At 44.1% G+C, this 72089-nt stretch overlaps 2 long non-coding RNA genes across 2 annotated transcripts; both read left to right on the top strand.

The window, feature by feature from the left end:
* The first annotated feature begins 5230 nt into the window (after window positions 1-5230).
* LOC142590953 (uncharacterized) lies at window positions 5231-11775 on the top strand. Its single transcript, XR_012830291.1, has 4 exons — window positions 5231-5388; window positions 7717-7888; window positions 9845-9959; window positions 11521-11775. It is a non-coding gene; the product is annotated as an uncharacterized LOC142590953 (long non-coding RNA).
* Window positions 11776-19987: 8212 nt separating this feature from the next.
* On the top strand, window positions 19988-37921 carry LOC142590952 (uncharacterized). Its single transcript, XR_012830290.1, has 4 exons — window positions 19988-20127; window positions 30735-30906; window positions 32797-32911; window positions 37694-37921. It is a non-coding gene; the product is annotated as an uncharacterized LOC142590952 (long non-coding RNA).
* Window positions 37922-72089: the final 34168 nt, after the last annotated feature.

Below are 72089 nucleotides of genomic sequence, written 5' to 3'. Positions count from 1 at the left end.
GACAACTGCAATTTGTATCTTTTTAATGATGGAAAGCCAACATATTTTATTGCTCAATCACAATCTACTTCAAGCATTGACCTCTCCTGTGGCACGCCGTCACTTGCCGGGTTTTTTACTTGGGACGTGAGGGAAAACCCACGTGGCAGCGACCACTACCCTATTATACTCAAGCCGATCGACGCGCCTCCAACAATGCCAGCACGAAGACAGAGATGGAAGCTGGGTAAAGCAGACTGGTCTCTTTTTTTGGAAAGCTCCGAAATAAGGATTGATGATGTCATCGCACTCAATATTGACGATTTATGTGATGCGATAACGAAACAAATATTACATGCAGCTGAAAAGTCCATACCACTTTCACAAGGGAAGCTGCCACGTAGACCAAAACCGTGGTGGAATGATGCATGTGATAAAGCTCGTAGGAAACAAAACTGTGCATGGTCTCGACTAAACAGGTACCCAACTTTCGAAAATTTATTGTTTTTTAAACAAAAGCGCAGTGAGGCTAGGAGGGAAAGACGGATAGCAAAAAGGACATCATGGGTGAAATATGTGAGCTCTATAAACAGTCACACAACAAGTAAATTAGTCTGGGAGAAAGTGAGAAAAATTGACGGTATTCATACAGAATACACGCTCCCTATATTTGACGAGGAAAGGGATCTTAAAGGCCAAGCAAATGTACTTGGCGAGCACTTTGCTGAAATTTCGAGTGACGCTCACTACACGCCCGAGTTCCTTAAGATAAAGGCCACTGCAGAAAAGAAAGATCTTCGGATATCACTGAACAGCACTGAGCCATATAACTGTCCTTTCACAAAAACTGAACTCTTCGATGCGATATATATAGGGAAGAGCCATTCAGCAGGTCCGGACAACATACACTACGAAATGCTGCGACACCTACACATGAACACGTACGACACAATCCTTCACCTCTTCAACAGGTTGTGGGCGGAAGGCTATTTTCCAAAAGCATGGAAGAAAGCGATTGTTCTACCATTTCTAAAACCTGGAAAGGCACGCTCTGACCCGAACAGTTATCGTCCCATTGCCTTAACCAGTTGTTTAGGAAAAACATTCGAAAGAATGGTTAACAAACGGCTTGTACACCTTTTGGAAAGTAACGGGTTACTTGATCAGTACCAGTGTGGCTTTAGAGTCAATCGCAGTACAATCGACCAATTAGTCCGGTTAGAAACAAAAATCCGTGAATTTTTCGTCCAAAGGCAACATTGCGTCTCTGTTTTCTTTCACTTATCAAAAGCATATGATACGACATGGAGACATGGGATTTTAATTGACTTGAACAGATACGGAATAAAAGGGCACATGCTTGGTATAATCAAAAGCTATCTAGAGGACAGAACTTTTCAGGTGATGTTTGGCCCAACTTTCTCCAACTGTTTTGTACAGAAGAATGGAGTGCCGCAAGGTGGAGTATTGAGCGTTACACTATTTTTAGTGAAGCTCAACTCGATAAGTACAGTTATTCCTTCTTCCCTAATGTATTCCTTGTATGTCGATGACATTCAACTTTGTTTTTCCTCTTGTAATATGGCTACTTGCGAACGCCAACTGCAGTTAGGTGTAAACTCCATAGTGCGATGGGCAAACGAAAATGGTTTTAAATTTTGCACAGAAAAAACAATATGCGTTCCTTTCAGTCAATACCGAAGGCTCACACCGGACCCAACATTACATATTAAAGGGCAACAAATCACAGTAAAGAACGAACACAAATTTCTTGGTGTGATCTTTGACAAAAAACTCAACTTCAAAGCGCACATCGCTTATGCAAAACATAAATCTCTGAAATCCATAAATTTAATAAAGCTCCTATCCCACCGATCATGGGGTTCAGATAGAATATGTCTGCTTCGCATATACAATGCAGTTGTCCGGTCACAATTAGACTACGGATGTTTTGTGTACGGCTCAGCTCGAAAGTCAGCATTAGAGGTTCTTGATCCGGTGCATCACCTCGGACTACGGCTGTGTTCCGGCGCGTTTCGTACGTCTCCCGTACAAAGCTTGTATGCAGAAACCAGCCAGCTGTCTTTGGAACACAGAAGACTATTTCTTGGAAACATGTACATAATGAGAGTACTGTCCTGTTCAACGCATCCTTGTAGACGACTATTTACAAGGCTGCGCTTTGAAATACATTTTAGCAACAAACCGGCAATCATTCCTTCCTTTTTCATCAGGTACCAAAAGCTGAATGCGGACCTATGTTTCGACGTAAGAAATAAGTTCTTGCAAGATGAACCTTCTTCTGCTCCTTGGGAGATGAAACATGCGCAATGCGACTTTAGGTTAACAAAAAACAGAAAACAATTTTCACCAAGAGAGGCGTTACTAAGCGAATATTTAGAAATAGAATCAGAATATAATTTCTGCGTGAAATACTTTACAGATGGATCAAAAAGCAATGACAATGTAGGCGCTGCAGTGACATCAAATCAATTTGAAAAACAAATGAGACTTCCAACTCAGGCTACTGTCTTTACTGCAGAACTTTATGCCATTTCGTTAGCTCTTGAAGACATCCTGAAAAGAGGAAATAACCAATCTGTTATATTTAGCGACTCCTTGAGCTCTCTTCAAGCTCTCGCATCTAGGTTACCATCTAGAAATAATCTACTGAAGAAAATAAAAAAACAATACACAACATGTCACAAGAGAGCGTTAAACGTCACTTTCTGCTGGATTCCTAGTCACGTAGGAATTCCCGGTAATGAAAGAGCAGATTTTATGGCAGTCCGTACCAAAGATTTGGAGCTACATGATGTTGGCCTACCTTGGCAAGATTATAAAGCCACTTTAAAAATAGTAGTTAAGAAACACTGGCAGAAAGTGTGGGATCAAGAAAAATTTAACAAGCTTCATTGCATAAAACCTATGCTACAAGAATGGCAGAGTTGTCGCCACAGACAAAGATTTTACGAGATTGTTTTATGTCGCTTAAGAATCGGTCACACAAGGCTGACACATAGTTACTTAATTAATAACAAACCACAACCAACATGCCAACACTGCGGTGAAATTTTAACCGTGCTGCATATTTTAATAACATGTCCTGGCTTAGAAAAATGGAGGGAAAGATATTTTAAGATGTTTTACGAAAAAAGAATCCTGATCCATCCTATGTTCTTATTGAGCGATGAGCCACTGGTCCCACATGAAGATACTTTTAACTTTTTAAAAGCCACAGGAATCCTACAAGAACTGTAGCACATTTCATGTTTTATAATTTTACCTGGCCTTTTACACCATTTTACAGCATTTAAACAAATAAGCTAATACGAAAATCATGTTCTTGGCGCATTATAGTCTGCACGGCTGCTGCGCCATAAAAATCCCAACTCATCATCACAACGACCCACGTTGTACGCCATGAATGACTGTAGAAGTGAACATGGCGATACAAACCAACCCTGACAACTAGGTCTGAAGCTCTGTGCTGCAACGAACGAACGTCGATCGTGGCAGTTCACCGAAAAAGCCACACCAAAAATGGCGAAGCACAGTCTTCAAAACACCACGGTCTCCTTCAGGCTCCCCAAGAAAAATTTCGCATTCTCTGCAGGGCAGCGAGAAGACGCAGAGCGTTGTTCTCCCTCACTGACGCTCTCTGCAGATCACGTGATATATAATGGATCCCCTATTTGGATATTTATAAGCGTGATGGAAAGTTTTCGCGCGAATGCTCCGCAGGATGTTAAGCGTGTGAGATGCGTTTTTCATGCGTACGGTGGCTCGCTTCCGCTCACACAAAACAGAACCATGGCAGGCAGTCTTGTCCTCACGCTTACATGAAGCAATTTCACGCTTATTTTCGGTCACGTCGTGCTTCAAACGTCATCCGCGCCTCATTTACATGCCCATCACGCTTAAACTTGAAGTTTTGCGTGAGATAAAGCGTGCAATTTGTTACAGTGCACCTTCAAATTGAGAAGACAGACACATGGACGGGCGATGCAATCGCGACTAAATCATTATAAGAAGACACGCTCAATAGAATGCCTGGGGTCCACATGCGCGCACAGGCGAGAAAAATAAAGCCAAACACAGAGAGGGATGTGCCACAAGCAATACTAAATCATATGCACAAAGTAAAGCATGTTATCATGCGCCAAAAAAAAAAAATGTCTGGACTATAGAATACGCCTCCAAATTCCTTTTACATCGGTATGTCCCATTTACTCGGTTTTAAGAAGAGACCAACATCCTCATGAGCTTTATCTTTAGCAACCTCGACGCTGTTATTACCATTTCTCTAAACTTTCTACACCATGGGGACGCGCTACTGGCCCAAAATCCGCGCATCCATCGAATGCGGCGGCCCGTCCACGCGAGCCAAGGAGAAAAAGCGTGCCGTGCGCAGCAAAATGGAGGAGGAACGCAACGCGGGGAGGAGACTGTATCTGCTTTCAAGTTGCCGAGGAGATTTAGCGCGCATCATCTGGGAGGCCTGCCGGCGGCGGCTGCTGTGAATCGCACCTACGCGTCACCCACCCGCTGGCTCTCGCGATCTTCACATTAGCGAGGCAGTCGCGCAACACTTCGCTCCTTTCACAACATGCCCTGCGAGACGGGCCATCCGCGCCAGCCAATATACCGCGATACGAAAACACGTACAGAGCTGCGCTCAACTTTTTCCATTGCCGAATATCGTAAACGGCGGTGCATGTCTTTGATAGCGAAAACCAAAATTAGGAATATCAAATTGTGACCGCCCTGTCTCTTTCTCGGTGGCAGCGCCCCTCGTCAAAGTGGTTGTTACGTTACACGCAGCCTGTCGGCGACCCTGGCGCTCAAACGACTAGCCGCGTATGTTTTCCTTTTCTTTTTCGTAATATATGGGTTTCTTTCTGGACGAGAAAGATTAATTGGAGAATAAGTAGGGATATAGATACACCTGAATAAGATGCATCTTAACAAACTCCCCAATTTCGCGTGGGGAAGATTTGAGAAGCTTAACTTAACCACCTACCTTGTTTCTTGCGTCACCGATCGTGTACGCAAACTCAATGCTACAGTCGGTTGCATTTCGAGCTGCTGTTTCACAGGGACCTTGAATAGGGCTATCGTAGCGCGTTTAAATGACAGGACAAAAGAAGACACAAAATAACCCACACGGTGCTTGTGCCTGGCATAGTTACTGTCCTTTCGTCCTCTATTTTAACCGCGCTACGGTAAACCCATTCAAGAGTCGTTACCAACAAGCCCCATTGTGGACCCTCGTTCACAGGGACGTCATGCTCTCTATTCTCTCAGATGATACACCAAGCTTAGCGCGGAGCGCTCTGCACTTTATCACGGTATATATAACGAAGCAGTGTCTGCATCCTACCAAGACGCTTTCCTGTCCATCTGAAGGTAAGTATGCTGCCTCTCGGTACGTTTGGGTCCTCTTGCCCAAGGCACTGCGTTGCGCTCCCTAAAGGAATGCATAAAATGCGCCACTACCTCTGCACAGTAACTCTTATTTGTTTTGTTCAACGAAATTGTAGCGAAACCATCACCGATTATTGCCATTGTAAGTGAATATCCGAACCCTTGAACTAAGCTATTTGCTCGACTAAAAGCACGATACGCTTGAAGGCGCGCGTTGTTGCAGTTACAATATTTTGGTCGCGTTTCTTGCTTCATCGCGTAATTCGATAGAGCACTAAGCAGTTAGCCGGCAAATCTGCAGCTTGTACTGCAGGTGGCTGCATATTTATGTAGATGAGTCACAAGAATGTTGTATCGATGGGCCCAAGCGCCGGCGTGGAACGCAACTGACGTCCTTTTTCTACCAAAGCAGACACAGCGGGATAGGGCTGGCCGCGCCGCGGGGGGGGGGGGGGAAGTGCAATGTCCAAGGGCTGGCGTTATTACGGCTCGACTACAGCATGTGGATGTTCTGACTACCCCCCCCCCCCTCATAAAAAAAACGAAATTGTGTGTCCGGTGGTGGGATTGACGCAGGGCCTCCAACGCATAGCGCCTGGCTTGCGTATTAAGCAGCAGGCGCCTGCATACATCGCTCACGCCTATGCGCCAACTAAACTTCTTTGAGAAAACACATGGGAGTGTCACGTCGCACAGGACAAATATGCTGAAAGAAAACTGGCACCTTTACGGGAAGGGCAAAGCATTCACGGTGATTAGTAGTCAAATAACGTTACCCTCAAGCTCTAACGTCGGTATTCTGAGAATACGAGATGGCCACGCGCACGCGAAGAAACTGATGCTGTGCAGCAGGGACAGTGTCCTAGAAACTAAGCGCGTCTTTTAACGCTGCAGTGATGAGGCGTGCCGCGAGTAGTGCTCGACGGATGCGTTAACAACCGCCACATCCCTGGCAGCTGCATGATGATTGTGAACATGAGTGGCTGTGCCTTCACTCGATGATAGGATAGGATAGGAATAAACTTTATTTGTGCAACGGTTATTAATGCTGGCGTCCGGGGCTAGGTTGCCACGGGTCCATCGCCCGAGGAAAATATTTCGAGATCCTCGACAACGGCCCTGGCCCGTTGGACGGCACACTCCTGGTCTTCGAGTGCCTCGCTCAGGAGGGCGGCTTGCCATCTGTCACTGAGGCGCCCCGCTTCAGAGGGTCCTAATGTTGTCTTCTTGCTTCCTCCTTGTCCTTCTTGCTCATGGCGTTGGCATTCCCAAAGCACATGGACCATATCGACCCGTTCGTGCTCGCACCACTGGCAGCCAGGCGACGGGTGCAGCGCGGGCGACAGGCGGTGCAGGTGGTAGGGGTTGGTGAAAGTGCCCGTCTGCAACCGTCTCAGGTCGACCGCCTGGGACCTGGGTCGTGGATATTTTCTTCGTTCTTTCTTATAGTGGCCAAGCACCTCTCTATACGTTGCTGGAAATTCCTCGACATCGCAGTCGGCGTCCGCGTGATCCCCAGCTCCATCCGCCGCGATTTGTGTTGTGTTGGCAACTACAGATCGCGGTCATTACATTTTGCTTTTGTGTAGCTCTTTAGTTAGTTTTGACTGACTGTGCAACTGAACAAGTTGCAAGAAAGATATGTGACCTCGCTACACACAGTGGCCGATTACATAATTTTGTTCGCATTGTCGTTTAATGCATATGAATATTATTGTATCATGGCTAAACTTAACTGATGCTCTCAGAATATAGCGAATGACTTACACGGGGGTGAATGTGCCTATGTGAGTGAGAACTAATAAGTATACGCTCACAAGCGAAGAAAAAAATCGACAATATATTTACAGCAAGCAAGCAATACGAGTGACTTGTTCTTAACGTACCTGAATGTTCTGTCGTTGTTTAGCTGCTTGGTTTTGAGTGGTTATGCACTTATCTGTTGTTCATTGTTGGGGAGACTGCATTTCTTTGAGCTATGTTATATTTTTGACAGTCAAATTTTCACCAACCACTTGTTAACGCTTTTGTCGCAAATTCACTCCCGTTGATTACGTTTACGTACTGCCGCAATAGAAAACGAAAATATAGCCCCACAAGCATAATGTGGGCACCATACCACGAAGAATAAATAACATATAAAAAAACATTGAAAGCTAAAGTTTTTGGATGTTCTTTGTTATTTTCTTTCCAATGCACGATGATCTCAAGCTACTCTGAACAATTCTGCATACGCGAAAATACTATGTCAATTTGTAAAATTTCTCAATTTACCAAGCTTATCAAACTAACTTGCGGTATACTGTTTAGGCCACGTCCTCTGCTCGCAGAACGAAGATGATCCCCCGGCTTTCAGCGACGATGAATTGCCTTGCAACGGCGTTTTTTGTGGTTCTCTTGTGCGCTTGTACACGAGATTGCACTGGCGGACTAATAGTGGGCCATCTTGAGGAAATTACTTTACGAGCCATCGTATACGCAGGTACGAAACATAGGCGCCCCTTGTTTTCAAAATTACCTTAACTTATGCACCTGAATGTTTGTTGTTATAAACAGCCACGTATGATCACTGTTATAGTCACTAAAATGTACATATTTTGCACGTGTATAGAAATTACTGCATAAACTGCCTTTATCGATGTCAGTACCGCTGACAACCTTCAGACACAATAAATAATGCACAGCTGATCTCAAAACATTACACACCACATAAGCGCATACCAAACTAAGATTCCTCGCGGTGCTTCCGATGCTTCAGAAGCCATAACAAGCAGCGATAGGATGGGAATCTTTCTTTTGGTTGTTCGCCGACTTGTGCTGTTTTTCTCTGTCCTTTATGTCGTCGGCGCGGCACTTTTCAAGTTTTCTTTATTTCACGAAGCACGGTCTAAAAAAAAGTATATTTAAATTATGGAGTTTTACGTGGAAAGACCACGATTTGAAGAAATAGACATGATATAGTGCAGGACACATAATAAATTTTTACCACCATCTGCTGTAATGTGCACCTGATGCATGGAACATAAGAACACGCTCTTCGACAGCCATGGAGACGAGCACGTGTCTCGAGAGCAATATCATTGTAACTGATGCTGATAACTGGCTGATATTATTACGTGCGACTCGACTGCGGACTTTGAGTGACATTGAGGAAATAGGAAAACGTCATGTGGCGCAAACATACCGGCGGAAAACAAGATCGCTGATTTAGGGCCTAACACTGGTCTCGATGGCTCGTCTCGAACGGCAGATGCAGTTTTGGCAGCGGTTGGCGTGGTCATTTAATTTTTCTTCTTAACCGCGTCTTTGCGGAAATACATTGTCTTGTGATTTAAAAAAGTACGCCGCCACAAAAAGGAATGAGCAAACAGGAAAGGTTCACGAAGGAGGCAAAATGGTCGTAACAAATGTAGTCAGAACGGCAAATCAAACTCTCAAGACTATGGTGATATCATTGAGAAAACAGGAACTCAAGACAAGTTGCGCTTTGACCTTATATAAGTGACTGAATAAAGCAATAAAAATAAGCAATTCAGTCAATAATGTCTGGGCTTAATAATAAAGGTCAATCGCCTTACTGTTGTCTTGAGAGCCACAAACGATGGTAAGATGTGTGGACTTCATACGGGTTTATACAACATGGTGAACATGGAAACGCTTCAGTCTTTAGTTTAGTATGTGATCAAATAACAGTTTTTTTACTCTTACTAGCGTGACAATTCCATCTGTGTTTAAGAGTACACCATTTAAGGACTGCGCAATGAGGATACGACGGGAAGGGATACAGCAATGTTTAGGAAGGAACAAAGACAGGAAGCGCCTTGTCCTGTCTTTGTTCCTTCCTACTGTGCTGTCACTGTTTGCGCTTCGTCTCTTGAAAAATTTTAGCATCGATTAATGACAGTCCGAACGCATGGCATTTTTTTCCTCTACGTAGTCTGGTTTTCTTCGCTCTCAGCCTCGTCTCCGTAGCGTTTCTTTTTTATCTGTACTTACCATCCCACGTGAATACGAAATTTTACTGTATTTTATAGCTCAAGTTGAGTGATTAACTGTGGTTTCATAGGTTGTGTAATCCATAAGACAATAATCAACGGTTTGTAACAGTAAATGAGGTAAAAACTGCATTGAATGGAAACTCAGTGACCTCTCCAAATGCATAAATTGAGGTATAGAGATTATAGTAAGGATTCTATTCACGAGGGACAGCTTCGCAGGACGCAGCAAATGTGATGTATGCGAGAAACTTTCGACCTGGAAAAAGCGTAATTGTCTTGAAGACTATGCGCAAGCTTGAACAAATCCCGCCGAAGTTCCCGAGCTCTCTAGAGTGAAACTGTATACCTGTGCTATATTCTAGGACCAAGAATGCATGACATATAAGCCAGTAGTGAGCAACTGTGAATTTTATTAGGTCCCTATAATCCTGTCTTCGCAGGCAAATGCTATATGAGCGCTTACTACATAATTGATGATGGATACACTCTCAACTTAACGAGTCCTTGCCTGGGATTCACATGTCATGCTACAAACAGAACTGTGACAATGCAATAGTAAGTATAGCCACATTTTTACTCTGTGGCGTGCAAGAAGTGCTTCTGTGACTGCATACATAAGACTACGAATGCCGCGCCAGAGAATGGTCAAATTCTACTAATGTGTACTTAAGAGTGACCTGACACTTTAGCTGGAGCTGTAGGTGCCGACCGCCAATCGTGAACTCATGGTCCGCTGCAGCGAATGTTGCACAATTTGTGGGTGGGTGAGCGTGTTGCAGGTTTGCTTGGGACGCAGCGACCTGTTGGCGATGGGCGTCCTGCGGCGGAGTGGCTTCGGCGAAGGTAGGAACATTTTGGTCCGGCTCCGTATTGCCTTGGCCAGCCGGTTGATTTGCGACGCGCTCAGCTTCATGAATGTGAGTGGTAGATTTTAGAGCGCGCGCTTCGAACGTGGGAAGACGTTCTGCTTCACGCTGGTGGGTCTCTCGCTCGACCAAAGCGAGATTCGCCCGTCGACGTCGTTGCCTTTCTGTGCCGCTTAGTGCAGCAGTTTTCTTAGTTGGTGACGTGAAAAGCGACGCAGCAGGCACCGTGTAAGTACAACTGATTCATCTTTAAGCTGCGCGCCGTAGGCCACGAGGTGTAATAGTGTAGAAGGCCTACAACGCCTACACCAGGCTACACCGCGTTGGAGCCTCCGCTGCTCTGAGACTACCGAACCACTCACTGTCGGTGCTCCTTTGTGTCATGATGCAGTACTTCGCTTCACCGCTCGTAGATGGCGCGCCATCCCTGTCAAGAGAGCGTATTTTACGTGTTCGCGCCGTCACACCCTTTACAAGAAGTTGATGGTGGATCACGGCATAAAACAAAAACACTTTCATGATAAAACAATAAATATATGCTGCATAAGAAATAGTTTTGCCAACAAAATGTTTTCTTGACGTGAGCGAAGCTGCTATTTGTTAAATTTTCGCTGAAAGAATCATTTGCGCGTACTTTTCTTGTGGAAGAAATATGCGAAGCACTGAACCAATTGAATAGTGGACACAGGCTGAGTTTCTTGAAAATAATTTGTTTCCTTTATAGCAAAGAAAATTACTGGTCTTGTTTTCGTAATACCCCCAATGATAAAATGCTTAAATATTGTTCCAGTATTCATAGTTATGTTTTCGTGATACTTCTTATGTTTCAACTTCTGACACATCGTAACGTATTGATCAATATGCAGGATTCCTAAACGAACTATTTTGTATTGTGTAGATAGGTAGAAGTAGGCACCATTTTCTTTTTACCTGTCGTTACTTTAAATTAATGCAAATGTCCAATGTTAGTTTATTGCACTGCTAAGGAAAACCGAGCATTACTGTTCGAAGTCTCGCGGTAAAAAAGTTCCCAATAATCTGGCCAGGCTCCTCTTCCATTATAGCAATAAGCCAAGGATATCACATAGGGCACAATGTTTTCCACACTATAAATAAAATGGTAATGAAAGTTACTGAGGCTTGAATACAAGTCAGGTGTTCCTGTGGATGGCCCTACGGGATGTGTTTTCTTTTGAGCAACAAACAAGTAACAACAATAAACTAGAACTAAATATGTTTTTCTTTTTCAGTTGCGTCCCTCCAAAGAACCCAAATCGTTGCCATATGGACAATACGCACAGACATCCGCATTTTCCGTGGTGCTGCCCTAATTTCAAGTGCTGAACAGAGCGAATGGGCGACCCACAAGTACATTTCTTGCAAAAAAGCCATATTTTTGGACACTGTCCTTTTTCTACAGAGTGAGAAACAGGTCATTAATAAACTTTTGATACCTAGAATGGCAACAAAGTACAATAAAAACACGACTCTGGCGAGTGGATGCCTATATTATTCTGGTTGTTATAAAACTATTACCTTTCTTTTTTCAGCTGCACTGTTATTTTTTCCTGACACAGTTAGACTACTGTTTTTCTTTTGGTCTTCAGAATGATTTAAAAGACCATTCAAAAGAAAAATTAAGGCGACACTTGGAAACCAGGTAGTCGGCCTACTGGCAACGACGAAGACGACAAAGGCGGTGGTATGGACACTAAAGATGACAATCAATACGTTGGCAAAGCAGCTGTAATAACAAATTAATATAACAGTGCCAGTGGCGGCTTCGCAACAGTGCCAGTGGCGGCTTCGCAACTGTAACGAGAGGGACAGCGATGGCTACAAAAATTTCGCAGTTTTTACAGAAAGACGGATCATTTTTTAGCGTAGAAAGAATTACCAGTGCCGCACTACCACGTCGTAAGGACGGTAATACCTTACCGACCGAATAGTGTGTATGCACGTACATCACCGCACGGAAAGACTTTCCGTGAGGTATGCTGGATGGCAAAGTGTCTGTGTTGTAGACGGTAATGTGCGCGCCATGTTTTTTGAGCCACGCCTGCGCCAACCAAGACTCGGGAAGAAAATGGCGTCACTGCGTCAGCCACAGGTTTCATGTCTCTACTTTAAAACCGTACATGCTCGCCTCTCGCCTGCGTTTTTCATGAAGAACCGAGTTATTTCATTTCCAAAACGTTAACGAAATTCAGCTCTTCTGTGACCCGACGAAATGGCAGCCAGTAGTAGATTTCGCCTTTACCTGCGTAGCTTAGACTTGGGTTTGCTCGTGGCAGATTTTAGGGATCCTAATAACGTAAGGTTAGATGACGATAACCACAAGCTTACGCATGCTTCGCAAAGCGATAGATAGTTTTAGCTTGCCTGTATACGCCATTACTGTTTCCGGACTACTGGGTGACTGGAGGCGTAAACGTGGCACCATTTGGGCGGAGAGTTTCACCAGAGAGGACGCAGAAGTATTGTTGCCGTAACTAACGATATTCTACACACCTGCTGGTGAAAGTGCCCGCAGTGGTGCCATTGGTAACAAGACCTCCTTTTTCATATTGCTTGAAGAACACACGCAGGGTAAAATACTTTAACGCGATGTTGTACAAAGCGTCTCAAGATGTCCTTACCGACAAAGTTGCCGCTATTCACGTTTACCGTAACCTGGTACTTCTGTCAAAAGTAATACCCATTTGAACGAGCTAAAACTGCAATATTCACCGAAATAATAGTTTGCATCCCGCACGTAGTTGTTTTATTGTGTTCAGGCCCGCCTAATAGCCGCTATCTTGATCACCCCCTTACCGCACAGAGCGAGCAATATAGGTATTTCGAACAATTTCGGAGGTCGAGGTTCTGTAATACGGTACGACAATACTGGACCATATACCGCACTTGCCGTACGGTAACACGGCAGTGCTATATCTCTCTAACGGCAATGTATGAGACTCATAAACCACAGTTCTTTGCAGTTTCTCGACATTTTTTAGAATTCTAACTGGGACGTATATGCTGGAGGTACGAGCCCAGAGCAAAGAAACAATTTCCTCCCTTCACGTCAAGCCATTCCAAGACTAAAAAACGGCAATAGCGAGTGAAGCGTTTAGTTCAGCACAGAAGAAATCGTGCCAGCATCAAACTGAAGGAAGATTTTAGTGGCAGATAAATAAATTGAGAAAGAGAGAGAGATAGAGAGAGAGAGAAATCAAGGACAGGAAGGGCAAGGAGGTCAGCCAGAAGTGCACCCAGTTTGCTACCCTGCACTGGGGAAGATGGGAGAGGGCAACAGGAGGAGGAAAAAAGAGGAAGAGTAAGCACTGAGTGCGTGTGGGAGGGACACTATACACTAAAAAGGCTGAAAAATGCAGAGTACTCCGTGTCGTTGCTATGCAGCATAGCTGAATGCATCGCAGAGAAGATTAAAAGGAGGCAAGAAAGCAAGAGCGGACCTGAATTTGCGGATGCAAATAATAATTGTGCGAAAATTCCACATTTGCATGGACTGACTCACAATCTCATCAAGACTGGTAAAAGGCGCGGCGTCCGAGTAGTGTGCTCAGCACCAACAAGAGAAAAAGTACGCGCGCACGAGGGAACCAGGAAAAGAAGAAACCACAATGCCAGATCTCGCACCAGAGCCGATACTACGATTGCGTCACAGGAGTAGGGTACACCATCCCCCTGTCCTGTGTAAAACAATACATACGGCAAACAGGAAGATGCCTTAATGATAGAATATGAGAGCACCCATCATTACTTTCGTGGACCTGTGGCAGCAATCCGGCCTTGCACTGCAAACGTAACGAAATGAACAAGAAGAGAAAGGATGGCCAAGTACGCCCGTGCGCCCCCAAATTTCGTGAAGTGCAAGTCCCGAAAAGAACGACGACGCGCTAACTGGGGAGATTTTTGAAGCATTTAAAATAAGTGGAACAGGAGCGCAACGCGTAAGCACAGCGTCAGTGGCCTTGACAAGAAAGGAAGTCACGTTTTTGAGACAGCCTGAGATAGTTAAGAGACGAGATATGGCGACGAAATGAAAGGCGCGTGAATTTCAATGAAGATATCAGTTGTCAGGGCAGTTTGGCCCTCGTCTAGTCGTTCCTTCTGTGTCCACGTCCCATAAGTTTTGCTGCTACAATCCTCGAAGAATGAACCAACTAGCTCAGTTAAACACTCTTTTGATTTTCTAACTATCTTAGTAACACAAGGAGGCTACTATGTTAACTCCCTAAATCAATAATTGGATAGCTCATGGAATCGCTCATCATGTGTTCAAAATTAGACTAATATCTCCAAATTTGTTATTTATATATAATTATAATTAATTTTATTTTAGTTTCTGTTTCAAAGAAGTAACTCTATTTCAAATTGATGAGAAAACTACTATACCCTGACATACCTTTTCTGACAGGTTTTTTTCTCTCCCCTTTCCTTCATGCACCAGCTTCTTGGCCATCATTCCTTGAGGGTAAGGGACGTCAGATTAGGTGCAAGAAAGCAAGTTCTTACTGTAAACTATATTGCACGAAACTGCGGAACATTTACTGCGCAAATCGTTGCGCTTCTGTCGGTTCTAAAACAGTAAAAAAAATGTTTACTTGGAGACCTACGATTGGTTGACACCACGCTCTGCGGCTGATCAATAGATTAGCATCGAGTAAAAAAAAATCTATACAAATCCAGAGTTAGGAAAACAAACGCAGCATGGGACAGAAATAAAAATTATCTCTCCACATGTCCACCACCGCGGAGAGCTGACTTTAAGAACAAGAAGACATCGACTACAGTCAGTCGAGATTGATGCCAGTTTTATTCTAGAAAGTAAGTTTCTCTCACAAAACAGCGCAAGACAAGCCGCGCATTATATTGGGCCAGCTATCGAGCGGCAGGATCCCATTTTAGTCCAAACTGCAATTTCTCACCTTTTCTTAAAAGAAAGCTCTGCATTTTTTTTTCAACCTAATTTTAAGGTGATATTTGCATAACCTAAGAATGTGCAATCTAATAGTCATTTAAGGACACGGAGCAAGCCTAAACTCTAAAAAGCATGTCATCTGTGCGGAAAAGATTTTACCGGGGATTTTCTGTCACAACACGTGATCTCATGTGTTGGCGTCAGTGGCAGCTGCCTTTTCGTTCTGGGCGACACTCAGCTTAGAAGCATTAGTAGCAAACAAAGGTTTGACAAGTGTTTAACATAAGTTCGCAGCCAAATGCGTCAAACATAAGGTCATATTTTTTCTTGTCGCACATGTTGGCTAGAGAGCTTCCATTTCTGATGGTTTCTTTTGAGAAATACTTTGGCGAGAATTTCCTTTTCCGAGCATGAATAATGACGTAGGTACTAGTGCGCACGTTGCTGGAAAAATCAGTTGTTAACATGGCAGCCGTCGTAGCCCAGCTTTCTAGGTCAACAAGATAATGCGCATCCCACGAATTTATAGGTGGCGCTGCACATGTATCAAATTGCGACATTTACCTGCGACAGTACTTAAGTCATTATCCCTTATAGTTTTCTTATCATAGTTGCCATGCCGCAGTTGTCATCGATCTGGTTGACGATCTCTTTTTGCGGCGGTGAATTTGACCTACATTTCCTCCTTTTTAATATTCTTTTTTCTTTTTTGCAGATCCAGCCGACAATCGCGATATTCCGTGTTGGTTGCAGCCATTGGACGAACGCTCCGCTAGAATCATAAACATCGCTCGTCCTTCGGTTCGACTGCATAACGACGTCATGCTTGTGGTGCACGATGCATATTCCATCCGACAGGCCTTTCGACACCAAGTGTGCGTCACTGAGCCATCTGCGTAATAAACGCTCCTTCGCATCTGTAGTCCATATACGCAGCCTCTCATGCTGAGTGAAGAGGCGAAATAGGCAATATAGATACAAGAACGGTCGCTGAAAAAGAAGAACAATGTTTCAATATAAAGACAGCGCTACATAAAAGTGATTCCCTTTTAAAGCGAACTTTTGTCTGCCCCTCACTTAGACTTTTCCACTACTACTGTCGCTGCATGGCATGCCGCGTCGGGAGGTGGTTCGAAGCGTTTGTATACATGGCAGGAGTGCGGCGGAGACGAAAGGCGACGCAAGAAACTCCTCTGGACGTTTTCCTCGCGTCTCTTCAATGCCGTCGGGAGTTCCCTATTGACTGCTCTAAGTGATCCCACGCAAGAGTGTCGCAGAAGCTGAAGCGCTTACCTTTGTACTCAAGTACAACATTCCAAAGGGGAGATAGATATAATGCTAGAAATCAAGTAGTTATAGGAGGCAGATAATGGGTAGAGCTGAGGCAGTCACGAAACGAGGGAATAACAAAAAAGCCTTGCCAGTCTTCGCTCGCAACTAGCAAACTTGAGAGCAGTGAGAGAGAGGGAGTGGCCGACATAAGAAGGCAAGTAAACACTACTGCTAGACACGACATCGGTTGCGGACAAACTGGATAAACTTAAGTTCACGGTACGGTGCGGTACGTTGCCACTATTTCTGAAGAAAAAAACAACTCGATGCAAATTTGTACACCGGACATGTGACGCGAGGCGTCCAGACGGAAAGCCGTATTAAAGCATCGTAGAATCTAGGCGACGATACGGAAGCGACCGCACATCAAATCCACACTTCTGTGACCGCTGCGATGGCTTTGCGACTATGGGGTTACTCGAGGTTGCGGGTTCGATCCCGATTTTGGCAGCCGCATTTCGACGGGACAGAAATACAAAAACACTAGTTCAGTTAGACTTAATTGCACGTTAAATATTACCAGGCTGTCATAAATAATCCAGAGTCCACCACTACAGCGCACCTCATAATCCGATTGTGGTTTTAGCACATACAGTCCCATAATTCAATTCAAATTTAGTGCTTCTGCTACGATAGAATGTGCCATGTGAGGTCCATTAGCTCAACCTTCTCAGAGGTTATGAAGTATGACGCACAAAAACGGCTCAAGCAAACACCTCCCCCAGTGTGTTCTGTGCCCTACGCAAACAGCAGTGGTGCCATAAAGGTAATGTTTCAGTTCAAGTAATCCCTCTCGTGTTGAACTAAACGTTGAAGAAACTAAGCATTCGCCGTGAACATCACCGTTAATAACTGTCAACCAAAGCAAACAGTACAGAAAGCATCGCTTACATCGACGGCCACAGCGCGTGGAATCCGCATTACCTTTCTTTTTTCATTTCTTTTACTTAATCTGTGGTACTGAGTAAGACGATATGTGCTTTTTTCGGAATCGGTGCTTCCGATAATGTATACGACACGTGATCGGAGACGTTAGTTTTCTGAGCATATGTTATGTTTTGCGGCTTGATGGAAATTTATCGAGGCAGAAGGCAGAAATACATCCAATGCCATTTACGGGAAGGGTTGAAGTATGACAAAAAGTCACATTTATGGACGTGAAAGGAGCATGTGCGTCACAGACACGCACGCACACGCACGCACGCACGCACGCACGCATTCGCATGCATGTGCACGCCTGCACACGCGCACGCACGCACGCTCGCACACACACACACGCACGCACACACACACACACACACACACACACACACACACACACACACACACACACACACACACACACACACACACACACACACACACACACACACACAAACGCGCGCGCGCACGCACGCACGCACGCACGCACGCACGCATGCACGCATGCACACGCACACATCTCCGCAGAGACATCGGCGTCAGCAGGCGTTTGGTGTGTTGCGACACCACGTACTCGAGCACACGAGGGTTGGACCCTCCCGCTTGTGGCCGTACGCGGCTGAGCCGCGTCTGGGAAAAAAGGGATTCGGGGGGTTGAGCCGATGCCGGGTTTTTCGACCTGTAAGGCCTGCCGGTAGAGGCAACACACCTCTTTGGCCTCTGCTTCAAATAGATGGCGCCTCCTGACTGACCCACCAGGAGAAATCCGGCAGTCGTCTTTCCCTGTCTCGCTCAAATCTTCGTATCACTCTCCCAACTTTTGACCTTCCCTGTCTTCTTCTCTCTGCAATTTAGTTCCTTTCTCCCAGGCGGCAAGGGTTAACCTTGTGTGGCTATCCTTCCTATCCTTCCTTGGGTACACCATATTTGGTTATAGTAGCGGCGTACGACTGGCGTCGTGGAGGCGGCTCTGCAAGCGCTGCCGTATCCCTTCGCTGGGCGACGTGGTTAGCGGTCGGCGCTATTGCCGAACACAACACATTTTCTTATGGCAGCACAAAGTTCTGTCGTCTATGATCGGCGTCCGAAAAAATGCCGCACCGAAGCACCATTCCAGTTCTCCTTTCAGAGCAGCGCACCATCATTTTTCAAGTCCTACGTACTTCACAGCGAAACATATACCATATATACCATCATTATCAAAGACGCCCAGGCAATGGCGTAAAGTATTGCCGAAAAATAGGCTTTGGGAATTCGGCCGCACATCTGCTCCTCGTAACCTCACATCCACCTGGCGGAAGCCGTTTATCTACCTCAACTAGAGACGGCATCGTTTGTCACACAATGATCACGTAACGGCAGCAGAAAGTTATTAAAGAGACGTATCGACGTGTGTTTTTAGGATTACGCGAAGAATATTAGAATAATCAACTGTAATCCGCGTTGTCTTACCGGTAAGTTGGGACTAACCGAAAGTAAAACGTTTAATGAAAAATTCATTATTGCATGCAAAGGACCACAAAACCCTTTCTGTACTTCGTGAAAGATACTGGATTGTATCAACGCTTGTGACAGTGGAGATTACTCTGTGACTGACCGTGAATGACTGGCTATTTTTTCTTTTTTCTCCTCATCTGTTCTTGAGTTTTCCCTCTCTTCCCAAGTATAGGGCCGTCAACCGGGCAGGTCCTTGGTTACCCTCCCTACCTTTCCCTCTTTGTTTTTCTCCCATTCATCATCAGTGTTACTTTTTAGCAGTGCGGTGACAGGGTTGGTCCAGTCAATCGAAGAAAATTGAAAATCACCGAAAGAGGAAACGGATGTTACAATTAGCTCGCTCTATGTCTCTAAACAATCACGAAAAAGTTAGATGTCACTTTTAGGGGCCAAAAAGAAAGTTCGAATACCACGCACGGGTCAGATGAATCACAGCCTAACCATAAAATTTCAGGGTATAGTTACCTGCCCAGCAATTGTTCCGGAGAAATCTCTAATGCATGGTGATGGGACCATTGAACGATATGTAAAATTGTATAAGTTGGAAACATTCTAAATTCTAGGCTCCATGAAAACGGGGGTTTTGCATGCAAAAACCACGATCTGATTACCAGGCACGCCATAGTGGGTGAATCCCTGGCTAATTTTGTCTACGTGAAATGCTTTAACGTGCATGCAATTCTAAGTTCATGATCGTTTTTACATTCAATCCCCATTGGAACGCAGCTACCGCGGCAGGGATTGAACCCGTAACCTCGATCTGAACAGTCCAATGCCATCGCCACTCAGTTGCCGCGGCGCATGTCCTACACTACTACGAAACAGCAAAAACAACACTAGTTCGCAGAATGTGTCCTTTGGCAGATGGCTGTGGTAGCGAACACACATCCCATCTGCTATCCAACCTTCTATCCACAATAGGTGATTATTGTATGTCGAGAGCTCTAAACTTCTGAACTTTTCAATTTAGGTATGCTGTGAAAGAAACACAGCTTCAAAAGGCGCTTCAAAACGGCACAGGTGAAGCGGAAATGCTTTTCAGAGCACAGCTTGTTTTGCACAGTCAGTATTCTCATCGCCTTAAGAGATTTCGCTACACTTCTTTGTGACACGGTGAGCAGCTCACAATTTAGAAGACGGGGATTCCTTATAGCTCAGTTGCTTCGTAAATATAGTGAACGTAAGTGTACATTCTTCATTAATGTTCGTAATGAATGTTTTTGAGGTTCAAACGTTACAGTTTTATCGCTCCAAAAGTTGCTAACGGTGCAGCGAAATATAGTGTAATGGTGTGGCAAAAAATTACTAAAGGTGTGCAAGCAAGAGAAACCATGTCCCCGTATACATCAAACAATCCTCGAAGGGAACTTGTTCTCCACTCCTCCGAGATTAGCACAGCACTACCTCTCGACTTAAGAAGACGCTATGCTTGGAAAGAAATGCAGTGGGGTGCAATTGAAGCACAGTGACTACGTTGGTATGAGGCTGGCGCTGCCAGCTACCTTCTTCAGTTAAGGTCGAGGTGTGGAGTGAAGAAAAGTTCCAGAATGCGAAGGTTAACACGGAGCCAACGCATGCAAGCACGTGTTGTGCTTACCTGCGTCCGCAAGCCAATCACAACAAGGGTATGTAATCTGAGCAGTAGCATTGGGCTGCCGTGCAGCTGCGACAGGCTCAATTCTTTATTCGTGCATAATATTTTCCGTGATGCACTGATGCACTGGTGAAAGAAAGCAACAACATGTTATCTTGAAAGTGTGGAAGGCTAGGAGTGATGAATCTTTCTTATGATGTTCATGGCGTACGAATGTTTACAAAACTCGCAGTTCCTCCTTAAAGGCTAAGCACCGATTGCGATAGCAAATTAGTATATCGATATCTGTACAAAGTAAACACAGTAGTTTTATCCACCGTATAAATTTCTAAACGTTCGTTTACAAGCTAAATTAACAGTGATAGTATGTGTAAGCTTGATTGAACGTGGACGTTGAAAGAATACTAAGTAAGGATTGTAGTTTTATCACCCGTGCAAACTTATAAACATTCGCTTGCTAATTATGTTTACAATGATAGACAGAATGCGCAAATGTAACTTAACGAGGACGTAGAAAGAAACAGGCAAGCAGAGACAGCGCTTTCCTTGTGTGTCTGCTTTTTGCTACCTCCTTGTTCGGTCGCGGTTACACATTCCATCATGAATTCAAAGCAACTAGCCCGCCAGCGCGTTTCAACTAAGTTAACCCTTTGAGGGTCGATTATTTGCGATAGCTGAGGGTCGATTTTTTTATTGCAGATAGCAGTTCTTCTTAATGTCTTATTTCGAAAAAAAAATCACCGTAATTTTTCTTGGGTGAACGTAAAGTGAGAAAAAGAATATATATTTTGCGTTGGTATATATGTACTCTTCATTCACGAATATGCACAATCAAAAAGGAAATGGGCTTATCAGAATAAAAATTTCGTGCCTGGGTATGCACATAGTTCAAGGCTAATAAAGGTTCAAGGTTCATAGTCCAAGGCTTTGAAAATGTGCACACGAGAATATTTCGCAAGACTCAAATGCTCCTGCTCTTACACAAATATGTACATCCATTGCCTAATCGAACTACATAGGTGCACTCACTCATGAAAACTGTGGGGTTGTGGGCCCATCAAAAGTCAAAACGTGTGGCAAATTTCCGCTAATCTTCATCTTATCGTGAACCAGAAGCAAGTAGTTTTCGCGAGTTTAAAAAATACAAAGCAACGGAAAGCATGTACGGTGGCATTTTTCCTATGCGCACCCGTGTGAGCACTAAACGAGCGGGAAACTAGCGGTCGCCCTTTGAGTGATTAGGAACGAGATAGCCATCTGCTTTGCAAGCGCAAGAACCCGAGAGTGCCTGCGGAACAAAACTCAGACCACGGCCCGCCCGCACGCACGCCAATGCGCGAGCGGTAGTATATAGAGGCATGGGAGCAAACTAGCTCTAAAATAAACCATGCAACGAAAACCGAAAGAGGGAGGCGAGAGAAAAAAATTCACTGTATTCCTACACAGCGGCAGCACACAACATAAAAGAAAAAGTTAGGGAATTGGTGCGCTTTTTAAGCGTACAGACGGCCCCCTAAGTATACGGCATCGACCATATTGAACTTGTTCGCGGCGCCGTATATTTACGTCATTGACCCTGAAAGGAGTAACCAGCATGATGTCACGCGCGCTGGTAAACACGAACACATCTCGCTCGATGAGCGCGGAAACTCGCTGTCAAAATTCTGGACTAATGAATCGCGGCAGCAGCAAGCGAAATGCGCTGCATGAATCTCTCGCTTGAACGCGAATGCAACGTCGAGAGCAGAGCGCATACGGAGCTACATGCGTTATGCGCGCTCTGCGAACACCGCAGATTGCATTGAACATGAGGCCTACGTGGACGCGCACTTTGGTCACGTGGCATATTGCATTCAAGACACACGAGCACCGGCAAAGCGTCCCTAGGGCTTCTGGCAAAGGCGTCTACAACGGCGTCCACGATTCGCGCGGCCAACGCCTAGTTGATGCCCCGGTTGTGTCCACTCTGCACGGAGCGGCGGGCGAGGAAGACATCGAGGCACCCTAGCAGCCGCCGGCGAAGAACGGCCCTCTTCCCTCGCCTGAACCCCCCTGCCTCGCGCGCGACACGAGAGGGCCCGCTTCCGGGCGCCGTTCCTCGTTCTCGCACGCGAGATTGAACCGCATTAGCCGGCTCACCCTCAGACGCTTTCACTCATACGGAACCTCACGGCGACGGCATGCCGACGGCAGACATGCGCCTGGGGTGACTATATAAATGCTATCGGACTAAAAGAAGGGATCGCATACGAACAGAGATGCGTTTCGTTATTTCGCTAAAGTATTCGTGCCTATTTATTTGATTACAGAAACTGAATGCTTTTGCGTCGAGAGAGAGAACATACCTCTAACACGACAGCATTCTAATAAGGGCTTGACATGACATGACAAGCACTTTATTTGAGTCCTGAGGGACTGAGATCTTGGGGAGCCAAAACCGAAGGCTCCCGAAGATCAAGTCGGTGGCTCCACCCACGATGGGACCGGGAGATCAAGTCCCGCCGCAATGTCGTGGGCCCTCCGGACAGCCTGGAGTTGAATGTGGAGATTGCTGTTCTTGAGAGACTCCTGCCATTGTTCTTTCGTGATGGGTGGAAAGGCATCAAGGGCTGGGCACAGCCAGAGCATGCGGGCAAAAGAGCATGAGTCATCACCACATATGGGGCACGACTGTGAGTGTTCAGGATCTATCTTGTTAAGGGATCGAGGAGTGGGATACGAGCGGATTTGCAGGAGTCTGAGTGTGGTAGCCTGAGGTTTGTTCAATTTGGGGTGAGGGCGTGGAGATGTCCTCCTGTTTAGTCTATAATGGGAAACACTTTCATGGAAAGTACATAATGGATCTTTGTGGATGTTGACCTCATTCCAAGCCTGGCTACCGGCGATAGTGCGGTGAGTGAAATCGCGTGCTCTCCGGTGGGCCTGCTCGTTAGGATTACATCCAAGAGGGTTAATTGAGCTATCTAGATGGGCTGGGAACAATGAGATTTGATATCCTCCTTCGATGCTCTCCCTAGTCCTTTGAAGTGCTTTAATCACAATACTGTTCGCCTGTTCAGATATGATGGCGGACGAGAAGGATCTAACCGCCATGCGCGAGTCCAAGAAGACGATAGTGCACTTGTCAACATTTTTTTTTGGCATCGACAGCGTACGTGCCTGCTATGAACTTTGTGTATCGACGTACATAATAGCTCATCCACACTATCCCACTTCGAGCAATTCTATGCAGCTGTCTTGTAGAGAAAGCGAAGTTTTTGAATTCCTGGGTGCATATGCAAATTCCCCGTCCGGCGCGTGATCTCACATGGTATATCGTAAGTCAAAATTAGCCGCTCTTGATTTCGTTTACAAATCAGAAATCTGTGATAAGAAGGATCCAGTATATACAGCGCCCGCGGTCTGTTTTGATTCCCTCTTTTTTTCTTACAAGTGGCTTGAAAAAAGCCGTATGCCACCATTAGGCACGGTCAAGTTCCCTCCCTAAATGGTGAATATGTTCAGAATGAGGCATCGTGTCCGAGCGTTAGGTACGCGTAATAGCGTAAGCCCTAGCATATGTAGCGCTGTTAGACCATCATTCTGGGAAGACTTCATCTGGTTGGTAGGCGGTTGCTGTTGTGGAACATGCGCTCTTTTTTTACAGGCTGGCAAATACTGAAAGTGACCGGCATAAGGTAACAAAAATCTTTAAGCGGGTTTGTGTATAAAAACGCTGCATGTAAAACAACGAATACATTGTATTCATGGCTCGTTTTCTTGGTTTTTGCTAACTATATTCGGGGTGTTAAATATTCAGGAAAGCGTATACTGCTTATCCGTGACTGGCAGCAGCACCTAAATTTATAGGTATGTGTCTAGTTTTCTATCTTCAGAGACAGTTGTTCTTTTCTCAGGCAACACCATTCCAAACAAGTTTGACTTGATAACTTGCTAATTTTTACAGCAAAATATATGAATATTTGTACAGTATAGTGTCCGCCACCTTCTTTATCAATACGAAGCGTCAAACCGTGGGAGGGTTATTGTGGAATATACTGGGTGCAGAAATATGCAGTAGCTTTTGTGCAAGGTAAGTGCTCACATTAGCCAAAATATGTTCTTTCAAACCCGAAACAAAAAAGATTTTCGGGCAGATCTGTGCAACCATCTGTGCAGGCAAAGTTTGATGTACTAAATTCAGTACTACGTATCTCCTCAATTAAACCCTGGTGCTTATGCTTTCAGAACTTGTGCCGCCACCTTTAACAGGACAAGTGGTGGTAACTTACGAGGTATTCAGGAAAGCTGGAAACTTCGCTGTCTTAATAAAACTCTATATTCAACTCTTTTAACCACCTTCACTCTCGAATAAAAGTCGCCTTGATACGTTCATCAAGAATCGATAGGATTTATTTAACTTATTGATTAATCTACCGAAGTAATTAGGAACCATGAAAATATACATTCCACCTGTCATATCACACGTAATAACTGCTGCAAAAAATGTTCAATTGAAAATTTTGCAGAACAGTATAACACCTACTTATAAAAAAGTGCAGATTCGGTATCGTCTTGTGGATGGCTCGAGCACTAATTCTAGCATGATAACACTGAAAAAGTTTGTGGGCTCTGTAGGATCTGTACAATTAATGTATAACTTCTTGTCTAAACACAATCTGATGAGCGTAGCCTACGTTTATTTTGTGCAGTTAATGTTGCAGAACAGGCGCAGGCCGTAAAAATTGTATTTCGAAAATAACGTTACTCAGAAGCCATCACAATTGTACATGTTGTCGAAAACAGCAACCAAATGCAATTACATCTTTCGAAAATGCAATTAACTACGGCTACTAATTCCGCCCCAACAAAAGGAATTCGGCAGTTACTAAAATAAGTAATCGATTACATTAAAGTTATTTTCCACAATACCTTAATTAACACTGCACAAAAAACAGCAAATAAATCTAGCTGTCCGGCCACTTTCAATCAGTCCTCCGCAGCCATTCACACGTTGTTTATCTAACTAAGAATTACTTTACTGAATGTTATTTGGTGTTCTTCTCTCGTGTTTTTTAATGATCACTTTGTCAGCAGCACTAATAACTCGCTTAATGTGTGCACTGGAAAGGACGTTTATTTAGTAATTTACAAACACCTTCCTCAAAAGATTGCAGTGACTCAATGCCGTGATGCTACGGTCTCGGTTCTCAATGAAGCGCTGTGGTTCATTGTGGGTAGAGCTAGGTTAAGGCACTCCTGACAGGGCCAGTAAGAAACCAAAAATCGTGTCATGCGATTCCATGTCGCCAATCTTCAAAGCGGGCATCACTGTCGAGCCATGGAAGCATCCTTTTAATTTGTAGGCCTACATCTGTGTGAGTCTGTGCTGGTGCTGAACATGCAACCAATCCGTTGAAAAGAAATCGCCATTCCTTAGTGTTACCCAGTGCGACATATATGTGGTATACATGTCTGTCTATATGGCTTGATATTCGGCTTCATGTGGGGATATGTGCTGAAATAAGTGGCAGAGTCTCCGCATTAATGTTGTGGAAGCATATTAGAATTATTCACAAATACAGGCTGCCCCAGCTAGCATTAGTCAAAGTTTATGTATATACCGGAGCAGTATAGGAATAAGAGACCACATCCACATCGCTGGCTATGGTATGGAGCAAGCCACGCTATTTCTTGTGTTCTCCCGAAGTGCATGGTTAGTCAAGCATTATTAACCAATTTCGCGAGCTTAAACTTAAGGCCAAACTTCCCCCTAGGAAGTTGAAGAGAGCTCTCGAAAGATGTAATTCAGGTACTTTGAAATTACAACTTTTTAATTAAACATACGTATGTGCTTCAATGAAAGCCCACTAAATGAGAAAATAAAAGAAAATTACATGCCCGTTTGCACTCCTCGACTGGACGGCTATTGAACGTGCCACGTGTGAAGAACAGTGCCCTTAGCCGGCCTTAAAAGGGACAGGGCATTGATGGTGGTGTTGACCGCTCTATGAAGTGACATGCTTCAGTTTCCCAAAAGTTAGATGGCTGCGTCACTCCCACTGTCAGTTGTTAGGCGGCAGCTGAGCAGAATAAATACAATGTTCGTTCATACACGGCATGTTTAAGAGCACTACAACTGCAATCCACAAGCAAGCATGCCACCTGCCTTTTTTTTTTGAAATAGTGGGCTATATTTAGCACGTAGAATAAATGAAAGAAAAAATGATTACGTAACAGGTAGGAGGCTAGAAACTGTACAACGAGATGTTTCACATAAAGCTATACACCCTTGCTTTGGGAAGTTCTGCGCTAAAATGAGTATTTGCCATGTGGATAAATTATCTCAATATAGATGCACTTAAATAGAATGCAAAAATGGCGTGACTTGCTTTAGACAAGAACCAACAACGTGCATTTGGTCCAGTCTTCCTGAAGTGGTCCAGCCTATTTGTAAATCTTAGCTAAAGTTAACTCAGGCAACACGTATCACCATATATATCTGCTTCCGGCTTTAAAAAGGCAAAGTACTCTACGAAATTCCACCATACCCATCCTATCCGTAGTGGTATTTTAAGCTAAACACTAAATCATACCGGACAGGCACCAGCCCAAACCTTGCCAGACGATGTTTGTTATGGCAATTATCATCGTAGGTCCAGTGCACGCAGCGTTTTTACAAAACGTTTACTGTCGAAAACATTGAAATGCCTAATTTTAGGTATTGCGAAATTCTCCCGAAATTTGAACGTTAATATTCATCCAGTAAAAGAAGAACGAATTTTTGGAGCGCAATTCCTGCTCGTTTTGTCAGAAAAATTATCAGTCAAGTCTAATATTAATTATATTCAGCTGTTACGAAAATTCAAGTAGAGTTACATGGTCCCTGAAGTATAAGAACCTTCACTGCGACAAAGAAAAAGAAACTACAGCTTGCTGCACGTGGCCAAGATAGGCTAATACTTGCTGATTTGAAGTAGAGACACTTAGCTTTGCTGTCTGAAAATTATGAAAAGTACCATGCACTGCTACCGTACGCAATGAGGTAGGCGACAGGACGAAATTATAGAGATTGTACACGCGAGCGAGCGCTCACGTGTACAGCTTAATATAAAGTGCACCGTCTTTCTGATGCCGTGTGTAGTTTGGAAAGTGCAGCAGCTGGCAAAGATCATTTCTTGAAGTAACAGTCAAAAGTCTCTTGTTTTATTTTTATACATGTAATCTGCGTCGAACATCTTTACAAGCAATTTCCATATGTTTTCGTTTTGCTTTGTTTCCTTCATTAGCCAGTGTGCCCACGGGTGCTGCAGCTTTGCCATACTTTGCCAGCACAGCAAATTGAAGATAAAACAATTTAGCACAGCTGCCAAGAAGCAGTGCACAGCTTTAAAAACACATATTTCTAAAAGAAATGATACTATCGAATGCATCCGCGGGTGTCATGGGAGACCCGTTTTCCCCCCAAGGCCTCTCGTACTTTAGGAGGCTAGAAGCAACAACCTGTTTGTCCGAATGAGCTTGATAAGGCACTAAATTGGAGTCCTGGTAATTGTAGAATTTTTTCCCACTTTAGAGGTAAAGAAAATAGAGCTATGTTCTAGGAGAAAAAATGTCCCGAAATGTGCTCGCATTCGCGAGTGACATTAACACAAAATTTTTATTTGCTTGTCATTATGAAGCAAGTGTCTTTTTCTTTTGCGGACAGCCTGGACATTGTTTATATATTTAGCTATGGGTGCTTCAAGTAAGTGTACCAAAATGGCTTCGTGCGCCTCTATAAATAAAGAAAGATCATATCCCCCGTATTTTTCTTTTACGTCTTCTACTGATGTTGCCCATGTGTTGCGGCTAAAACCCTATTTCGCCAGCTGTGCTGACTGATTTTAGAAGGCACTGTGACAGTGCTCAGTACGCCGGGAGTGATGCTATGAGGCATGGCTTATGATCATGACGTTAAAGGACCGCTTCGTTCCGCGAAGAGAAAGAAAACGGTACATGCCGTGTGAGATGCTAGGTATATCGCGAGTCAGTTCTTTTTTTATTTTTGTTAATATCTTCGTAATATGTGCATCTAGGATATTTCCATCGAATTTCCATTCCTACTCTTAAGGAAACAGATTGACAATGCTCAGTTTTGTTTTATTCCCTTTAACCAGCAGCTCGCCCACCTACACCCATCACGCTTTCTATTCTCTCAAACGATGCAGCAAGCTTAGCGCTATGCGTTCTGGCCCTGATTGCGGCATTTATAGCGAAGCAGTGTCTTCCTCCTACCAGGACATCTCTCCATCGGTAGGCGAGTATGCTGAATCTCGGTACGTTTGGGGTTTCTCGCCCGAAACGCTGATCTGCGCCCCCTGAAGGACTGCATAAAATGCGCCTCTACCTCTCCAGAGTAACTCTCATTTCTCTGTTCAATTAAATTGTAGCGAAACCATCAACAATTATTGCCATTTTAAGTCAATATCCGAACGCTTCAACTAAGCTATTCGCTCGACTGAAAGCGAGATACGCCTGAAGGCACGCATTGTTGCAGTGACAATATTTAGGTAGCGTTTCTTGCTTCATTGTATAGTTCTACAGAGCACTAAGCAGTTAGTTGGCCAATCTGTAGAGGTATAGGGAGGTGGCTGCACATTTATTTCCACTAGTGATGTCCTCTTTTGACCAAAGCAGCCACAGAGGGATAGGGTGCTGGGTGAGGGGAGAGGAGGAGGGCTAGCGTTATCGAGCGCTCCTCTACAGCATGTAGATGTTCAGACGGCCCCCCCCTCCTTTCTCAAAGTTCTCTCAAAGTTAGGTGCGTCTCGATGAGCTGCATGGCGTCGGGCGAGGAACGTGTGCCGTAAGTCGAATCGGCGAGAGCATGCGCACTGACGCTGAAACTACCAACACAAACACCACCGACCACAAAGAAAACGGGCGAAAGACACACACACACACAAAAAAAAAACGAAACTTGCTTTACAAAAAAGGAATTGTTTGTCCGATGGTGCGATTGACGCAGGGCCCCCAACGCAAAGCGCCTGGCTTGCGCATTAAGTAACAGCTGCCGGGATACATCGCTCACGCCTATATACGCCCACTAAAGTTCTTTGATAAAAGAGGCGGGAGTTTCACGTCACATAGGAAAAATTAGGCGAAAGAAAACAGGCAGTTCTATCGGAAGGCCGAAGCATTAGCGACCGTATAACGTTACCCTGAAGTTCTAACGTCGGTGTTTTAACAATACGAGACGGCTACGTGCACGCCGCGAAGAAACTGATGCTGTGGAGCAGGGACCGTGCCCTTGAAACTAAGCGGCGGCTTTCAACGCTCCAGTGATGAGGCGCGCCGCGAGCAGCGCTCGACGAACGCGTTAACTGCCACATGCTCGCCCTCTACAACTTGATTGTATAGATGAGTGGCGCGTGCCTTCGCTTGACGATACACAATCGTCCAATCGGTGCCGTTAGATTTTGCTGGTAGGTCTTACGTAACTCTTTAGTTAATTGTGACTGACTATACAAGTGAGGAAGTGGCAAGAAAGATATCTGATCTTTCTCCATAGAATGGCCGACAGTGTGCTTTTTTTCGTGTTCTCGCTTGGTGCCCACGAATATTTGTATATCATGACTAAATTTAACTGATGCTCTCAGCATATCGTGAAGGACACTCATGGGGGTGAACATGCCTATGTGAGTGTGCAGTACCATTCATACGCTATCCAGCACGCAAAAGAAAGGACATTATGTGTGCAGCAAGCCGGGAATACGAGTGTCTTGTTCTTAACGTATCTGAATGTTCATTCTTTTGAGCTCCTCCGTTTTGAGAAGTTATTAATTTTATCTGTTGTTCATTGTTGGGTTAGACTGCATTTCCTTGAGCTATGTTCCAGTTTCGACAGCCGAATTCGCACCAGCGGGTTGTTAACGCTTCTGTTGTAAATTCGCTTCTATCGATGACGTTTGCATCTTTGAGCAATGCCGCCGCCACAAAAAACTCAAATCTAGCCCTACAAGCATAATGTCGACACCATACCACAAATATTAAATAAGATATGCTAAAAAACAGGCCACCGAAAGCAAAAGGTTTTGGAGGTTTTGTTTCTTTCCAATGCACAATGATCTCAAACTATTCTAAAGAATTCTGCATACACGGAAATTCTATGTGAATTCTTAGAATTTCTAAATTTACTAGCTTGCCAAACTAACTTGCAGTATACTTTTTAGGCCACATCCTCTTCACGCAGAACGAAGTCGATGCCCCTGCTTCCAGCGACAATGAATTGCCTTGAAACAGCGCTTTTTATGCTTCTCCTGTGCCATTGCATAGCGGATTGCACTGGAAAACTATCAGTGGGACATATTGCGACAACTACTTTACCAGCCATCGTACACCAAGGTACAGAACATATGCAACCGTTACCTTGAGGCTAATTAAAACTGATGTACCTGAATGTGTGTTTCTGCACGCTGATATGTATGTCTTATAAATGATCACTGTTATGGTCACTGCAATCGGCATATAAATTTTACTACAATAACTGCGTGTGTCGATGTCAGCATCGATGGTAACCTTGCAAGATAGTTAAATATTGTACACTTGACCACAAAACTTTACATACCACACAAGCGCATGCCAAAGGACCTGCGTGCGATGCTTCTGACGCTTGAGGAACCATCGAGAGATAGGATGGAAATGTTTCTTTGGTTGTTTGCCGGCCTGTCCAGTTTTTATCTGTCTTTTATCTGGTCGGCGCTGTGCTTCTTAAGTTTTCTCTTTTCTGCAAAACACTCGGTCAAAAAAAATTGTGGATTGGGGAGTTTTACGTGCGAAGACCATGACATGGTGAATAGAAATGCCACAACGAGGGACTCCTGATAAATGTTTACCACCTTCTGCTCTTTAATGTGCACCTGATGCATGGTACACAGGAATACGCTCCTGGACAGCCATGGCGACGTGCCTGTGTCTAAACAGTAATATCATTTTAACTGATGCAGAAACCTTGGCTGATATGATTACGTGCGACTCGACTGCAGAATTAGGGGGACATTCCGGAAATAGGAAAACCTCATGCGGCGTAACCATACCGGCGGAAAGAAAAATGATTGATTTCGGACCTAACGCTGGTCTCGACGGCGCCTCTCGAACAGCAGATTCAGTTTTGACAGCGGCTAGCGTGGTCATTGAATTTTGTTCCCAACGGCATCTTTGTTCAAATACGTTGTCTGGCGATTTAAGAACTACGGCGGCAAAAAAGAAATGAGCAGGCAGGAAAGATTCACGAAGGAGACGTGAGTGCACTTTACAAAACGACTGCAAGAAATGCAGTGAGGGCGGAAAATCAAGATCTGAAAACTTTGAACAAATCATTGAGAAACCAGAAAATTAAGACAAGTTTCGCTTTGGCCTAGAATAAATTACTGAATGGGGCACTGAAAATAAAGATTTCGGATGATAACATTTGGACTGAAAGAATAAAGATCGATGACCTTACTCTCGTCTTGAGAGTAACAAAAGATGCTAAGATGTGCGGACTTCAGATGGGTTTATATGGCATGGTGATTATGGAAATTCTTCAGTCATTAGTTTATCGTGTGAGCAAATAACCGTTTATTTTTCATTTTTACCAACGTTGAAATTTTGCCGGTGAGTACAGGAGCAAACCAGCTAAGGAATTCGCAACGAGGATAGAAGTGGAAGGGATACCGCAATGGTGCAGCATCCATTAAAGAAAGTTCGGGCAAACGCATTTTTTTCCGCTACGTAGTCTGGTGTGCTTCCCTCTGAGCCCCGTCTCCATACTGTTTATTTTGATCCGTACTAACCACCAAACGTGAATACGAAATTGAATCATATTCTATAGCTCAAGTTAAGTGATGAACTGAGGCTGCATAGGGTGTGTAATCCATCAGACATGGTAATCGATGGTCTACTATAGTAAAAGAGGTGAAAATCGCCATTGAAGGGAAACTCAGTGACCACTCCAAATGTGTAAATTGAGGTATAGAGATCATGGTAAGGATTCTATACACGCAGTATAGTTTCGCAGTATGTGAAAATGTGATGCCTGCGAGAAACCTTCGACCTGCAAAAAATATGATTGTATTGAAGACTGCACAAGCTTCGAAAAATCCCGCCAATAATTCCGTGCGCGTTTGAGGGAAACTGTACACTTTTACTATATTTTAGGACCAAGAATGCATGGTATTACAGCCAGTGCTTTTTACAGAAGGTGCTGTGAGCAACTGTGAATCTTGTTATCTCCTTATAACACTGTCTCCACAGGCAAATGCTATGTGAGCGCTTACTACGTGATCGATAATGGATACACTCTCAAATTAACGAGTCCTTGCCTGGAATTCACATGTAATGCTCCAGAAGGAACTCTCACAATGAAATAGTGAGTATGCCTACATTCTTGCTCTATGCCGCTCAAGAACTGTGCCTGTCACTGCATACATAGGACAACGAATGTCGCCACAGAGAAAGGTCAAAGTTTACTATCATGTAAAGTACTTAGCAACTGAAACGCGATGCTAGAACAACATGGCGGCCGGTACTTTCTTGTATCACCGGTGGGCGCTGGTGACACTGAGATGATGCATTTTTGTGTAACATGAAAGCGAGATTGGTTTTGATGCATCGCAACTGCATTCGACATGCTCAGATATCACCGGTAGCACAAAAGGCGCCGGCCGCCATTCTGTCAGAGTACGGCGTTTGAATCGCAGAGCAGTGCGCTTATGAATAACCTGGCACTTTAGTTGGAGCTACAGCTAGCGACAGACAATCAGTAACGAAATTTTGTGAGTGCATTGTGCCACAACACAGCGCATATGGTATACGCCTGCTCATCTGCTGAAGACCGGGTTCATCTATTGTGAAGAATAGACATTTAGTAGGGGGCATTGCTTTTCTTGAACTACCGGAACCTTGCGCACCATTGGACATCCACTTCTGCTTTACTGGTTGGAGCACCATGGAGATCCGTTCAGGCGTAAGATGACAGTAAATGAGTTTTGTGATGCTAATCTCCGTGAAACCTAATTCCACCCACGGGCGGCATGCAGCGAGTCTGTACCCACAGCTAGAACCATAATAACGTAAAAACCCCGTGTATGGCAACTACGATAATGGTATCAAGCCATACAAACACAGAAATAGCGAGGCAAATGTGTTAATTTGTAATTATTGTTTTTACGCCCATCTAAGGCACCATTATTCATTTGAAGGCCATCTGAAACTAGATCGACACCAAGCCGTTCGGTGTAACGCTTCTGCTTTTGCCGCTAGTGAAACTTGGCAAAGAAAGAATCACGCGGGGTTTTGGAATTTTCCTGCTGACGCTGCAGCAAGATAGCATGGATTTCAACGGACGGCTCGTAACTGTTATCTGCGTTTTACTTAAAAAAACCGTCAGTAGTGAAAAACCGTCAAGCAAGCAGGCATGGCCAAACAGTCCTGCAGAAATGCAATATGTTGACAAATAATAAGATAAGCGAGGAATTTCTGTCGGCCTAAGTGAAGCGTAACGTTTCGAGGCAAACCAGTACTCGTTTCTCATAAATGCAAGTATTCAACTTCGAAGCTTTCTAGAAATGCCTATGGGTTTGATTTGCACATTCTTGCTACCTTCGTGTGGGCGGCAATATTTGCTTGACATTTTTCTTCACTTTAAAAATTATTTTCAAGCAAGCACACTAGTTGAATGCGCAGCAATGTCACCTTTGACTTGGGTTAATTGTCTAGGGTGCGAATATACCCAACTTAAAATGTCTTTTTTTTTTTTGCAAAACTACCCATTATGGCTTGCCTCGAAAATTACTTTTTTTTCTATTGCTTTCGCGCCAACAATTAAGTTTATCTTTCTTTTAAAAACATTTTCTTTTTGCTTTATACTTTCAGTGATCACCTAACAAGTCAAATGATATTTGTTTACTTGAATAGGACTTGCGGGCGCAGTCGATACCCATTATTAGTTTTTACTCCTCGCTCCTTCAACCTTGCTTCGTGGTGCGATTTGACAAGTGACCGTGTACGTCTTATCTCAGATTATAAGTTTTATATAGAAACAGGTACGTGCACTGCGAAAACTAATTCCGTTCACATTGATTTTGCTACCTGGTGTAATAAGGCCCCGACACACAAGATTATAGTGTAGGCATTTACTACAGTGTTTGCCATCGTTGCAGCACCTACAATCATTGACACTAATATATTATAGGATGCATGTAGTGCCTTCGGAACTGTAAACAATTTGCAAGCTTGCAGACGAATTGTTGAATTCACAAGTTGAATGCACAATTGAAGAATAAAGCGCAGTATATGTAATAAGTCTCTACAAGCTAATGAACGCATGCTACGAAGCACACAGTGACAATGGAATATTGAGTAGGAGGTTTGAGTGATTGTGCAAGCTTATTTTTATGTATTGTGTGTGGTGTAGAAAGATTATATTGCGTCATTGGTATGACGCATGAAGTGCAGTTTTCGGCATCTAGCACAGCGTTTAACTCCTACTGCAGCACCAGTTTACTGAAGAATATATATATATATATATATATATATATATATATATATATATATATATATATTCTTTATTGGGAAGTGGGTGGTTTGGGCGAGCGGGTACGTTTTTTTAATGTGACCTAATATACATTCAAAAACATCCGTGGAATGTCGGCATGCAAAACTGTGGTCTATGCGCCCGATCATCCGTGCCTCTGTCTTTCTGTCATAGTCAAAATAAAAACTTTTACAGTGAGGCCGCGGCATGTGCCACTTTGCTCCATACCAACATTCAACTCAACTCTGATAGCATTACCACGGCAGAGAGACACAGCGGCGTACTCAAATATGTTACCTAGCTCTGCATGTCATCTTTAAATATCTTCATGTTTGTCATGTTCCTATAAGGAATAACATCTAATATTTCTATCTTGCGTGAAAGAGTGAACAGGAAGTACATTGCAGTGTTGCTCTTTGATGACTTTATGTTCTCTCTCTCTTTAGTAGCACAACCACGTATGAAGAAATATAGAAAAAAAAATCGTTGATCCCTATTTCACAGAAATATGTACAACACTAAAGTTAAACATGCCTGCGCAGAAGCTGCTGCATGCTCGCTTCGCACACTCATGGTCCACTGCAGCGAAAGACGCACGATTAGCGGGTCGGCAACCGTGTTGCAGTTTTGTTCGCAGAATGTGCTACCAAAGCGCGAATGCGTTCTGCTTCACTATGTCGTGTCTCTTGCGGGACCAAAGCGAGATTCACCCGTCGACGTCGTTGACTTTCTGAGCCGCTTAGGACAGCAGTTCTCTTAGTTGGTGCCGTCGCAAGTGAAGCAGTAGGCGGAGTGTGAGCACTGCTGGTGCATGTTCGAGCTGCACTCCGTAGGTGACGAATTGTCACAGGCTAATCCGACGCGAAAGACAAATCAACTGCGTCGTCACCTCAGCAGAAGGCCGACGCTACCTTTATCAGCCGACACTGCGTTGGAGCCTCCGCTTGGCTGAGACTATCGAAGCGCTCACCATATTGCGCTGACTGTCGGCGCTCATTAGTGTCATGATGCAGTACTTCGCATCACCTCTACTAGATGGCGGCGCCATCCCTGTCTAGAGTCAGTGGAGGAAAAGAACTAGGGAACTTGCCAACAAGTATGCGGCCTGTAGGGTGGGCAACACAGCAACAAAGAATGTCAAGCGGAAAGTCAGAGAGGGCGAAATAATCTCATGGATTGCGGCATTGGTAAAGAAACCTGCCATGAGTAACTACTTAAGATAAAAAGACGAAATCAGGAAAGCAATAATTTATGATAACTCAAAGGGCAGCTCATTACTTTTCGAAGCGAGATCGGGATGCCTTAGAACACGCACCTATAAAGCGAGATATAAGAAGGAAGAAGAAGCATGTGCTTGCTGCGGTAAAGCTAGGAACACGATGGAGCATGTTGTATTAGAATGTGAAGACGTTTGCCCAGCGGTCAATCTAGGCACTGCTGGCCTCCTTGAAACCCAGCAGCGGGAAAGTAAACATGTCCGCAATAGAGATTATTAACAGGCGATTGAAAGATTACTGGAAGAAAAGTAGAGAAACGACAAAATACGGAGACGTACAAAAGCAAAGTTTGCAATAGGGGATGAGAAAATTTGGTTGTGAGAGTTCACGTTTATTTTTCCTTTTTTAACCTAGGTCGGACATTAAACAGTATAATAGCAAGAACTTGGTGGGGCAAACCACCACCGCGTTCCAAAGGGGACGCTCATAACATCCATCCATCCTTCCATCCATCCTTCCATCCATCCATCCATCCAACCATCCATCCATCCAGAGGGCATGCTTTATGCGTTCGTGCCGATATCACATCCGTTACAGCAAGTTGATGGTGGACCTCCGCATAAAACATGTTGGTGTTAAAACAATAAAAATTGTTCTTAATGCTTTCTTGATAAAAGCGAACACGCTATTTTGTCTACTTATTGCAGAAAGAACTATTTGCACGTACTTTTCTTCTGAAAGAGGTACACGATGCCCTGAAGCAACTGAATAGTGACCACAGGCTGCATTCCTGCCAATATATAGTTTTTTTTCTTTACAGTAAAGATAATAAATGGTATTTTTCCTAATAATTCGAAGATAAAATGCTTAAATTTTGTTGCAGAGAGACAGAGAGAAAGGAAGAGGTAAAGCAAGGGAGGTTAACCAAGGACGTGCCCAGTTGTCATAGTTGTTGGTTTTTGTCATAGATCTTAGATTTTGAATTTTGACACATTATAACGTTTTGATGAATATGCAGGCGCCATAAAGGAACTACTTTTGTATTGTGGGGATAGATATAAACAGGTACCATATTATTACTACCTGTTGTGATTGCGAACTAATGAAAAGGTTCAATGTTAACGTCTAGCACTGCTACGGAACCGCCAAATTACTGTTCATGGTCTCACGGTAAAAAAAGAAATGCTCCGAAATTCGGCCAAAGTCATTTTTCCTTATAGATATACGCGAAGGACTTCGCATAAGGCAGTATGTTTTGCACATTGTAGACGAAATGCTAAAGTTACCGAGGCATGAGTGCAAGTATGGTGTTCTGTTGCAGATGGCTTTTCGTGATGTGTTTCCTTTTGAGCAACGAACGAGTACATAAATAAACAATAACTAAATATGTTCTCTTCAGTTGTGTCCCTCCAGGCAATGACCGAGCACAATGCCCCATGGACAACACGCACAGAAATCCTGACTTTCCGTGGTGCTGCCCTACTTTCAGATGTTGAACAGAGTGAATGAGCGAGCCACAACAAATGTATATATATATATATATATTTCAGAAAAGCCATGTCTGTTCCCATTGTTCTTTTTCTTCAAAGTGACAAACAAGACCTTAATAAACTTTTGATACCTTGCATGGCCACGAAGTACCAAAAGGACACAACTCTGGCGAGTGGCTGCCTGTAGTATTCTGGTTGTTCATCCGGGTTTTTTTTCATATTACACTTAGCTTATTGTTATTTTGTGGTGCTCTCCAGCAGAATTTAAAAGTCGATTCAAAGGAAAACCAAAGCTCGACTTTGAGCCGAAGTAGTTGGTCCAATGACGACCACAAAGATACAAAGACCATCACGGGGATAATACATACTACAATCAATGCCATGGCGAAACGACTGCAATGAAGAAAGTAATAAAGAATGCCAATGTCGGTTTCGCAAGGATAAGGAGAGCGGCAGCAATGAAGACAAAAGTTTCGTAGTCTCGCGGAAAGGAAGAATTCATTAGTATAGAAAGAATTACGAGTACCACGTTACCGTGCGTAGGCATGATAATACGTTACCGCCCAAATAGTGCGCACTGGTGGACTTTGCTGCAAGGAAAGACTTTCCTTGTGGTGTATAGATGGTAAGGTACGTGTCTATGTTGTAGATGGTAATGTGCTCACCAATTTTTCGAGCCACGCCTGTAAAAACAAAGACACAGCATGAAAATGCCGTCGACCACATAGTCCACACCGCTGCTTCTACGCCGCGTATGCCGAGGTCTCGAATGTGCTTTTTCTCAATAAGATTCGAGCTGTTTTAATTCAAATGAATCAACCAAGACAAAAGACTGGCTTCAGGAAGGGCTATTGTACACGGTATCACATACATGTCATCAATCAGGTAACTGAGAGATCTGGGGAGTACAATCAACGAACATATATGGCTTTATTAGATTAAGAACATCCATTTGATTCAGTAGAGGTACCAGCAGTCATGGAGGCATTGCGTAATCAAGAAGTACAGAAGGCAGGCGTGAAATTTTTGGGAAATATTCGCAAAGACTCCGCATCTACCTTGGTTCCTCAGAAGAAAAGCTAAAACACCTATCAAGAAAGGGCTCAGGCAGGGGGCACAATCTCTGCAGTGCTATGAACTGCATCTCTATAAGTTTTGCCACTATTAGACTGGGAAGGCTTAGGAGAGAGGATCAACAGCGAATATCTAAACAACCTCCGGTTTGCAGATGACATTGTCCTGCTAGGAAACACAGGGAATGAACGGCAACAAAGGATTGATGACCTCAACCGATGAAATATGAGAGGAGGGCTGAAGATTAAAATGCAGGACATAAGGGTAAAGTTCAACAGCCTTGCAAGGAAACAGGAATTCAGGATCACCAGTAAGCTTCAAGTAGCTGTAAAAAAGCAAGTTTTTTTCAATGTCTATTACTCACAGGGGACATTTATCTTGAGAAGCAAGTTCACAGAATAATAAACATGGCTTAGACTGCATACGGACGGCATTACCAAATTGTGGCTGGGAGCTTACCAGTGTTGATAAAAAGAATAGTGTACACTCACTGAATTCTACGGTGCTAACATATTGAGGAGAAAGTTGGAGGTAGCAAAGAAACTCGAGATCAAGCTAAGGACCGCGAAAGGAGCGGCGGAACGGAAAATGTTAGGCGTAACGTTAAGAGATTAACGTTAAGATAACGTTAAGCACAGGACGGTGCGAATGAAAGAGCAAACGGAAATAGCCAATTGTTTTAGTTGACATTAGGAGCAAAAAAAATAATGTCACAGGCATGTGCGGCTCATGCTGCACAGTCACAGCGTAAGCTGGAGGAGCGGCTCCATAGGAGCTCCATTTTCGGCAGCACCCACTAGAGGGTCATCACGGCGAAGTGTCGTCGCATCATTTCCACGAGAACGATCTGAACTGTCCGCGCTGCGGCGACGGCGAGCTACCGGTTATGCTCCTCTATGAACAGCTGCCTGCTGAGCCCAATGTTGCCTGGCTGTAGCCGCGCGCGTAGATCTACGCTTCCCTCCTTCAGCAGCGGTTCGTACTTTGAAAAGGGTCCCCATGGCGTGTACAGAAGAGCAAGGACAGGTATCCAGGATTAGAACAGAGCGATACGATGTTGTTGATGATGATTATGATTTATTAGCATACCTCTTGAAACGAGATGCCTGACAAACAGTCACCTAGCCTGCTTCAGTTATACCTGTGTCACACGGGCACATTTGGAAGGCCTTCCAGTCGACGGCCTTCGAAACGCCACAACTCTATCGACTCAAAGGAGTTGTCGCGGGGATTCACGGCACTTTTGAAAGGTCGTTGAGTGGTTCAGGCGTTTCTCACAAAATTGTGTGGCGCTGCGGATCTTTATTTTAGTTTTCATGTCACGAAAAGTTAACATTAAAACCACTTAAAAGCATTATAATTTATTTTATGTTTGCTTATACATTAAAGATTTGTTTATACGTCGTCACACACATATGTTTCGTTTTTAAGTTGTTGAGTACCGAAAGTGTGGCAACGTTTGCGTCGCTCGATGCGGCTGCCGTCTTGGTGTGTTTTTACATGTTTGAAACTTCAAAGTGCGCTGTGTCTGCGCTCTTGCTCTGCCGCTATGGGGGACAGAGAGAAAGATGCTCAAGGTGACAAGGCTGCTATGATATCCTATATGGGTGCGATCATGCACCTTGATGCCGGGATTTAGGTGGCGAAAGCGGAAGCCGACGCCATCGAGGATGAGCTGCTGATCGTGAACAATTTGACGATGACCATAGACTCGGTGACCGAACAAAACGTGAACAGTGAAAGATGGTCGTTCTCTGACCGGACGAGGTGGTTTGAGGAGACTGTGCCATTGCATAGTGAGAAGTTTTTTAAGCCTGCATTCCGGGTAACGCCGGCCAATTTTCGCTACACGGTGGACGCCGTGAGACCACTGCTCGAGCGTCAGAACACGAACATGCATGAAGCCATCGCACTCGATAAACGTGTCGCAATTGGCTTGTACCGGTTGTGTTCATCAGCGGCAGACCGTAGTGTCGCGGAATTGTTCGCTGTGGGACGCTGAACCGTCTACGTGACCTACAGAGAGTTGTGCGAGGCCGTTATCCACACTATGGAGGCGGAGGGGATCAAGATGCCCACAGCTTCGAGCATGGCCGAGCATATTCGCGAGTTCAAGGCCACGTTAGAATTCCTGCAAGCCATGGGATCACTAGACTGGTGCCATTTCCCCGTTTAACCGCGCAAAGAGAGCGCCAACGATTACAGGAACTATAAAGCATGATAAGTCGTAGCTCTGACATGGTGGGCACTTTGACTACATAACCTACGTCTTTCAAGTTAGGTCATATTTTTAGTGTACGGAGAATGGGTAATTAGTTTAGGATGGGTAAATACTAGAATTCCGAATTAATTAGGTCTTTCTTTATGTAGGTACCACAAGCAGGTCAACCACAAGTATAGGTTCCGTTACATCAATGTGGGTTGACCTGGCTGCTGCCACGATGCATATGTATACCACCGGCTAAGACAAGCAGATGCAGTCAAGAGCCCCCTGTTCCGTCGACCACTAGTAACAATGAGTAGTACAGCTTTACCACCCTTAATACTATGCGACCAAGCGTTTCCGCTCACTGTAAACCTGATCAAGCCATTCAGCCACAGGGCACAGCTAAGCGAACAACAAAGGTTATTTAATTACAACCTTTCCAAAGCTCGACGAATTGTGGAGAATGCCTTTGGTAGGCCTAAGGCAAGATTTCGCTTTATCTTGAAAAGCATGGAGTGCGACATCGACAATGCCCGCCTTGTCATTCGTGCGTGCTGTGCTCGGAACAATATGTACGAAACAATGGCGGCGGCCTCCATCAGCCTGACCACAGGACAGACGCTGAAGAAGGCACAGCCTGTGATGTGAGCAGCTCTTGTCAGGCACTTCCACCAGAGCTGAGAATTTTATGCTGAAGCTTTGTGGATGTTCATGCTTTGTTAGGTCAATGAGTCCACTGTCATCATCAAATACTTGTGGGCTTAGCAGAAGTTAATTTCTGTTAAGCGCACAAGTATTTTTCTGCCCTGAAAAGAGCGATTTAGGACACACATGAAAGAAAGCATTCTGTACAAAATCAACAAGATGGCGAAGTAAGTAAGAAATGGAAAATGAGGTATCCATACAAACACAGCAAATTGCTACAATGAAAACCCTTACAGATTCCTCGACCAAACGGGTTTTCTTTGTAACAATCTGTTGCGATTGGGTGGATACTGCATTTTCCATTCCCTAGTTACAGCAACTTTACTTTTAACCTCTTTCGAAATATTTCGACATCGTATTAAAAAACTTTTCCTGCATTTGCATGAGTCTCTCTCTTTGCTCATACTCTCTCCGACGGCTAGCCACCACCTACTCCCTCAGCAGTATATGTTCAGCCAGTATCTGCTGCTTGAGGTCATCGCCCGTTTTCCGACAAAGTAGCATGTAATAGAGCCAGTTATGCACACTGTTATGTCATCGAGCAAGCGAATGGCTTCATAGATTATTCTGCACTTACTAAAAACTTTTTTCAAAAAGGCTATTCCTCTTCAACAGTCGCTTGGCTCTCTTGAGCGCTTGATGGGTCGTTGTTTGGGAGTGTCCCCAAAAAACTATGTATGCGCCCAAAATTTCTCCAAGGTATGGTGCCAGCACCAGTCTCCTGATTCTTCAGCCAAAGCCGGAAATGTTATAGACTAGAAGGTTTGATTAGGTATAAAGATGCATCTGCAGGCACAGATAAAAATATATACTGATTAAATTCGCCTAACCGAGGCAAAAGTGGAACAGGAACACCAGACAGTCTTATTACACTTGATTCGAACGTAACCAAATTGTTTTTTGAAATCCTCGTCACGTGACTATAACTTTCGCACAGCATGGCGCGCTGTAATTCTGTACATCGGATCCCTGAAGTCACATTAGTCAATTACCTTGAGTTAGACACTAACCAGAGCATGATGCACAAGATATATTCTTGAATAGTTGCGCTCGTTCGAGGCCGAGTTTACGGCTCATTAAACGTGTCATGGGGTGGCGGAACAAAAATTCAACGACAAATCAAATTCTGCAAAGATCCACCTGTTCAGTGCTTTTTTCAATGAGCACATATCTCTCTCACGGCCAATCCCTGGTGAGACACAAACGGTTAATCGTAAGGACATGGGACAAATTTATGAAAGCCACTTACCGATAAGTCTGCGCAACTTTTTCAATCTTGTGCCGAACTTTTAGGCGAGTTCTGTCAAAGCCCGCCTGTCGCAGGGCCGCGACGATGACGTCGTAAGCGCCGCTATTTCGCTGCTGACGGCGCAGGTGCATATGGCGGTCCTGCCACAAATCTATGAGGAGCTCCGCTTCGCGCTCTCCCCACAGCTACAGCGCCTGCGAAGGCGCGACTTTTTTTTCTTCTGCGGCTGGGCGTGGTCCATTTCCCACACGCACGCGCGCACGCACACACGCACGCACGCGCGCACACACACACACACACACACGCACACACACACACACACACACACACGCACACACGCACAGACGCACGCACACACACACACACACACACACACACACACACACACACACACACAAAAACGCACTCGCAAGAGAAAACACTTTTTCACTGTGAGGTGAGGAACAAAAGTGCTACACAGCTTATTATGTTAATGATAAAAAAACTGCAAGATAATCTAAACAAGCGGAAATAAAAAAGCAAAAAGCATGAAACTAGACTGACAAAAAGAAAAGAATGCAGAGAGTAAAATGGCGGCGATATGACGGCCGCCTGCAGCACATGAAGTAGAGGGAGAGTGTGCTATACAACATGGAGAAAGGAATGAACACAAGCACATCGTTATTGTCGAGAGGATGTGCAGTTCGCACATATCAAGTGGCAAAAATACTTTATTGAATAATTATTAACACTCATATATAGCCTTTTTAGAGCATTTTGGTTTGATTTGTTCTTTCTAACCGTGAGTACGAGCACACTCTGAACGAGAGGGCATGTTCGCACTGTTTCCGCTTCCGTTGCTCAAAGGTCATCGAGATTTCGATATGTAGGGTGCTCCGCCGACTCGATAGACCATTGACTCAGCGGCCTTCGAAAAACTGCCCGTGTGGCAGCTCGAACTTGACCTTTGAGTCAACTGACTATCGGTTGGAAGGCCTTCCAAACGCCCGTGTGACACGGGTGTTAAACAGGTTCAGCTACATGCAGCACGCAACTGCTACATGCAACTGCTACTTGTCGGGACACCTGGTGGAATACAACGCTACTGCTGTGCATAGTTTGCACGCATCGACCATATGTGTCACGCATGTATCATTGCGTCACAAATGGCACGTTACGATGCTAATAATAATGATGGTAATTTCTTGGCATTCCCGTTGACACGCGACGGTGACAAACAATCGCCTAGCCCGCTCGATTTATTCAGGTATGCTAGACACGCTTTTTCATTCTAACATTTTTGTATGCATCTAATTAGCATTCTTTTTCTTCTTGAAAGCTTCCTCCATCTACCGTATACCACTACCTATGCAACTGCTGCGTGGCTTGTACCCTTCTGTAGCAATTTTGCAACTGGAGTGCAAAGAATGTACGTAGAGACGCTACGCGGCGTGCATGTCACATCGCGTGTGAAGGACGCTTTCATGGAGCATTTTTCCACTGCAAGCTAGCAAGCGCTGGCGCGGCTCAGTGCTAGAGTAGCTGGCTCTTATGCAGTGGGCCCTTGTTCTATCCCGGTGGGAACTGGTTATTTCTTTTCTCGTTCCAGCCTTACCTCTATACTTGAGCACATGCAGCGAACCCTTAGAATGTATAGAATGCTCTACTTGGCAGACGATTGGGCTGAGCCCATCTGCATCCGTTCAACCTTGCGACTAGCGCAATTGATATCGGTTCTAGGCAATCGTGGCAAACTTTTAAAAGGCCCCTCATCAGGTCTTGCGATTTTGAGCTGACAAGCGTACATCATACAATGCGTGATAGCGATCGTGTCTGCAAAGTATTACATGGCTACGCGCCGCGGAAAGATCTGAAATTTCAAACCGAATGCCGTTTTCTCTTCCCCTCGCCGCCACCGCGCTCTCAGCCGGGGGATGACGCACACGTGCTAGTGTGGCTACGTGCGCGTGTTCGAGCTGTGACGTCACGGGTGGTTATACGTGACTTTGACAATTATTCAAGCCAACATCTGGTACTTGTGTAATACGTAGCTAGAATCGACGAGTTCAAGCTTACAGTAATAATAAAACACAGAAACCGAATGTCTCCATGTTTTCCTTTTACTTCGCACGGCAGCAAGGGAGATGTACTTCCGTTGCCTCTGCGTGTTCCCACGTCGTGCAGTCGCACGCGCGGAAACCGAAACTATGTCATTTTTGTCCAGCAGCGCGGGATCATGCTCTGAGCTCCGCTTGTGTCTGCCTCACTATTCGTGTAGCACAGACTTATACGGCTAGTCAGGTGTCCTAGCGCACAGCGTGCAAAATCGTGTGCTGTGTGAAAGGAGACAATCGCAACAGCTCGCACGCGACGCCGTCAGTGGAAGTTCGCCGCCCCCCAAAAAATGCCAAAAAAAACGAAGGCTGGGCCAATAGCGTATGCGTCACACGATCCTCGAGGTCCAGTTTGGAAGAACGCAGGGAGGGAATTTCGCTTGCGGAGGCTAAACGGGGCAAGCGGAGAGAGCGTTCATGTTTGCGGTGAAGCTTGCCTCTTGGAATCATGGCTTCGTGACACTGAAAATTTTCTATCTCGGCTATTACTAAGCCGATTTGAAACATTTTTGAGGAACAACAACTTCCACCGCATAACCCAAATTTGCTATGGGGCCTGGTGAGGGGCCCTTTAAACGAAATGGCTTACAGACTCGCGCGGATATTCCCTGATCGACCAGTTATGTCCGTTATCCCTATTTCAGCCTATGTCACGGCGGCTAGGCTCAGAAAACTTTCTTTATTCCAAGGTTCCACAAAAGTGAAAATTCCAACACCAAAACTTACTCATTTGTTTGTTTCATTAGACAATAAATGGTGGCCCACACGTAAATTGAAAATCTCCCTTAGAAAATTACGCTGCCATATCGATCCAATAATTTTTACCTGTACACCTCCAGCCTGGAACCATCCCAAGTAGGCCCTGCCTGGCAGGAACCTTAAAACATTGACCATTCTCTGGCTAAACGCCGACAATTTGCAAATCACAAAACAAAATATGAAATTTCATACTGAAGACTAAAAAATTGTTTAAATGTTCAATATAATCTCTCCTTCGGGGCTTCTTTATTGAGCTTTAACTGCAGAACACCTTTATGACCATCTCTAATTATCTCAGCGACACGACGAGGCTGCAATATTAATTCCCTAAATCAATAATTCGGTGGCTTAAAGGGACACTAAAGTGAAAAATGATTTCTTCTGCATTAGTAAATTATCGTTCTACAACACCAAAAACACCACTCTTACAACGATAAGACGGTAAGCCAGAAAAACCGCAAGAAAGAAATACGGGTGGCGATGCCTACTCAAGTTCCCGCACCTGGGTGCTGTGATGTCTTGGTTTTTGATGGCATCTTCTAGGCCCTACTAAATATATAGAGCGGTACAGATTGACTACAATGTGTTCTAAAGGAACCAAATATTAAACATGGCAAGTTTCGGGAACCTTTATTCAGCCAGCCCGGCCCATTTGCGAAAACATACTTTGGAATCCCTGACATCACGCTGACGTACCGGCGCTGGGGTTTCGGCGTGAAATTCAAATACTGATACTTGCACCTTCATTTTCTCAAATAATAATAAAACTATTTTTTTAAATGACTGCCTGCAGGCTTCTCAAACAATGCTACATTAGTGTAAACTGTTTTATTGTTTCGCTTTAGTGTCCCTTTAAGCAATCACTGCTGCCTTCAAAATTGGTGTAATATCTACAATTTTCCTATATGTACACACACACACACACACACACACCTATCTATCTATCTATCTATCTATCTATCTATCTATCTATCTATCTATCTATCTATCTATCTATCTATCTATCTATCTATCTATCTATCTATCTATCTATCTATCTATCTATCTATCTATCTATCTATCTATCTATCTATCTATCTATCTATCTATCTATCTATCTATCTATCTATCTATCTATCTATCTATCTATCTATCTATCTATCTATCTATCTATCTATCTATCTATCTATCTATGGTAATTTATTTTAGTCTCTGCGAAGTAAGTCTACTTCGAATATATCAGATAACTACTTCGCCCTCACTTACTTTTCCTTCTAGGTTTTTTCTCTCCCGTTTTATGTACCCGCTGGTTTCATGACCTATCCTCCTTTCCTCCTTTGTGTGAAAGCGCCATGAGATAAGGAGGAAGAAAACAAGTTTTTACTCCAACTGATATCGCACGAAGCTGTGGAATATTTGTGGAATATATTTTGTGGAATATTGCAAGAATAATGGCGCTTCTGCAGACGCTAAAACAGTAAAAAATATGGTTTACGTGGGGATTTATGATTTGCTTACACCACGCTCTGCAGCTGATGAATAGATTAGCATCGAGCAGAAAAAATCCAAACAAAGCGAGCGTTAAGAAACGAAACGCAGCCTGGGACAGATAAGAAATAAACAAAAGCCGTGTCTCTCCACATGTCTAGCGCTAGACGACATCGACTACACTCAGTTGAGATTAAGGACAGTTTTCTTCAAGAAAGTATGTTGCTCTCATACACCAGTGCAAAACATGCCGCGCATTATATTGAGCCAGCTATAAAGTGTTAGTTCCCATTTTAGTTGAAACAGCAATTTCTCATCTTTTTTTTAAAAGAAAGCAGTACATTATTTCTTTAATGTAAACTGAAGGTGATGTTCGCATAAGCTAAAATTTAAGTTTACTCTGGTCATTAAAGACACTGAGCAAGCCTAAACTATAAAAGTATCTCAGCTGTACGAAAAAAAAATGATCGAGGATTTTCTGTCAAAAGAAGTGATCTCATATGTTGGCGTCAGTGGCAGCTGCCCGTCTAATAGGCGGCGACACTAAAGTTCTAGGAGCAATTATAGCTGACAAGTGTTTTTAGGAGAGCGCCTGCTAAATGTAAGTTCGCAGCCAAATGCGTCAAACATCAGGTTATTTTTTTCGTGCTGCACATTTCGTAATAATAAGTTTCCATTTCTGATGGTTCCTTCTGAGAATTACTTTCGCAAGAATTTCCTTTTCGGAGCATGAATAATGACGTAGGTACCAGCGCACACAAAAAAACACTTAGTAATATGGCAGCCGTCATAGCCCAGCCTATTACGTCAACAAGCTAATACGCATCCCACGCACTTTAACGGAGGCGCTGCACATGTTTCAAGTTGCAACACTCAACTGCGATAGTCCTTAAGCCGTTATTCTTTATAGTTTTGTTCTTATAGTTACAGTGCTGCAGTTGTCAGCGATCTAGTTGACGATCTTCTTTATGACGCCGAATTTGCCTACGTTTGCTCGTTTTTTTTCTTTTTGTTCTTTTTTCAGATCCACATGGCACTCGCGACATTTTGTGTTGGTTGCAGCCATAGGACGAACGCTCTGCTAGAACCAAAAACATCGCTCGTCGTCCAGTTAGGCTGCATAACGACGTCATGCTTGTGGTGCACGATGAATGTTCCATCCGATAGGCCTTTCCACTGCAAGTGTACGTCTCTGAGTCATCTGTGCAACAAGCCCTCCTCCACATCTGTAGTCTATATACCCAGCCTCTTCTGCTGAGTGAAGCGGCAAAATATAGGCAATATAGATACCGGTACAGTCACTGAAAAAAGAAAACAATGTTTGGGATTAAAGATGGGGCCGCATAAAAATGATTCACTTTTAAATCGGCCTTTTCTTTGCCTCTTCCTTCGACTTTTAAACTGCTGCGGTCGCTCCATTGCGCGCCGCGTCGGGAGGTGGGTCGAAGCGTTTGTATACATGGCAGGAGAGCGGCAGAAATGAAAGGCGACGCAAGAAACTCCTCTGGACGTTTTCCTCGCGTCTCTTCAATGCCCTCTGCAGCTCCCTCTACTTCTCCACTTATGCGTCACCCCACGCAAAAGCGTTTTAGAAGCTGCACCTCTTAAGTTTGCACCGACGTGCGACAGCCCAGAGGGGAATATAATGGTCGAAAAGAAGTAGGTACAGGAGGCACAGCATGGGTAGAGCCGACGCAATCACGAAACGAGTTGATAGCAAAAAGCCTTGCCACTCTTCGCTCACAGATCGCATAATTGGGAGGAGGGCTGGAGAAGGAAAAGGCGACACAAAAAGGCAAAGAGAAACAACTACTAGACACGATAGCGTCTGTGGAGAAACTGGATAAATTTAACTTGAAGGTATACTACTGATTCTGAGAAAAACACAGCACGCAAATTTGTCAACTGGACAGCTGACACCGGGCATGTCCACGCAGGGCCCCATTAAAGCCCCGTAGCGTCTCGACGGAAGCGACCGCCCGTCAACTCTACACTTCTGTGACCGCTCCGATGGCTTTGCGGCTATGGGGTTGCTCGAGGTCACGTGTTGGATTCCGACCGTGGCAGCCGCAATTCGACGGGAGCGATATGCAAAAATACTACTGCACGTAGATTTAGGTGCTCGTGAACGAATACCAGGGTGCCAAAATCATTCCGGTATCCACTGCTACGACGTGCCTCATACACTGATTGTGGTTTATGCACGTGCCGTCCCGTAATTCAATCAAAATTTAATACTCCTGCCACGATGGTATGTGTCATGTGAGGTCTCTCACTATGCTCAAGCCTCTCGGAGGTTATGAAGTATGACGCACAACAACGCCTCAAGAAAACACCTCCCCCTGTGTTCTGTGTGCACCACGTGGATGAATTGCAGTGGTGCCAGTAGGGTAACCTTTAACATCAACTCACCACTGTCGTGGTCGACTAACCTTTGAAGAAATTAAACGTTCACCGTCAACATCCCTGCTAACTATCGTCAGTCAAAGCACACAGCACAGAAAGCTTCGCTTACAACAATTCCAAGAATGCATGACCTCCGCATATTTTTTTATTTCTTTTACATGAGCTGCGGTACTGATTAAGAGGGTAGATGCTCTATCCCAATAGGTGCTTCCAACTAACTTTACGAAATTTTATCTGAGACGTTAGTCTTCGGATCATGTGTTATATTTTGCGGCTTTCTTGACGCAAATTTATCGAAACCAAAAGCCGAAATATCTGCAATGGCACTTCCGTGAAAACATTGAGTTTACCATGGAAATCAATGAGTCATGATTCTGTTCGCTGGGATATGGATGTGTCATTTGCATGGCGGTACCACTTGATGTACGAGAAGAAGTCGCATTTCTGGACGTTAAAGAAGCCCCCCCCCCATTTGCGTATATATATAGATGTATATAAACACTCTCCAGCAAAATTTCTTCTGGGGCGCTTTGCTGAAAGCAAGTATCTACTCTAAGATATTTTAAACTTGGGTGATGTAGGAAAGTAACAGCACTAAAAGATGCCATTCACCATATATATCAGGCAAATAATCCTGTATATTTGCACTAACTGCTAATGACCCAACTCCTAATAATCACCTGCGATGCTTTCAGACCTGCTCTAGGAGATATGGGTAGCGCAGACAATGCATGCGCTACCCATATTCGATAGCGCAGGTCCTTGTCTGCGCTACCCATATATTGTCTTGAGCTACCAATATGGTAGCACTAGACAATATGGACACGACAGTAAAAGCAGTATTCGAACGCAGTCCTCACTTACAAATGAGGAGCGCAGTTTACACAGGATTGACCATGGCCAGGTATCGTGCTACTTACGTCATAGTCAGTTTGCCCTGCGCTTCAGCGTATATTACCTATACACGCAAGTGCACTGAATGAATAGCTTTTTGACAAGCAAGCGACATTGCATGTGTTATCAAAGCCAGCCGTTTCACATTCAGCGCAAATTAAATTTTATTCCGCTTCGTCCACTCTGTCTTAATGACAAATGTGAGGCTATTCCCCATGGACACTTTCAGTGCTGATGAATATTGTTGGCATTATATCCCGAGAAGGACTGCGCTTCTTCGCCTACTTTATGTAACTGTCTTGTAACCTAACCCGAAATATCTTATTTAGGTAGAGATATTCTGAACTCGAGCTGTAGGGGCTATCAATAGGCCCTCAGCTTAGCTTATCTTCACTCCTGCCAGATTCAGGCCAAAACTCACCTTTCATAGAAGTTTATCCTTTATCGAGCGTCGCACGGTCCTTTTAAAACTGCCTAGAGCACAGACCTGGCTATGTGCGGGTAGCTGGAACATTACCTATATTACATTACATTGCATTACACTAGAACATTCACAAAGTACTGGCATGCATACTGCAGAAAACGCTACGAAAAGCAGCCCAGCCAGCAATCTTCCAAATCGCAACATTAACAATCGACCAACCGCTTGTCAGCTACGTCCGCAATGTAGTGCCTTCACTGTCCAACGGAACAAAATGTTATTTGCAACGTTGAGTTCTACAAGTGAAGGAGGTCAAGCTAGGACAATGGCGGGATCGCTTTTACGGCGCTCTTTCCTTTACCACCCACCAGACAACGTACGACACAGGTTCATCAGCTCCGTTGCAATGTACCACTTCACATGACATACGGCTACACAATGCCAACTCAACGAGGTAGTATTAGTTCGTTCAGAAAATTTGTGTAGGACTGCTGCGGTTACGACTAGTAACACATCCCGATGGATAGAATATAAAATTGTAGCACACTGGTATTAGCTATTGCAGAAGGGTTACGATTTCTGTCATGTATATTTGGCTCTTGCGTCGTCCACCGCGCTTTTTCGACAGTATTTACACAAACACTCATGTCATCTTTCTCAAACGAAGGTTCCGTTCATTTTAATCGTTTGTCATACCTTTGACAGTGGCCGACCTTTCTTATGTAGAATGTTGCTTCGCATAGCGCGTTTATGTGTAGCCCCAGCTGGTCGCACAAAACGTAAATGGTCGGCAAATGAACAGGCTATTTTCACAATTTTGACGCTAAAATCCGCACACAAACCATACAAGCGTAAACCATAGCAAGTTATGCAACCTGGGAGACTGCTTTTGCTACTGAAAATAACGTAGCTTTCTCTTTTTTTCTATCTCAACTCTTTAAGAATCTTCCTGCCAGTTGTTTTCCTTGGTATACAGATAATGAACCGAAATTTCCAGTTTATCATAATATAGTTTACTGCCATGCACTGTCGAGAGCCGACAATGTATAAAACAGTATTTTAGCCTGTAATGTAGATTTATTTCTTCCTAAACACCACCAGCGGGGGAGAGAGATGGATTGACCGCGAAGAGTGATCGCTCCATAACTGTCCAACACACGGCTGACGCCTGATTATAGTGTCGCGAACCGAGAGGTTGCCGTGAAGCGCCACAACCAGGGGACCAGCGTCGAAGGCTCTTAGAACAGACTAGCGCATGCCGTGCTTGCGCAGCTAGCATGCGCCTCCAAACTATACATTCGCAATCTTTTTTTGCATTGCCGGCCGTGAACGCTGCATCCACGCCTAGCGGCGGTGGTGAGCGCCACAATATGTCCGCATGCAGTGTGGTGCAAAACACTGGGGTATTATTCTCGATACGCATGGCGGCTGCACGGCCGCCATTATCCGCCGTGTTTACTCTCCGATTGGCTGTTGAGAGCTCACGTGCCTCGGAATTCGGCCAGGAAAACGGAAGTTTTGAAAAAGGCAATTTTGCGTTTTCATCATGATGGCGAAACGTGACGTTATTGCGCTGAAAATTTTATCGACTAATACATTTTTGTGGTCCTTGGCAACTATAATGCGACGTTAGCGCTTTAAAAAGGAAGTGAACGGTAGTGCACAGAAGCCAACGCAATACATCTGCGATTTCGCGAATATGTTGTGGCAATCTAAGATAGGCGCCATGGCAGCTTGCTGATTGGATGAAGGAATATGCCGTGGGGAGTGTCACAGGAAGAGCCGTTTCGTAAACGTCAATTTGACGTTGCGTGACGTTGCGCTGGGCCGCCTTGCAGAGATTTTCCGCCATTATTTGTGGTGCGACGTGCCGCGCGAATTATGCTAATGAGCAGCCATATACAATGGCGGCCGAGATGAATGTGTAACGCAACATTTCCCCTGTCGTTTGGAGCCATGAAGATCTTTTGTTCATAACGCGTGCTCGTAGTATTTGCATCGCTCTCGGGTGATGTTAGCATTTGGGTTTTGGGCCATCATTCTTTTTAAAAGAATGCGTTTATATGAAATAATATTGACTGAACATAGCAAACTTTCTGCCACGTTGTCCACTTTTCAATGCTGCGTTTGTGTGTAAACTTTGTGTTTGTGTTGTAATCCACACAAACGCCGCGAGCGAGTTGTTGCAGCGAGTAACGAGCGAGCTGAACAAGAGATGGCAGCGCCGGCGCTTGCGTCGCGCAAGCGGATACCTCCGGCGCGCGCAACGATATTCTGAAAACACGTTGCACAAGGTGAACAGTTTCTTTAGTATCCTATACCTCTTCACGAAATCTTTGGTTCACACAGATTTCCAAATGTGCACTAGATCTACCAATTTTTTTCTATGAAGTGCACCAAATAACCACTCAGCTCTCAGAAACAAGCATGATACTGAATATTTCCGTGTACGTTATTGACCAGTATCGGTACATTTTTCGTTTTTTCGTGCGGGGCATCACAACATCCACTACTTCATGCCTTCGTTGCACCATTTACATCTGCAACTTGACAAGCAACGTAGCAGAATATTTTCCTTTCCTTATACATTTTCAAACCAAAACACTTCGCTCAGGAAGGTTGTTTCACAGCAGGTATTTAAAGCCGCTGAAGAATTGTAATTCACATAATTGAACTTTGTGGTCCACATCTGTTGACGTCAAATGCGAGTGCAGTTTTATTATTTGGTAGCTTTCGTTCCCGACAGAAATGATGGTATGCAAAGTAGACGTGCACGCTACCAAGAGGCTGACTCACTACTCACCAGTAAGGAAAGCAAAACAATAAATTTTGGTTGAACTATCATGTGGTTGAGCTATGTAGACATCGTATGATTTGAGTTCTCGTACCAAAGATACATGGCACCATGCCTGTATAAATATCAGAGTAGGCGATGTTAGCGTAGGTACCGTGCCATAAGCTGACAAAGACGTCTCAGGCTAGTGGCCATTACTGGAAAGAATTATGTAAGTATCTGTACTTGGTCCCATTGCTACAACGCGCTCCAATTTATCGAAGCCCCTGTACTTGTCTTCATAACAGGAAGCAAAATATTTTGTTTTTGCGCAGTTCATATATATAGGTCTGAATCTCTTTTGGGCTGAACGACACTGCGAATATAAACCTACGCAACTGCTTGTTGCGTGTTCAAGATGTCGTGTTCAAGACGTCACCCTTCAGCTAGCAATTAATTCTGCCCATTAATTACTTAGTTTCATCGCTCTTTCTTGTGCTTTCATAGAGAAAGAAAAAAAAGTTATTCGAAGAATGGCACAGCCGTTGGCCTAAGCTATAGCTCACTCTGTTTTACATTCACAACCACGAAAATTGTTAAGCCCATTAAATCCAGCCAGGAATGTTCAATAAAATATAGTAAGCTAACAGAATGTGAATGATATGCGAAAACTCTTTAGATGAACGTCATATATAAGAGTACTAACAATTTGATTTCTCGCGCATGCATAGAGAGCAACTATTTACACGCTTGAAATATATACCAGACGTAAAACGCGCTGAAAACGACGAAGAAATGAACCCGCCACATGAACACAATAGCACAGCGAGGGCAAATACTCAGGCCTCGACTGTCCGATTTATCTTGATAAATCATTTTACACTGCTTATTCCAAATCGCAGCACCTGTACAATGAGAAATTTTTTAAATATATTTGCGACACAGTTTAGAAACAACAATTTAAATCAGTGTATTGTATTTTGATTCGATATCTTTATGTGCGCGATGTGCACACAGTGCCTGAAGGGGTTATGTTGGAATTACTGCAGTGGGGAAAATGAGCAGACCACCCATTGCCCGCTGGCATGTGGTTTTGAATTCGATTTTTAAATTATTTACAAATGTGTAGTTACTGTTTTTGCATCAGCATATCCTACAAGCGTATGATTCCATCTTAAACAAGAATTACGGGAACCTGGTCATCAGGTGATGCCCAATGTCATGCGTACTCGTTCTTTATTAAACTAAAACGATGCAAAGGCTTTGAGGCCGCCCCCTGATCACTCTCTGCTCTGCGGACTTTCCAGATTTCCCCACCCCCAAGAGCCCGAATTTTGCGGTAGCTTCAATGCTAGTCTTAATTTCATGATCCCCGTCAGAGTGAATTAGTGCCCCGTTCTGTGGAGAGCGGAGCCGCTTTTTGGTGTTAGGGAGTCGTTAGGTGCCCTTGCGCAAGGCACCGCTGGGGATTAATAGGTGAGCGGGTGTTCTCTTCGTCACCTAGCATGTGTCAGCGAGAGAGAGAGAGAGACAAGAGGGAAGGAAAGACAGGGACGTTACCCAATGTAAGTATCAGCTGGCTAACCTGTGCTGGGGAAATGGCTAAAGGGAATAAAAGGAGCAAGAAAATGAAAAAACAAGAATTCACACAGTCACGCGATGCTACGCGCTACAACATTCAAAAGCGGTCCCACAATTCACCAGCCCTTGAAAACTTCAGGAAAGCGTGGGCCAGAATGATTGTGGCCTATTAGTGGCTGCCACCGTCAGGCAGGCGTTTCGAGTTTTTGTGTTAGAGACCGTCATATACTACTTTTTATTTGTTTACATTCCATTTTCTTCTGTAAGTTTGGTCTATCATGTTGAACCATAACCTCAAGTGAAGCATGGTCGCAACTCAACCCTTTATTCTTTGTCGTAACCTGAACTGCACCACAACGCAAATGCATGTCACCAAATTAGGACAGAAGTTTAATTGGGGCATAACTGTGGAACTTTTCGAAACGGATGAAGCCTGTGGTTCATAAGGGTTGGCAGCAAAACGAATCAACTGCTACGAAGTGCTTAGTTAGGCAAGTTCTAACAGTTCCATGCAATGCAAATTTTTGCATTCGTTCTGAAGCATTCTTGCAAGCACTTCATAGGCTCACCTGCGTGTCGTAACTGCCGGCGAACATTTAACATTGGCATTCAATAAGGAATATTGAAATTGGTTTTAAGAGCGATGCTCGTAATTGCGCCATTGGGAGCAAATAAGCTGTTTCCAAGAGAATGTGCGCTTGAAACGTGTAATGTATGTAGTGCTTCATCACGCAAGAGATCTTCAGAACACACATTTGGAATCGACTACGACAAGCACACGTTAAAAATTATTGGCGGACCCTGTAGACAGAATTCGATAGGTTGTTGTAGAGCCGCTCATACCCCACGTGCTACACAAGGTTCTAACTGATAACATGCCTCCTCTCTAATCGTGTGCTTCACACACACACGACCCCCCCACCCCCACAGGCACCCCCCCCCCCACACACAGGCTATAAAAGAATAATTTTCAATATGGTTTTGTTCTAGGTGGCTGTACTGAACGACATCTTGTTGCCTGCAAAGTAATAAAAACGACATCTTCGCAATCCGTCCGGCCTTGAACTCGACTTCCTGCCACGGCAGCAAGGGTGATCAAGGTTGGATATATATATATATATACAACGATACGAATATGAAGAGAGGTTAGGAGACGCGAGAACGCACGCACTAATGTATGCCTTGCAAGTAATTCTGAGGAGGTTTCACAGACATAGAGGCCGTTGAGGGACTAGAGAAGGAGACGGGGGTTCCACGTGCTTCCATGTCAAGCCATTTTAGAGGATTCACGCGACATTTCGAGAGAGAGACATACTGTCCGGGCAGTGAGCTTAGTTTCAAAGTGCACGGCCCCGCAAAAGGTTCCACAGCGTAAGTTTCGAGGTAGGCCCAATGAGAATGCCAACTGGATGGAAATCCAAGGGTACACAAACCCGCTGACATGGCTTCATTGATATGTGGCAGCCCCGCGAAGTTAGCTCTTCATTGGTCACAGGATGATGAAGGCGATTGCTCAACTTTAGAGTGCGTAATAGCTGCACCATGACTTTCGCCGAGGCTCAAAACGCACAGCCGCCACGTAACAACTGCACAGTAATAGAAAGGGAACTGTTACAATTTCTGTTTGCTGGTGAGGACAGTCACCGACAATTCAACCTGTTACGAGGATAAAGTGGCTCCAGAGGGCATTGTGCACATTCGACGCGGAGAAGGGGTCCAAAGAAATTTCTTGCGTCGCCTTTCCTCCGTGCCGCATTCCTGTCACGTATACACACGCTCTGAACCACCCCGTGACTCGGTGTTACTGACAGCAGCTGCAGTAGCTGTGGGAAAGTCGAAGGAAGGGGCAAGGAAAGCTTCGCTTTAAATGTGTAAGAGTGTGTGCAGTGGGGGGGGGGGTCATTATCATTTCCTAGATAAGCAATTCGTAATATTTTCGGAAAGCTTCTGTTCCACACAGCATGGTCGCTTATTTACCAAGTTTTACGCACGCGGTCGTCCCATTTTACCTTTGTGCGGAATTTTTAGCGCTGATCGCCTCTAAGCAGTTCTTAGAAAACATGGCCCGGAACTAAGTAGAGGCGCGCCATGAGTGTGGCCGCTATGTTCGGTGCAAGAGCAAGGAAAACGCTCCCATTTGGGTGGGGCTGGCTCCACCCCTGGCCACGGTAATGGTGGTATCTGCTCTGCATATGTACTCTTTATCTATTGTTAATACAAAATTTAATGTCATATATTTGCGTACCTTTTTGTGCCTGCATTCGCTCTTCCTACGGCAGCCAGCGACTGCAGGTTTAGCGGCAAGTTAGTCTGGGTCGAAAATTAAAAAAAAAATCTAGTTTTTGCCAGCTGTCTGGAAGGTAGGAATATTTCTGGAAAGATTTATAGTTTACCATTTTGTACTTCCAATATTCATCTTTTCTTTTGTGTTCTTTCTTTCAGCCAATATCATACTGGTGCCGTCGAAAGCTCGATCTCTAATTGAAATCATTGAGCATGCGTTTCTTTATAAGCTTGTCGTTGGTGGTCCTCATTTCCGCTGACACGGCCTTTCACCCCGGAAGAAAGTCGCCGAGGGCTGTGGCGAGAGTAGAAAAGCCTGTGACTGTCTTCGAAGGTATACATTTCTTGCTGTCAATCATCATTCGATGTCATCAGCACAAGTATGCTATTCTGGTTAGCAAATGATAAAAGGATGCTCGTAAACTCAGAAACGAACGTGGCTGGATTACCTATTCCCGATGCACTTCTATCGCAGGTCGACGAAGTATGAAATAAATATTAGCAATTCAAAGCAGATTGTGAGGTCTTGAAATGAGATCATTTATTTCCGCAATGTAATGTAAAATAAGTGAGGTCTTGTTCTATGATTTCGCGCAAACATTTTCTGGTGGCTTAAAATAAATTTAGGACACGATTCGCCAGCTACAACAAACTCGAAACACATTTCAACACCTTACCTCTAATATGCTCACAGGAAGCTGAGATTTGTTAGGAGCTTGTTAAGAGCTTGTAAGCAATGAGTACGCCGTGACTAAGTGAAGGGACACTAGCCACTGTGATGAAACATTTTAAGAAAACTTCTTAGCGCTCTCTTGAGACAACTTACGTTATTCCCGTTTTACGCTTATCCCCACTACTGTGTATGCATTAAAATATTTATTGCTGTGCTAAAGCAAGATTGTCGCCTCTTCGTTTGGCCTCATTTAACTCACGTTGAAAGGGGAAGGAAAAATTATTGCAGGATAGACAAGGCCAAATTTCTTAAAGTGCGCCAATATATCCTCATTTGGAATAAATCGCATTGATCTCACAGCTACAGTTCAGGAGGCACGCCCAATGTCACTTTGAACATTTAGTCAATCAATCGAATTGAATGAATGCACAGTCTACATCATGCGAATGATAATGGGTAGCTTGAAAATCATGAAATTTCAAAGGCAGATAATCATTCACACGAACTATTGGAACATAGAAGGTAAAATATAATTTTACCGTTTGAAGATAACAGTTGCCACACTGCTACCTACATAAATACCGATTGTATTGTATGTGATTCTTAGTCATGTTCTACAAGAAGTAGTAAGCGGCAGGGGTTTTCTCTTGAATAAAATATCCATTCGACAATAGAAGTAGGGAGTTTGTGGAAGCAGGGAAGCCAACCACCCATATAGCTACATTCATAGACTAGCGCAGGATATGGTATCAGCTGATATGTTCGTTGGCCACCCGTGGCGCTTTATATAATCTCCACTTAATTATCACATTCTGGAAGAATAAAATTTAGATAACAATTGCGACAGGCTTCCAACGTAGTAACGATATTGCAATGAAGATTTCAGTATTTTCGTCACTTCAAGTTTCTGGGTTAGTCTGTGCATGTAGCACTGTACCCATTGTCTGCTGCGGCGACGCAGAAGCTCCAAGAGCACTTCGTATACGACGCAGATGTCTTCCGGAACTTGCTGGATTTCAGCAGGTGGTGCTTTGGAAGAAAAGAATTGAACAGCTTTTGAGTAAACCAACATAGTCGAGAAGTAAAGTTTGACTTTCTGTCTTACACTTGCCCGCCACTCTCACCATCACACAAAGATCACATGTGACTTATGCATAGAAGTGACGCTGTGTGCTTCTAGAGACGCTTACGTGCTGCTTATGTGGTGAGCTCTTGTAGCACAAATTTGTGGTGGTCACTGAGACCTCACCCGATTGCAGTGAGCAAAGCACTCTTGATGTCGCCAGCAGAAATGCGTGCGCCATCTCTTTTGATAAAATAACTCTATCCTCAATACAGGGAAATGTCTCCTCGGCGCTAAAATTCAATTGGATGAAGGAGAGATAAAATACTTTAACGAAGCCTGCATCGCAGTGACATGTCACGCACATAAACTGACGGTGACAGAAGAGTAGTAAGTACAGTTTTTTGGTCATACTGCAAAACACGAGAAAAAAAAGGTGGTCATTCCTGTTCTTGAAGGGAGCCTTTCTTTGCTCTCCTCACTCCTCTTTGTGTGTGGCTGCTGTCCTGAAAACGGGTTTGTCGCGGACACAGTAACGTTGTCGTATACGTAAGCGCAGACGCAAGCTAAGCGAAAGCCCGCCATCTTTCTAATTCTGTCGCCGCAATTTCGTCGTCTTTATACCATCGTCAGTACTTCATTGCTGTCATGCAACCGTCGTCGTTGACCAAAGTTCACTCTAACTTCGTCACTGTGTCATAGCCATTTTCTCACCTTCATTCAATTGCGATCGTTCCTTCGTTGCCATGCCATTGTAATTGTTTTGTCCTATCCACTCAACTGACATCTCTCCGTCGTTACAATTACTTCGTAATTTTTCATTGTCATGCTTGTGAAAACGGCGTCGGCGGCACAAACGAGGCGCACACGACAATCGTGACGATAATCCTCAAACATGACGCATACCCACAGTGGAGGGTGAGCCCAGAAGGCGAGGGTTGGTGGAAAACAGGGTCTAAAGCAGGGACAACGCCAGTACGATTAACAACGTCTCACCGATAACACAACGTAGCTTGCACAGTAGCACGCCGGAATCAAGGAAGAAAGGAAGAAGGAATAGACGGAAAGAAAGGGAGGTGAGCCCGTTCTCAGACCCGCTGGTATGCCCTGCACCACGAATCAAACCGACAAGTGTCCCTTGTAGCAGGATTGTCACTTTGCCACTTTTCCTCTACGAAAGCGAAAACATGCGTAGCGCGCCCAATAGTAGGAATAAAAAGCAGTTATACAGATCAGTAAAACCGCTAATGCCGACCTTCCTGCGTGGTCAGGCTCTTACGTGGTCAGCAGGTCAGAGAAGCTGCTTGGTGCTTCCGCTTCCACGACTATGTCTGGACACTCGTTCCCCTGCACCTCGACTACATCAGATTGCAGTGAGAGAGAGAGAGAGAGAGAGAGAGAGAGAGAGCCACGATGATGGCTAGGTATAAGGTGACTAAAACTGATGCAGCAGGCCGAAACAAAGCCGAACACGAACGACCTCCGGGTGGGCGATCCGCTCCGCGCACCCCGGACAGCTGCATCAACAGCGGCGCCGAAGGTAGCAGCGGGAAGGCCGAAGGCAGCTGGCAGCAGGTTTCGTGGACGACGCCGGTGCGAACGCGGCATAACCGCGGTGTAGCGGACCTCCTTGGGCGACACAGGAACGATGTAATCGTGCTCGACTAATGTGGCCGCAACCCGGGGCTCGCTTAAAGAAGGCTGTTGTGCGTCATAGAATGTAGAGCATCACGACAGGCAGTTCGTTCTGCACCACGGCCGAGAAGACACCACAATAACGTAAGCATAGTGACGTGTGTGTTGAGTGAACTGGCGCATCTTCCTTCTCTATTAGGCGTACAGTTTAGGGGTGTTAGCGATAGAAGGCGCGCGCTATAGTACGATTTATGCACGTATTAGAAGTGTCTCAGCGAGAAGCATATAAGCGCCGTCACAGTGCTAAAGGCTCGCAGAGGCACCGCGCTGATACTTCCTGCGCGTTCGGAAGCGCTGAGACTGGTGAAGCGCACGTACCTTTATTCAATACCTAGGGACTTCCCCTATACTCAGTGACAGCCTAAGAACTCAATAAAAACTCATCCTAAAATACAACAGTGCCCGGGCCTTCTTTGCATCCAAGGTCAAAAGTGTTGTCGAGTTATGGCGATATTTAAAGAAGATTGCCTCCAACGTGATCTCACGGAAATTCAGCAACGTAACTGGCTGGCGGATCTATATACATGCTCACCTTTAGTTGGGCACCAATGTATCTGCAACTGTATTGCTAGGTCTATTTACTTATTCTTTTATTTATAGATGCTGTGACGGTATGCAAAATGTCTGCAGATGTGAAATGAATGCAGTAATAAGCAGTGAGAAACGTACTCAAGCACACTGACGATAAAGACCTACAAATGGAAGAACAAGGTTTAGAAAATGTTATCTTAATTGAAATCAAGAAAAAGAAATGGGCATGGGCAGGACATGTAATGGGGGAGGGAAGATAACCGATGGTCATTAAGGGTTACAGATTGGCATCCAAGGGAAGCGTAGCAGGGGACGGCAGAAAGTTAGGTGGGCGGATGAGATTAAGAAGTTTGCAAGGACAACATGGCCACAATTAGTACATGACCTGGGTAGTTAGAGAAGTATGGGAGAAGCCTTTGTCCTGCAGTGGGCGTAACTAGACTGATGATGATGATGATGATGATGATGATGATGACAGATGCTGCATTTGAAACAATGTTGGAGCACCTTGTGCTACTATTTGTTATGAAAACAGGCCCACTCTGATACTCTTGTATGAAAGTAAGAATATTTAAAGCGACTGTTTGTCAATTTGAGAAGAGCGACTGATAGGAACTGGTAAATTATTGCAGAGTACCTGCCTCAGAATACGTACACAGTATACAATTCTTTACGTTTGTCCTAGATTTGTAAAGTGACTTTTTGCCAATGACTGCGCTTTCTGTCTGCCGCAGCCAGTATAGTTTGTGACAGATACATTTCGCCTTTAGTAGTTCAGTAATTGATGTCCATGTACGACTATAACAACTTTAAAATAATACCACATAGCTGAATTGAATCTGGTTGAACTTGCAGTGACTTGTTTTCTTGAACGGATCCTAAATCTTTAGAGTGTGTTATGAACTAGGGCAAGTTATTTTGGTATGTGAGAAAGAGCAAACCGTCGTTGTGTGGAATGTTAACGTAGGCCTTAAGAGAAATCTTTAATTCGGCACAATATCTCATTTAATTATTCTACTGCATATACGCAGATATGTTGTCGTTAAATGACGGATACATAAATTGGAGTGAAAATTGCTATATTTGATAGAAAACTTATATTTGCGCATTGTAGGAATAAATTGTAATTTATGTCCTATGTTGTGTAGAAAAGATTGATAATTTCACACCTTAGTGGCGAATTGAATAGAAAGCTCACAATCCCGTAACATTGCACGAAAACAGCCATTGCCGTTCTACAAAGAGCATCTGTTAGAGCATCTAAAGCGTGGAAAAGTGACATCTATAGCTTATTAAAATCTATAAAATCTTATTAAAATCTATATCTTGTGAAAGTCTTCCTCATAAATTATTTTTAACTGGTGCGTTTCAGAGTGTTTCACTCAATATGAATGGTCTCTGCTTGAGATTTGTCAATAAAATGACTTTCCAGAATGGCGAAATATTTTTTTATTGCTGCGTTACTGCGCTGTATACTTTATGCCTTAGCATTCTTGTATTCTTTTTATTTACAGCGATTCTTGAAAAACAAATGACATCTTAAACGAAAAATCTGCTCCTCACAGTTCGTAGGCTTTCATTTGTTCCTTTAGCATTAAGCCTTCTCATGTTCGTTGGAGTGAAAGCACAGAAAAAGAACTTCTTCCTTCTCACGTATTTAGGTCAGGGCCGCTGAGGTAAAGCTCCCCCTTAACAAGAAGCTCCTTCTCTATATCACATGCTTAAAAGCAACGAGCACATAAGCAGAGAAATATGTGTTTACAGGGAGTATGTAAGCATGTAAGTGTAAGTGGAAGACTAAGTTATCCCCTCCAGAATCTCATGAAAGTCCTTTAAAGATAACGCCGTGCTTACCGCATTCAAACAGTGTGTCGTCTCCACTGAACTTATTATAAGAAGCTAATTTTTAAGCCTCTACCTCACTCCTCTGACACGCTCTCTGATAGTTCTTTTTCCTTATTTCGCGAACTCAAAAGAGAAGTGTTACCTCACTGAAAGCATTCTTCTTTTAAACTTACTACATTATTTTAGCAATGAACTCTTGCAGATATAATTTAGGTACGTAAACATTGGTTGGGAGTAACTAACTAAGCGCATTCGGAAATTTTTGCCTAAGTCGTGAATGAAAAAATAATTTCGCCGTATTCCGTTTTCTATTTCATCACCCCTGTTTTGTAGATATCTAGCGCTCTTCTCTAGGAAGATTTATCGTTTTCATTCGTGTCATCACAAACAAAATGTATCTAAATCCTAAAGAGTGACACCATGGTCCTCGCAGCTGGCATTTCTCCAGAAATACCATAACCTGTGACTCTCAGTCAACCAGCTCCAGACAATAAAGCTGTCTTCATCCCTTGTCTCCAATAAATCAATGAATTATCAATCAAGATATTTTGTTTTGATCGAATTCGTTGTAGTATTTCCAGCCAGAAAGTGGGTAAAGCCAACTTGGAGGGGCATTGGCGCCATAAATGAAGGAGCGCCAAAGTAAAAAGAAAAAAGAAGAACATGTGTCTCATTCCTGTAGAGGAATACCACCAAGGTAATGTGTTAAAAAAGGAAGCTCACCAGAACTAGATCACTACGCCTTCCTGTGGGAGACGTTCCTGCTTCGCAACCTTTGTGCTTGTGGGTTCTGCGTCATTCCATTTGTCCCTGGGGTTGCCGAAGTGGTCAAAATCTATCCAAAGTCCCGCACTGCGGCCTGCCTCATCATCGGCTCAGGATTTGGGGCTCGTAAAACCAGATATTTTATTGAAATGCATATTCTGGCCATTATTCACAAAAGAAGATATCAGAAGAAGAATCTTCTCAAAATGAGATGTCATTCTTTTTTCTTTTCAGCTGTGACAGAGTTTATTTCACCAATGAACTGTGGTCCCTTGACTTTACGGATTACCTACATCAGTTTCCGTGGTGCTGCCCCGCGTTCGAATGCGCAGTACCAATATCAAAGTAACAATGAATTATTTGTCTTTTGAAGCGCATTTCGCCATCATCGCAAAAATCTTCATGTTCGTCATGCTCCGATAAGTAATAACATCTAATATTTATACCTTGCATTAAATACTGATCACGAACTACATTGCACTGTTTCTCTCTGATAACTTTTTGTTCTCCCTTCTTCAGCAGCAAAACCGTGTATGAAGAAATATAAAAAAAATTGTTGATCCCTCCTTCGTAGGAATCAGTAGAACACGAAAGTGAATCGTGTCTGTGCAGAAGCTGTTGATTGCTTGCTTCCTGAACTGCATTCCACTGCAGCGAAACGCGCACGATTTGCGGATGGGCAATCATGTTGCAGGTTTGTTTGACGCACCGCGTTCTGTTGCCGAGTCGCTTCGACGAAGGTACGAATATTTTGATTCGCTGCAGTAGTGCCTTGGGCAGCCAGTTGAGCTGCGACGCGCTCAGCTTCAGGAATGCGAGATGCAGAGTTCGCAGCGTGCGCCACCTACGCGCGAAGGCATTCTACTTCACTATGGCATGTCTCTTTCGGAACAAAAGCGAGATTCGCCCGCCGACTTCGTTCACTTTCTGCGCCACTGAACGCAGCAGTTTTCTTAGTTGGTGCCGTCGCAAGTGAAGCGGTAGGCGGCGTGTAAGCACTGCTGACGCATGTTGACGCTGCACTTCGTAAGTGACGAAGTGTCACAGGCTAAACCGACGCGAAAGACAAACCATGTGCGAGAACTGCGTCGGCACCTCAGCAGAAGGCCTGCACTACCTACATCAGGCTACACTGCGTTGGAGCCTCCGCTTCGCTGAGACTACCGAAGTGCTCACGGTAGGCGCGCGTTAGTGTCGCGATGCACTCAAAGGGAAGCTCATTACTTTTCGAAGCGAGATCGGGATGCCTTGTAACACGCACCTATAAAGCGATATATAAGAATGAAGTAGAAGAATGTCCTTGCTGCGGTAAAGCTATGGAAACGACGGAGCATGTTTTATTAGAATGTGAAGACGTCTACCCAGCGGTCGGTTTAGGCACCACTGGCCTCCTTGAAGCCCTTGGGTTCAGCGGGAGCAGTGGTAAAGCAAACATGTCCGCAGTAGACATTAGTAAGAGGCGATTGGAGGATTGGTCGAAGAAATGTCGGGAAACGACAAAAGACGGAGACGTACAATAGCGCAGTTTGCAATAGGGGATCAGAAAATTGGGGCGTGGTAGTTCATAGTGTTTTTTTTCTCTTTTCATTGTTTAACCTGGTAAGTATATTAGGCAGTATACTAGCAAGAGCTTGGTGGCGCAACCCACCACCCCGTTCCAAAGGGGACGCTCATAACATCCATCCATCCCTCCATCCATCCATCCATCCATCCACCGTCCGTCCGTCTCTCCGTCCGTCCGTCCATCTATCCATGCAGTAATTTGCTTTAGCGCTGCACCATAATGTCTATAGGCGATTGCAAGATTTTAAAAAAATATGAGGGTTTTACGTGCCAAAACCACTTTCTGATTAGGAGGCACGCCATAGTGGAGGACTCCGGAAATTTCGACCACCTGGGGTTCTTTAAAGTGCACCTAAGTCTAAGTACACGGGTGTTCTCGCATTTCGCCCCCATTGGAATGCGGCCGCCGTGGGCGGGATTTGATCCCCCGACCGCATGCTCAGCAGCCGAACACCATAGCCACTGAGCAACCATGGCGGATGATAGGAAGGTTGGTGGAAGAAAAGTAGGGAAACGACAGAAAACGAAGACGTACAAATGCAAAATTCGCAATAGGGGGACAGAAAATTTGGTTGTGGGAGATTATATTGTTTTCTTTATTTGTTTCTTCAACTAGGTAGGACATTAGACAGTAGAATAGCAAGAGCTTGGTGGAGCAACCCACCGCCCCGTTCCAAAGAGGACGCTCATAACATCCATCCATCCGGAGAGCATATTTTACACGTTCATGCCGACGTCACATCCGTTACAGCAAGTTGATGCTGGACCCCGGCATCGCACACCTTCGTGTTAAAACAATAAAAAAATGCTTCTCGAGTTTTCTTGATCAAAGCGACACGCTATTTTGTCTACTTTTTGCCGAAAAAAAATATTTGCACGTACTTTTCTTCTGAAAGAGGTACACGATGTCCTGAAGCAATTGAATAGTGACCACTGGCTGTACTTCTGTAAAGGCTTTCTTTTCTTTACAGTTAAGATAATAAGTGGTCTTGTTTCCTAATAACCCAAAGATAAAATGCTTAAATTTTATCGCAGAGAGAGAGAAAGAAATGAAGAGGGAAAGGTAGGGAGGTTAACCAAGGACGTGCCCGGTTGTCATAGTTGTTAGTTTTTGTCATAATTCTCGGATTTGGAGTTAAGGCACATTATAACGCGTTGATGAATATGTAGGTTTCTTTATACCTGTTGTGATTGCGAACTAATGAAAACGCTTCATGTTAGTGTCTAGCACTGCAAAAGAGAAGTGAAATTACTGTTCAAGGTTCATGCTAAAAAAATTGCCACGAAATTCGGCTGGCCTAATTTTTCATTATTGATATAAGCGAAGGACTTCGCATAAGAAAGTATGCTTTGTACATTGTAAATGAAATGCTAAAGTTACCGAGGCGTGAGTACTAGTTAGGTGTTGCGCGGATAACTATGTGATGTGTTTTATTTTGAGCACTGAACAAGTAAATAAATAAACAAGTACTAAATAAGTTCTTTTCAGTTGTATTCCCCCACGCAAGAACCGAGCACATTGCCCCATGGCCAATAGGGACAGAAATCCTGATTTTCCGAGGCGCTGCCCTACTTTCAGATGTTGAACAGAGTGAATAGGCGAGCCACAAATATATATATATATATATATATATATATATATATATATATATATATATTGTTACGGGGGAAAGGAAGAAGCGTGCGTCTATTTACAGATGGCTTTTAATGGCTGAGCCAGCAAGCGTAGAGCGGTGATAATGCTACACTCTTCTTCATCGTCTCCAAGGCCACCATCATCGTCCTCCTCTTCGCACATTACCGACTGTGGCATCATATATAATAAAATTGACTAACAAGGCCTTAATAAACTTTTGATGCCTTGCATGGCCACGAAGTACCAGAAGGACACAACTCTGGCGAGTGGCTGCCTGTAGTATTCTGGTTGTTGCACTGTTTTTTTTTTATTTTCATAATACATTTAGATTGCTGATATTTTTCGCACTCTAAAGAAGAACTTAAAAGCCCATTCAAAGGAAAACCAAAAGCCCCACTTTGAGCCTAAGTAGTTGGTCCAATGACGACCACAAAGACAACTAAGATGATGATAGGGATAATATATGCGACAATAAATACCGTGGCCAAACTCTTGAAATGGAGAAAGTAACAATACAATGCCAATGTCGGTTTTTCAAGGATAAGGAGAGTGACAGCAACGACGACAACAATTTCGCAGTCTTGCCCGAAGGGCGAAGCATTCATTAGTATAGAAAGAATTACCAGTTCCACTGTTATCGTGCCGTTGGCATGGTAATTCCTTACCGCCCAAAGAGTGCGCACTGGTGGAGTTTACGGCATGGAAAGAGTTTCCTCGTGGCGTATAGATGGTAAGGTACGTGCCTATGTTGTAGACGGCATTGAGCTCACCAAGTTTTTTGAGCCACGCCTGTACAAACCAAGACACAGCATGAAAATGTCATCGGCCACAGAGTCCCCGCCGCTGCTTTTACGACGCGTATGCCGTGGTCTGGAATGTGCCTTCATGAATAAGAGTCGAGCTGTTTTAAGTCAAATCGTCAACGAAATTCAAGTCTTATGCGGCCCGACGAAGTGGCAGCAAGTAGATATAACTTTTACGCATGATCGCTTAAACATGGCTTGGTTTGTTGTAAATATTAAGGATCCTATCACCGCGTGGTTAGGTGCCGCTAACCACTAGCTTACGCGTGCCTCGCAAAGCGATAGATAGCTTTAGGTCGTCCGAGAGATAATTACTCTTCCCGGTATGTACTGTGTAACTGGGGGCGTAAGCGGGGAGAGTCGTGCTGGTGACTCCATTTGGGCGGAGATTTTAACTAGAGAGAATGGAGGGGTAGTACTGCTGTAACTAACAATATTTTACACACCTGCTACAATTGTTAAAATGCATTCCTTTGCTATAATACATTGAATAACACACACATGGTAAAAAACCTTTAACGTGTTGTTGCACAAAGCGTCTCAAGACGTCGCTACCGGCGTTGTTACTGCCGTCCACGGTTACTGTAACCTCTTACTTCTGTGAAGGGTAATACCTATATGGACAAGCTAAAATTCTAATATTGACCAAAACAACACTTTGACTCCGGCGCGTAGTTGCTTAATTCTTCCCAGGCCTGTATAATAGCTGTTATTTTCATCGCCGCGTTACCGTAGACAACAAGCAACAGATACATTTTAGAAGGTTTCGGAGGTCGCTGTTTAGTAATACCGTACGGTAATACTCTGCCATAGATGGCACTTGTCGCACGGAAACATGGCAGTGCTAAATCTCACTAATGGCAATGTATGACAGTAGTACATGATGTACAGTGCGTAATTTTTGGGGCAGTCTTCTCAAAGAAGATGAGCAAGAACGGTCTGGAACACTCTCGCAGCGCAGCCACAGTCGTTGCACGTAAGGTTGTCGGCCATTCTGTTGGGAAACGAATCGATGTTTGTGAAGGCCACGTCGAGCAAAAGGAGGTATCTGTGTCAAAGGGGGCAGCAAAAGCTGATGATATGCCTTTTGGAAGACGCAGCTGTAGAGGCGGATACATATATCGGGACGAGTGTTTGTGAATTTTGTCGAGCGGTTTTGTGTCAGTGTACGTTCGCGTGCTAGCAAGCGAAGCCTTGGAGCTCCTTCAGTTCTCGACAGTGTTATTGATATTCAAAGAATACCACCATGGACAGATCGGGCGGCCTCCATCCTCAGGCTCATTACCATAAATGCCGCAATCGCCCGACTTCCATTCATATGCGATTTTGTATTTTGTCGATTTCATGGGGATGAAGCACTTTTTAGTCAGAGGCTAACTGGTCTTAAAAAGAAACTTAAAAAGCTTCAGGCCCTTAAATCGCAATGCTTCACGGCTTCAAGCCTAACATGGAGCTGGAAAAATGCCAACATTATACTTATTTATAAGAAGAGAGACATTAAAGAATTGAACGAGAAGAAAGGGCGTTAACCGAGGGGCCCGATCTTTGTTAGTCATATCATAAGAAGCCCACTAACACTGACACCAAGGACAACGAATGTTGTGGGTTCGGTTGCCACCTGCGGCAAGTTGTGTTTTGATCCACTTTAATTTCCATTAATTTATCGTTTCTTCATTTCATTCATTAGGCACAAGTAATTTCCCCTATGTTTTCCTTGCTGTCAGTGTTTGTGGGGTTCTTGTCAATTGACTATTAATTAATTGAAGTATTATAGCCCCATAAGCTTTCGTTCAGTATTGTATAAAATATTAACCAAAATAATTTCTAATACAATCTGGGCGACACTTGGCCTCAGCCAGCCAAGACAAAAGGCTGGCTTCAGGAAGAGATATCGTAAAATGTATCACATCCATTTGATCAATCAGGTAAGTGATAAATCTGCTGAGCACAATAAATGAATTCATATGGCTTTAGTAAATTAAGAAAAGGCATTTGACTCAGTTGAGATATTAGCAGTCATGGAGTCATTGCTTCATCAAGAAGTACAAAAGGCATACGGAATTTTTTCGGGAAATATCTACAAAGATGCCGCATCTATCCTGGTTCTTCACAAGAAAAGCGGAAAAACACCTATCATGAAACGAGTCAGGCAAAGAGACACAATCTCTGGAATGCTATTAACTGCATGCCTAGAAGTATGCCGACTATTAGACTGGGAAGCCTTAGGACCGAGGATCAGCAGCAAATATCTGAACAACCTCCGGTCTGCAGATGACATTGTCCTTTTGAGAAACACTGGGAATGAACTGCAATAAATGATTAATGACCTCAACCGACAATGTATAAGAGGAAGGCTGAAGATTAAAACGCAGGAGATGATGGTAATGTTCAATATCCTTGCAAGGAAACCGGAATTCAGGATCACCGGTCAGCCTCAAGTGGCTGTAAAGGAGCAAGTTTTTCTAGGTCTATTACACACAGGGGACATTTATCTTGAGAAGGAAGTTTACAAAAGAATAAATACGGCTTAGATTGCATACGGCAGCAATCCCCAAATTGAGACTGGGAGCTTACCACTGTCGCTCAAGAGGAGTGTGTACACTCATTGCATTCTGCCGGTAGTAAGATATCGCGCAGAAAGTTGGGGGTAGGAAGGAGTGTAAGGAATCGCGATTCAAAGACGGGACAAAAGAAGACACACAGGGACAAACACAACGCTAACTTCCAACAATGTTTATTATTTATTATCGAAAACCAGATCGTACTGATACACTCAGCCAACATGAGTCACAGCTACGTGAACAGATAAACAATCAGAGTGAAACATTTTTGTAAGTGATATGTTAAGCCACGCGCCAGAAATTTGATTTCTTTTTCAGAGAGAGCCAATGACTGTTTGCTGATACATGAATCCCCCAGGGCATCAATCTGCTCGGCTTCTAATATAAGTCTAATGAGTCGCACTTATTTCTACCAGTAATGGTTGTTGATTCGAAGAGAGGGGAAAACTTATGTTGCTTACAATGAAGGGAGAGAAACCCATCTGATACAAGTTTGTCGACTTTATTTTTGTCTTCAAGCAGTATATCCCTAATGCATCTGCCCGACTGTCCGACGTAATACTTCCCACACGATGACGGTATGCAATATATAATTCATGTCTTACAATCTCTAAGCTTCTTCTTGTGTTTAACTTGGCAGCTAGGAGCACTTTCTTTTCTGGCCTTGTTTTCCTGCACAGGCTGATTAGTTTGTGAGGTGCAGAAAAAAGCCACATCAGTGTTACCTCGGTGGGTAATTTTCTTTAGGTTGTGCGAGAACCAGTGGATATAGGGTATCACTGTTGGTCTTTCTTTTTCTTTCCGTTACTATTTCCTTCCGCACGTACAGAAGTCCTTGATTGCTGCACTTGCCTAAGTATTCCCTCTGCAATTGATGCCAGAACATGATTGAGATGACATGCTTCATGTAGCCGCATGGTATCAGCAAACAGTCATTGGCTATCCCTGAAGAAGAACTGAAATTTTTGCGCGTGGCTTAACATATTACTAACGAAAATGTTTCGCTCTGATTGTTTATCTGTTCACAAGGCTGTGGCACATGTTGGCTGAGTGTATAAGTACGAACTGGTTTTCGATAATAAACATTGTGGGAAGTTAGCGCTGTGTGTGTTCCTGTATGTCTTCCTCTCTCCTGTCTTTTAATCGCGCTAAGGTACACCCCTCGAAGATGCATTACCAACAAGCCCACATTGCAACCCTCGGTAACAAAGAAGCTCGAGAACAAGCTAAGGACCGCGAAAGGAGCGGTGCAACGTTAA

The sequence above is a fragment of the Dermacentor variabilis genome, chromosome 8 (assembly GCF_050947875.1).
Source record: "Dermacentor variabilis isolate Ectoservices chromosome 8, ASM5094787v1, whole genome shotgun sequence".
Lineage (NCBI taxonomy): Eukaryota > Metazoa > Arthropoda > Arachnida > Ixodida > Ixodidae > Dermacentor > Dermacentor variabilis.
This window is presented reverse-complemented; position numbering and strand designations above follow the sequence as displayed.